Source organism: Coloeus monedula, assembly GCF_965178545.1.
Source record: "Coloeus monedula genome assembly, chromosome: 3".
NCBI classification, from domain to species: Eukaryota; Metazoa; Chordata; class Aves; order Passeriformes; family Corvidae; genus Coloeus; species Coloeus monedula.
This window is the reverse complement of record NC_138783.1, coordinates 31,027,250-31,099,338: the sequence shown is the minus strand read 5'-3', so window position 1 is coordinate 31,099,338 and position 72,089 is coordinate 31,027,250. Positions and strand designations below refer to the sequence as shown.

Below are 72,089 nucleotides of genomic sequence, written 5' to 3'. Positions count from 1 at the left end.
GGGCCACCCCCCTCCCGGAGCCGGGGGTCGCCTTACCTGCCCGGGGCTGGTGCCGGTGCCGGTGCCGGTGCCGCCGCTCCGGGCGCGCCGCTGCCCGCAGCGCTTCGCCTCCCGCAAGCACCGCCCCGACGGGCGGGCAGGGACCGCGCCTGCGCCGGCACCGCGCCGGGCTCCGAGCGCGGACGGAACCGGCGGCCGCGGCCGCGACACGCCACGGGACGGGCCAGCGGCACTGCGAGAGGGACCGGGAACTGCACCGGGAATGGGAACCGGCACTGGGAACGGGAACGGGAACTCCACAGAGGGGACCGGGAACGGGGTCGGGAACTGGACAGCGAACCGGCACAGGGAACTCTAACTAGGAATGGGAACCGACACCGGAAACCGGCACTCCCCAGTCACTACTGGGAATGGGGACTGGCACCACCCGGTAGTGGGAAATGGGAACGGCGCCAGCTGGCGCTGGTCCAGGAGCTGGGGACCAGTCTGGTGAACTGGGAACCCTGCTGGGAAGCGGGATCCGGGTCCAATATTGCTCAGGTACCAAGACCTGGGATCATCCAGAAAATGGGCCCGTCGGTGGGAACAGGAGCTGGCACCGTTCTGGGTAGGGAATAGGAATGGGGAACTGGGACTACCCTGACACCAGCACCACCAGCTGGGAACAGGAACTGGGACCAGCACCTGTGTAACTGGACACTGGCAGTAGCCACTGGGGCCTTCCAGGCACTGGCACTTGGTCCAGCATTGCCGTGGCACTAGATAATAGGACAAAGTCCCACTGGCACTGCCTGGGACCTTGCACTGGCACAGGGAACTGGACAGACTGGAGCACCATGCACCACCACCAGCTGGGCCATCTAGATACCAGGCAGCTGGGAGGCCTTGGGACATAACCTATGGAAGGTGCAGGGAAGAGTCATCAGAGGTTGCAGGATTTGGGTGCAAAGGCCACATCTCCCAGTAAGGAATAGTATGGGCATGATCACAGAGGTTGAGGAGATGTGTTTTCCAGCCCAAGTCCAAAGTTAATCCCGTTTTCTCTTTTGTAAGAGGGAAGCTGAGACACTGGGAAGGGGGGGATCAAAGGATGGGCATGCACTTGGCCCTCCTGCTCGTCCATGGATGTTGATGTGCAACAGGAATCGTGGGGCTGGCGATGGGGCCAAGGTATCCAGACTGGTGGAAAGCTTTCACAGCTCACAAATAGACATTCAAGAGGGGAAAACCAAACATGACCCACACAAAAGTGCATCCCCCCCGGTGGGAAGGAGGCAGTGAGGTTTTACAGACCCTCTGTCAGGGGCAGCTCTGATCTGATGCACTGACTTAACATACAAGCTTTGTTGGTAGTGTTCATGGTTTATCATAAATTAAGCCAAAAATAGATGGCAAGGGAAGAACAGTTAAAGAAAACATTTAGACATGACAAGAATAAACTTCTCACATTTAAAATCATGGGTGGTCAGACTCTTTTAAACTACAAAAAATTAGGGCGAAGGGTTAGCTGCTGCCTGCCAGCAACAGCGTGAGTGCTTAAGGACATCTGCTTGCCACATTAGTGGTAATGCAGTGAAATTTTGGTGATAAAATTAGAAAGGAGGCCGTGCCCAGAGCAGCATTGGCCTGGCACAGGCTCCTGTTCCCATCGAGGTGTCACCTGCAGCTGTACGTGGTCACCACCTCCTCTAGCACCAGCCATTTCCTCCAGTTTCTCATTATCTGAAACCCTCCTGGACTTTCCATATTAAAGTATTTTCCTGTTAGTTTTTTAATTTCATTGCTTATTCAATTCTTGCAATATTTGCGTTAGAATTATGTTAATTCATTTATTAGTTAAATGAATGGGAAAGCCAAAAATCTGTAGTTCCACGAAGGCTTTATTTGGCAGCAAAAGCTGTTTTCTAACATTTTCCTTCTCTTTGCTTGTTTTTCCTCTCTCCCCCACAGATGTCAGGGCTGCCCAAAACCAGGTGTTTCATACATCTCTGTTCTCTCCCCTCATCAAAATCACCTAAGAAAATAACCCTAACCCCTGCTATATTTAGGTCTCAGGCTTGTCCATGTGCGGTGCTGAACCACCACCCCCTCCAGGGAAAACTCCAGCAGCAAAAGGCAAAGACCAAAATAAAAGACAAACCCTCAATCTCTGAAGATTTTTAAGGGGGAAGAGTAGACCCTAAACAGGTCTCCAACCCCAAAATCCTCTTAATAGCCTTAGAACCAGCTGCCAGGCAGACTAGGACAGGGATGGATGGTGCTGCTGCTGCCCCCTGGGAGGAGAGCGCAGAGCCTCTTTTGATCTGTGATGTGTTTTAATTGAGAGACACTCCATCAGTGTAAATTAATTAATATGATCATCCTTCCTCTCCCCAGTAGAGGTACCTCCTGCCCAGTTAGCTGCTGTGGGTTTGCTTTAATAGTAAGTAATTTCCTACTGAGCTGTTTCACCAGTTTGACCCCAAAGCTGATGAGGGGGAGGATCGCATTGCTGGGGACATGGGGACAGAGGGGCACAGGGTGGAGTTTGTCACCCACAGGGGTGATGGGTGATGCTGTGCAGAGCTGGATGAAAGGATTAAAAAGAGGAAAAATGAAAAACGAGAGAAAATGGACTCACCCTTGAGACAAATCAACAGCAGGAGCCTGGCTTTTATTTTGTTAGCAGGCTGGAAAGCATTAGGGAGAAGCTGGAAAACATTCGGGAAAAGCTCTTCCACTGCATTTAAGCAGCAAGTGGGTCCCCAGACATTCCTCTTGCCCCACAGGGATGTGGAGCCCCAGCCTGCACTCATGCCAGGCCCAGATCTTCCTGATTAACTTAGTTGCATTTTTGATTTCAGCCTCAGCGGGGGAAGGAAAATTATGTAAATACAATTTATAATGACACTTTGGTCTCCTCAGTGTGATGCAAATGGGGCCATGGTGACAGGGCTGACTTGAAGGCTATGCAGGGGAAAGGCAGAAATAGCCATGCTTTAAAACCAGACCCTGAAAATAAGTAGGAATAAGGGAAAAGGCAAAGTGGACGAGGAAAGTTGCAGCCGGTGATCCCTCCAACAAATAGAATATCATTGTTCGTTCTGGGATTTCAAAGCAGATGACTTAGTGAGGTTTTCCTTCCTCCCAGGAATATTTGTTGTTCCTACTCATGCAGGGGGCCCCTAAGGTGAGGTTTAACCCCGGCATGGTTCCAAGCGAGTGTCTGCCTGCCCAAAGCAGTGGGAGTTGAAGAACTGCTCACTCCTGCCATTCCTGCTCCTACAAGGCCAGCTTTCCTCTCCTGAGGGCATGTTTGGGGGAGAAAAGTGAGACAATGACTGCAGGTGGGCAGGTGGTGCCCGTACCCTCACTTTCATGCTGTGGAGCAACCTCCAACAGCCCCATCCCCAAGGCAGGAGCTGCCTGGTGAGAGTTCTAAGCACTGGAGATCCCATCAGGTTGCAATCTTCTGCTCCTCTTTGAAGACATTACAAAATGAGCCTCTGGTTGTCCATCTGCACTTGAATTAAACCTCATTGTTCTGAATTCTGCAAAGTTTTTCACCCCTGAGTTGCAGCCCCTGGAATACCAGTAATGTATTCTCTCCTTTCCCTCTCCACATGATTGCAGCATAATCTCCTACTCCCTTGATTTATTTAAGCAGGCCTTCAGATGCTCCAGTAATGGGAGTCATTTAGGTCCCTCTGCAGATATGTATTTATTTATTGCTGTTCATTTAAACTGCAGAGCCAGTTGGCAGGAGAGACGCAAGACTGGGGTCACAAGGATGTTAAATTATTTGCTGTCAAAAATAGCTGGTCGAGAAAGTTAAATTAAGCAAGGTCACTCAAGGTCATAGTCAATCATCAGTGGGAGGAGATGGGCATTAATTAGCTCTTTTATTTATGGGGGTCACTGTGACCAAAGGACCAGCAGTTGTAACAAAAAGGCAAACTGTAGCAACGCCTCCTATTTTTGGCAGAAGCAGCTCTTGGATGAGAAGCCAGATTGCTGTCCTTGACCACGATGGAGAAGTTAAGGCTATTGAAAGGCAATGTTGTGATGTTCAGCAAGACCCTGTGGCTCCCCACAAAGCATGGACCAAGGACTTTCACCTTTCAATGTCTGTCTCATGGCTGAACTCAGAAATGCTCCTTCCACAAAAAACATTTGCCAGAAGCTGGGGAGGTGCTCAGCGGGGGGAGGTCTCAGAGGGCACCTGAGACACTTTGAGATACTTTGGTCACTCATGCAGACAGGCTCTTGCCCGAGATTTTGCCACCTCTCTTGGCAGACAGTTCAGAAGCTGCATTTCCCCTCTGTTAATACTTGTATTTCATTTCCCATTTGAGCATCATCAGCATCTTCTTGCGACTGTGAGACCTTGTAATATCCTTTTCCTCCTCGTTTAAGACTCCCTAGAGTCAGGCTTCTCCTCCCTTTCCATTCTCCTCTACTGTGAACACCGGGGATGTGATTTCATGGTGGACTGGCAGTGCTGGGTTAATGGCTGGGCTCAATGACTTTAAGGGACTTCCCCAGCTTAAGTGAGTCTATGATCAGCTTAAGTAGGAAATTCATTTCATAAACTGGGTAGGAATAACCCAGGGTCACTGGCAGCCAGAAGATCCTCGCTTTGTGGCTTGTTGCACAACCATCCCCAGGAGAGCAGCGTGAACACAGCAGCCAAACATTTAATGGCAGCAATGACATCTCTTCCCAAAAATCCGTCTTGTAACCGTTCATCATTAGAAGACCCCTTTTTTCCTAGTTTTTGCATACAATGCAAGGTGGAAACCCTAAGGCCTGATGAAACCCATCCTCTGCCTCACTGAATGCATCGGCCACGGTTCGGGATGCACCCGCTCTGTGATCTGCACCGCGGCCGGCTGGCAAACAGCTCACGCTAATTGAGAGCTCTGCTGGGAAATCCATACCATTAATTAATTGTCTTTATCAGCACTTACTTCTGCACCATCACAAATCAAGCAGCTCTCTAATGGGCCGTCTGTTATTAAGCAACAGGGAAGTCAAGGAGCAAGAAGCTCCTTGATTAGAGGAATGAAATCATGGCACTGGGGTTCTCAGTGGAGGAGAGGGTTCCTGAGATCAGGGTGGGAGCTGTGGCCCTGAGAGATGCTGGGACTGGCTTTTCCCTGAAAATCTAGCAAGGTAAATCAGCAGAGGAAAGGTTATCTGTGATTGTATCTATAGAAGGTAACTCAGGTATCACACATCAAGCTCTGGCAGTACGCGGTTGCTTAAGCATTTACTCTTCTCCTGTATCCTGAATCTTCCTTGAATCCTTCTCCTTAGAGGTGACACCAGATGGCACAAGCATGGGAAATGGGGCTGAGGTCCCCAGTCCCATGGCCATGCGAGCAGCCTTTTGCTCAGCACTGCATAATCAGAAGAGAGCTGGACTTACTCAAAAAACCTTTCCTAGCCTGCATCAATCTGGTTTCCACGCGAATGCTTCATAGAACCACGGAATGGTTGGGTTGGAAGGGACCTTAAAGATCAACTAATAACAAACCCCCTGCCATGGACAGGGACCTCCTTCAATAGACCTGGTTGCTCCAAGCCCCATCCAACCTGGCCTTGAACACACCCAGGGGTGGGTAGCACCTCTGTTACAGAGACAGGCTGAGAGAGTTGGGCTTGCTCAGTCTGGAGAAGAGTGGGCTCCAGGGAGACCTTAGAGCACCTTCCAGTGCCTACAGGGGGTACAAGAGAGCTGTAGAGGGACTTTTGACAAGGACATGGAGTGATAGGACAAGGGGGGATGGCTTCAAACTGACAGGGAAGGTTTAGATTGGGTATTAGCAAGAAATTCTTTCCTGTGAGCATGGTGAGGCACTGGCACAGGTTGCCCAGAGAAGCTGTGGCTGCCCCATCCCTGGAAGTGTTCAAGGCCAGGCTGGATGAGGACCTGGAGCAGCCTGGTCTAGTGAAAACTGTTCCTGTCCATGGCAGGGGGTTTGGAACTAAATGGCCATTTAGGTCCCTGCCAACACAAACCATTCTACAGTTCCTGGCCACAAACCCTCCAGGACTTTGGTTGTCATTCAGCCATGACCACCCTCCTGGAGGGGGCCAGGGCTCAGCTGCTTTGCAGGAGTGCACCTCTGCCTGACAACAGACAGTGTTGGAGAGGTTCAGTCAGTGACCTTGATTTTTACACAGGATTTTCCACAGTGAGAAGCAAGACTGTTTGGGAAACAAGCAGGTTGCCAGTGATCCTATATCCCTAGAGTGGAGAGGAATGAAAGGAGTAAATGGCACTGCTGGCCTCTCAACTGCTCTTTGTTTGTGACAGGTCAGAAGCCATCCTAACAAATGGTGACTCCAAACAGTCCTGACAAGCATTTTTAAGGCAATTTGTCTGCAGATCCTATTCTTCACAAAAAAAGAAAAAAAAGTTTTTTTTCCTTCTGTCACCACTCCTGCCTTCAACTTCCAGCAGAGAGACATGGAAACTGATTCCAGCAGCTCCTGGGCTGAGCAAGGCAGAGCTGCACATCAAGGCTCTTCCCCAAAATTCTTGCAGATAAGTAGCTTGTTGTGACATCAAAATTTGATCTTGGCTTCTCAAGCCTAAATCAACCTGGGATCGCTTGAATTACTTTGGATTTACATTGGTGTAATGGAGACCTAGTTTGGCTTGATTAAAGCTTCCCTCTCCTACCAGACATGCTCTCTTGTGCAAAAGTGGTGGCTTGTTCCTGAGGGACTCACAGAAAGGCAGGCTTTGCTTTTCCTAAGGAAATTTTGAAAAACTCTGCTGTGTTTTGAGTTTCTCCTTGTTTCCCAGTTGCCTAGCAATATTGCTCATTTATAAGGTGTAGATACATCAAAGCACTGCCTGCTTCTTTTGGAAGAAGACTTTGTCCTTCCAAACAGTGATCCTCAGATGTTACTTTTGGACTGCCCATACCTGGGGAAGAGGAGCAGGAAAATGTCAGACCTCACAGGAACACCTTGTCTGAGTCCTTGCTACCACAAATGTAGAGCAAAGCTCCCAGAAGAAGACAAATGTGACTCAGATGATTCCCTGCAAGACAAGACAGTAAGATGAGTAGCCAGTGGATCTGACAGAACAAATTTCCCCCGGGATTTATTAATTTTGTGAAATATATTTCTCCAACACACTCCAAGACCCATGGACTGGCCACTCACATCAATTGCACTTAAAGGAAATGGAGGTTTTGGAGGGGCAGAGGATAATTTGCCACAGTGGCCATGTGTTCCAACAGTCCCTTTGTTCCCCTGCACCAGGAGCCATGCACTCATCTTTTCATCACTATCACCCCATGGGAACTGACACCTGTGAATTTCCCCACCACTTCCAAGGCAGATACTTGCATTCTACAACCTTCTCTTCTTCAGCAAGGAACATCTCTAGGACATGTCCTGGAGGCTTGTAGGGTACTTCCTTCTGCCTAACCTTGACCTAACATGCGTGTGTAGCCAACTCTAGCACTTGTGCTGACTCCTGCAGTTGGTGAGGAAACCAACTCCAAAATCTGCTCCCAGGTGTCTCCGATTACAGGGCTCAGGGGAAATTGCTTGGGTGTTAATTGGAGAGGTCACCTCCACACCTCAGCTTCATCCAGACTGAGCTTCAAACACAAGGCAAGCATAAAACCATCAGCGCAGTCAAGATTTATTTGCTGCAGTACAGACAGGCTGGAAAGGTAGAGCCAAGGCTGTGGGGGAAAAACAAGAGTGATGTAATTCTTTGTGAAAACCCCAGTAGCAAGGCACTTTTTAACATCCTCATCTAAGCCCTGAACTGTAACTGTGATGCTGTGTTTGGGAGTTCACAAGAGCCTTGACTTGGGTACTCAATATTTGCTCAGAAATCATCCTCGCTTCTTGCAGTGTCTGGTGATTGACTTCTGCTGCTTCCTCCTCTCCAAGCTTTATGTTTTAGGGGAAAAGTACTGTACTGAAGCCAAAAAGTATGTAGGAGAAGGAGATGTTCCCAAATGTACTTTTTTCGGAGGTCTTTGTCACCAGTAGTTTTTCATTGCTGCCAGTTTGAGAAACGAACTCAAGCGTAATTTTAAAAGCTCTGGATACACTTTTTTAAAATGCACTGGGAAAAGCAGCAATTATCCAGCACTGCTGATGGGATTCGTGGTTACCAGCAGACAGTCCCCTCACACACCAGTAATCTGGATAATTAAACCAATGGCATCTCAAATACCTCTATTCCCCTCTTTTATAAAGTTTTAGAGAACAGGAATGTTTCAGTCTTGAGGAGAACATGACAATAGTATTTGCCCTGAGAAGCTGTGGCTGCCCCATTCCTGGAAGTGTTCAAGGCCTTGTTGGATGGGGCTCTGAGCATCCTGCTCTAGTGGAAGGTGTCCCTGCCCATGGCAGCAGGGCTGGAGCTAGATGATCTTGAAGGTCCCTTATGCCCAAACCATTCCATGATTCTAATTTTAGATGCTCTATATCACCAGTGCAGCCTCAGGCATTGCAGACATGGTGACAAGGCCCCCTAAGTCTTCAGAGGGTTCCTGGAAATGCTTCTCCACAACTGCCAAAACTATGACATGTCCAAGGCCTGCCTAAGCTTCAAGGAAACTCTGCTGAATTATCTATGGGGTTTTGTCCCAAACCTTATTTACTTGGCCCTCCAAATACCTTTCTCCCATATTTTTGCACAACACAACTGCATTATTCAAGTAAACGAATAACGATACTGTTTCTGAGGAGACCTGTGGTGCTGCCAAGAAGCTGTTGCCTCATTAAATCTGTGTCATATCTACTTTCACTCGCACAAGGAGGCATGTCTTGGCTGCTGGACAGCGGTCAGGAGCTGAGAATTCGGGCTTTTTTTGTGTTTTGGATTCTCAGTGGTTTTTTTAAAAGGAATCGGTGTTGCACCGTCTGCGTGAAGAGCAATGGCAAAGAAACCAGGAACCCTCTGATCTTGCAAAACAGTAAATATCAATCCATCTTCTGGAGAAAATGATATCCAGTTCACAGTTGGCATTTTCTGCTTTGCAAGGTGGAAGAAAGCAGAGTTACTCCAGTTCTCTCCTGACTCTGCAACTGTATGGCTTGTGCAGCAATTACTGATCTCATTAACAAAGCACTGCCAGACCTGGCTGGGGTTTGGAGAGGAGATCTAGGGAAATGATAGGTGTTGCAAGAAGAGGTAGGGCTGATTCACAGCTTGGCTATCTTCCCTCTGAATCAGCAGGAAAATAATTAATATACAGGCTAGCAATCGGGGACAGCAGCCAGCAGTCCTCCTTACAATCTGAAGTCCTCCTTATTTTGCAGTAACTGAAGTCATCTCACTTACTTGCTAGTTGCAAAGAAGAGCCTGTATTAATTGGCAAACAATCATGTGAAGCATTTGGTAAAGAGGAGCAAAGACAAAATTATTAGCTTTACCTTTAATTCTGGTTTCACCTGGGCAAGTGTTTGCAACCTAAATCCCCAGGACTTGCCACAGTGCTTCTAGTGGGCCTCAGGTAGTCTGGGCTGTGGAAGGAGATGATTTCTCCTGCATGGGGCTGGTGGCAGGGGTTTGGGATGCCTGACCTGGGTGTTGCATCCTTTGAGAGCCCCTGATCTTGCTCAGTGGTTTCCCTGGGGGATGGCATTGTCTCCTGTGCATATCTCTGTGTTTTAAAAGGGAAAAAGAGAGAAGAAAAAGACCCAGCAGTAATGATATAGCACAAAAAGACCAATCACCGTGTATGAGGCCGGGAAGTCTTACTGCCCAAGGATATAAATCCATCCCAAAGCATGCAGATTACTTCATCCTTGCATATGGTGTTTTAATGGGTGATGTTACACACAGCCAGTGAAATGTCTTTTCATTGTTAGATGTCTTTGCCAAAAAGAAGGCATTGAAGCCAAAAAGAGATAGAGGAAGGAGTGCTTCAAAAGTTTCTATTTCAACTCTGAAGATTGGAAAAAAATTTTAAAAAGAAAAAAATCCAGTTTAGTGACATCAATAATTTAGAGAAAAAATGAAGATGAAAATCCCCTTCACATTCAGCTTCCTACAAGGTAAAAAGCCCAAAGGAGAGACAAGGCTTGTATCTAACTGAGCTGTTGGGGAATACTTTCCAAGTCTAGCTTTGGAGTGGGCAGGCAGGGGAGACTATAGGATCCCTGTCACCAGAAGTTTCAAAGAGGCTGCGCTGTGCTAGGGCATGGCAGCTGTAGGGATGGAGCATCGTGCCAGCCCTCACTGCTCATCTTGTCCCCCAAGGGGACACAGGGTAAGTCCCAGGCACAAACACCCCTGAGCTTTTGGTACAGCTCCCACTGCCACAGCATGGCTGTGTGCCAGTTTGTATCTGGGGGTGAGTTAACCAGTGAGGCACTTCAGCCAGGGACACAGAGCTTGTCTCTTCCTCTGGGCACCTTAATTGAAGAGGCATTGCTCCAGTCGTACCCACAGATTAATGTTGTCAGCCTGAGGTCTCTGTCAGGAGAGGTCTCACAGCCTCGTATCTGGGTGAGTGCAAGTGATTGCAGGAATCACATCAGTCACTGCTCACTAGCCAAGCCAAGGAAAAAAAATTCCTTTAATGCAAGAGCAGTAGAGTTTTAGTCTTCACACTGACATGAACCGTACCTTCACAGCTCATATAGATGTATGTTCCTTTCCAGGACTCGTGTGAGACTTAAAACTACTGTCACACCTTAATGAATAAAACGAGACTCCTTCTGTCCTCTCTAATTTGCTGACTTCCAACTTCAAGCTTCAGGAGCTTGAAGCTTCAAGCTGCCATCTCTGATATTATCAGACAGTATATATATATATAAGCCATAGTTTAGTTATATATATGTATATATAACTAAACTATGGCTCTCTAAGCAGAGACAGCTAAGCTGGGCATGGATTCAGGAAGAATAACACCAGGGTTTCATTTGGAATTGGAGGTTGCAACTAGATGTTTACCTCCAGCCTTCCCACAAGAGGATGTTTCCATGCCAGATGTAAATCACAACCCTTGCTGGAGGTAATTGCCTCCAGCACTGTGTTTACCACTGTTGACTCTAATTAAGGCAAGGATGGCCAGGTTCTTATTTTGATTTAGGGTTCTGCCCTTAATAGATTTAAACACTGATTTCCCCTAAAGCCTGATCACCATGAGTTTGGCCTGGCGTTTTTGTTCTCATGGTTATACAAACCTGACTGATGTGCCCTGTGATGCTTACTGGAGAGGAAGGGAGCTGCTGGGAGGTAACACGGCTCATGGCATGGGAAAGAGGCTTTTTACTCCATCCTGAACATGAACACCACATGATGTGAGCATATGGACAAAGCCACTTAGTATGAGATGTCCTGGGCGTTACTGAAGAGCCACAACCACTCCGGAGGGATGTGCATGAGCGCCTCGGTTGCAAAGCAAATTGATAGTGAACTGTCAAATCCAGGGGGATGCGGCAGAGAGATTTTCAACAGAAACAAGTCCACAGCGTTAATCAGCCCTCCTGCTTCAATTAATGTCAGCAGCAAGGAAACATCTGGAGTTTGTTTGCTTGTCAGATAACCTGTATAAAAATATCCCTTCTGTAGCAGCTCTGTTCTCATGCTGTGGTTTGTAGGTTCATTGTTGTTTTTCATTTTCTAAGTAGCACTTAATCTTGCTTTCATTTCAGCCGAGGTGGGATGTTAAAAATGAGATGATTAAAGAAAAAATCCCAAACAAATAGAAGAAAAAAATCCCAAAATAAATCAACCCTCAGAGGACTCTAAATGAACAAAACCCTGTTAAGCAATAAAACCCTGTGAAGCAATGACTCACAAGTGCCTGGACAGGCTTGCCTGGCTGCCGAGTGGATCTGGTTGTTCTGTTCATCACTTCTCTTACCTGAGAAGTTGGATTTGTCCCCAGGCTTCTACAATACTGCAATATTTTAACAAATGGACTCCATTCTGCTGTTTGGCATTGAGTCAACACACCAGCTATGAGGAAAAAACAGTGCTAAGGCTAGACATCCACATAAATCACTGCAGCTCTGATACTCGGCCAGTCTATAAATATTAGAGGTTTGACATCAGGTTACATCAGCAGAGTAACTTGCTTAATTCCATTTCTGTGGGATCATGCGAGCTGCTGTTCATTAGCATTCACCCATCTGATCTCTATGATGAGGTATCAGAGTCAGCACCCTTGATGTCCCAAGGTGTTTCTGGGTGCTGTGCCATGGGCACAAGGTCCACAGGAGCTGCACACCCCATGCTCCACCTGGTCCCTGTGTTGGCTCTACATCTGTGTCAGGGCCACTAATTACTGCTAATTTCATTAAAGTGGTGTGTGCATCTTGCATGCTAATTATAAAGTCACTCTGAGCGAAGGTGATTAATGAGGTTGGATGTTTTTAGTGGCTATTTGTATTACTGTAGCAGCTGGAAAGTGTCATGCACTGAGAGCCTTGGGTGTTGCATGTGAGCAAGGTGAGATACCCAGCTTGGGGGTGACTCACCTTGGAAAGGAGTTTAGGATGCTAAATTAACCATAGCAATTGCAAAACAGGTTTAAAGTAAGTCTGCAAAGTTTCTGCTTGTAGGTTGGGATGTTTGTTCCATCACATGCAGTGCTTCACACAACATTAGTTCTGTCTTGGCAAATGCAGAGTCCCTCACATACAAAAGGTGAATGAGGACATCATCCCCAGCTCTGTTCCTGCTGAGGGTGCAAGGGACCTCTTGAGCTCATCACATTATCTGCTCTTGGGTAACTCAGTTTGAATCCAGATATTTGTTCTTGATCTGTTGATCCTCTCCCATGCCAGCACAACCATGGTCCGTGTCCCCATGGGGACCCATCTGAAGAGCCCTCAAAAATGACCCACAGAAGAGACAAACCCATCACAGCTCCAGTAGTGATTGCATTATCTCATCCATCTCCATGAACTTTGGAACAGATATCCAGGCTGGATAGTCAGCTCCTCTGCTAACTGGCAGCAACTGTCTCCATACAGCACCATGAGCTGCCAAATCTGTGATTAGAGCCACTGGGATTTAAATGGTGCAAGTTTAGACTTTCACTTCGAGCCTTTGAACAGGTTGAATTAAAAAAAAAAACCAAAAAACAAGGGGGGAGTTGAAGTGGGGGAAAGAGAGAAATTAATAAAGCTGCAAGTAAACTGGCAATCTTGAAAGGGAATCATCAAGCTCAAAATTCAATTTTCTGGTTGGGAGGAGGGCTTTTACAGAACCACAATGTTTTTATCCCCAGGGAAATTTCAAAGTATTACTCAGTTCTAGGCCAGCCACAAGCTCAATATGCAAAGCTGGATTTCACCCAGGCCCAGGGTTCTGGCAACACTTGTCTGCAGAGTCTGGATAGGCCTCTGTATGCAGCACCACTGAGGGCAGGTGGCACAGCTTGCCCCAGCCATTTACACCACTGGCTCTGAGGTTTGCTGCCCCGTGGCTTGGCCCCTGAATAGTTAACTCCAGGCTGTTCCTGCAGAGGCACAGCTTTGAGAGAGATAAGCAGGAGAAAATGGGGTCTCTGAGCACCTGGGAGAGCAGCCAGAAGTGGGGAAAACACCTGATGGTCATTACCAGACTCTGGCTGCTGGGGTGTGATGAGACTTGCTGGATTAGTGCCTGGTTGTTCACAATTCCTGCCTGGAGAGGTTCTGCCCTGCAGTGATTATCCTCCTCTCTCACTGAAAGGAAGAGGAAAAGGCTGAAGCAAAGAGTGTGCAAACTGCACACTCTGGTCTGCCTGCATGTTCCCCTGACTCCTGCCTTTTCCTCTCCCACCCATGTCCCATACCTGAGGTCCCCTCTAACCGGTGCGTGCTGGGGAAGGCCTTTGAAGGGAAGAAGGTCCTGCAGTATTTACAGCCAACACTACACCTCCGAGCAAGGCCTAGTGCTCAAAGGGCCCCAGCACAAGGCAGAAAGATCGGGGAACCCTACTGCCATGGAGACTTTTGGCTTCAGGCAGGCAGCTGCCCCATCCAGGCAGGACACACAAATCCTGCTGTGCTACTTGCACACCACCAGCCAAGCCGTACAACCACCCACGTACTGAACAGCATCCAGATGAACTCGCCAGCCCTGTGCAACACAAAAGCCAAGAACCACTTGGGAGAAGTATTTAAAACAAAATTCTTTAATAGTTTGTACTATAAAGACACAAATTAGTGCTTGACTGCAGCATGAATAACAAATGAAACATATTAAATATTTCAAAGCTACTGTGCTTTGGAAAACAAGATATGCTGATACATATAAGCCTAACATTAGTTACCAGCTGGTTTAGTAGGAAGAGTCAGTTCAGCATATCAAAATTGTCAATAAGCGTTTCTCAACGTAGGTGTGTTCTACAAATCAACTGCTACTCATCTGTCACAGTGCTGCTATCCATCTGCAACAATGTACTGAATTTCAGGAAGAGACACCACATGTTAGCAGTCATAGTGTCAATGTTAGAAAGTTTGGTCACGTAATGCACAGGAGATTTCCTGTCCACTCCAGGTGGACAGATGTTGTTTGATCAGACAGTAACATCATCTGTGCATTAAGCCGAGATCAACAGTCAACATGAAACAGTCAACAACAATTTGGAAAATCAAGAGAAAAATTAGTTCCTGTTCAGTCTAAGGACTAACTACTGCTTAAACTGCTTGAAAACCTCTCTTCCAAAATCCAGGGAGCAGTAGTATACACAAAGTTCTTCCACAGCTTTAATGTAGAAAACATTTTGGTACATGACTTGCTATGAGCCATTTTATTTAACACTGTCTTTGGAGAAACGTATGTATGTTCCAGAGCTTTGGGGACAGAAGGAGGAATCTAAGATTGTGCTTATAGCTATTCCTGCGGACAAATAAACAAAAGACCCTTTATCTTTGCATTTTTAAAAATCTTGACAATCCTCTTTAACATCAGGCAGATTCAATTTGTGTGGTATGTGTGCAAAAAAAAAAAAAAAAAATGCAGGCACTGGTTTAGGGTCTCACATGAACTCTGAACTTGGTTCTTCTTATATGTACAATTACATACTTAGTCAAACCTAAACATTTTCAACATGTAAAATGGGAGATTTCTAAAGTAAGAGGTTCAGGCATCAAACCTGCCTCCCAAATTGCACATATGAATACCCCTATCCCAGCCCTGTTTAGAGCATCTGGCTGGGAGCTCCGATAAGGGGGCTCTGCATAAAGTGCTTGCTTGACTGCTGTGCCCACAAACGGCCTGTCACTGAACTACACAACCCAAAATAAACACCTGCTGCACTGCTAAATCCCTCAGCCAGCTTTCAAAGCCTGGAAAGAGGCAACAGCATCAGGAAGGTGGGTAGTCAGGCTCAAGTTTGAGTCAAACAGAGGCAGACATGTACTGGATAACTAACTGGAAAACCACTAAAAATAGCACTGTGATTCCTGCAGAATGAGAATTTTCAACAAAAATTGACCCCCCACCTACCAAAGACCTTGTCTTACAGACCTCAGAAGAGAACACAGCCCCAGCTCTCAGAAAAGCCTTGCAACAGCGAGATCAGGCACTTGGCAGCTGTAGGCAGTTGTGCGTGAGGAACTGAACAAAGAAACCCCGAACCAATTTTAAGTTACACAGGATGTTCTCTGTCTTTAGGTTACAGGCTCTCAAATAAAGCTGGCAGAGGACATTCCAGATGGATCAGAAATGCATTCATTCATGTATGAAACAATCCGTGTCATGTTCCATCCTCATAAAACAGCCCCTAAGTCATCTACAATGAACTGAATGTAACAGAAACTACACCACTTCTGTGGTGAAGAGAGCAGAGTCAACATGGGAAGTATAAATAACAAGACATTCAAGTATCTAAAGTGCAGATACCAGGAGGGTGGTTGACATAATACTACAGGATTCTGTGCTTAATCTTTTGTTATTCTCTTTTCATGTAAGATTTCTTAATCTCCTTCTGGCTTTGCTCTGCTCATGTGTAATAAAGACTCCATCATTTATCCTTCTTCATGATAAAGTCTCTCAGTCAAACAGCACTTTGCAGTTAAAGCCTCCCAGTGCCTACTTATAAAGTGCAGATGGGGTTTAAAGTAAACCGAAAGTTTTACCTCAATATGTTAATCTAAATTATGGGGCACAGATTACCCCAAAATGGATGTGTGTTCCTGAATTCTGATGTCTACTAAAGAAAACAGCAGTGCTGCTGCCTGAACAGGGCTGTACTGAATTGTTTCACCACCTGCTATTAAATGCTGTAATATATCCACAGAGAGAAACAGGTTTTTAAAAAATGGTATTACTGAAATTCTTAAATGCAGATTAAACAAGGTGGTAGTGACTGTGAGAAACACTGGTGGTATTAGGAGGATTTTCTGTTGCTGAGTTTCATGTGGAAGTGTTTGCTGAAAAAGACATTCAGCTGCTTGAAACGAGGTGTTAGAAGCAAATCCACTATGGCCCAAAGAATCAACTGCATTTCAAATCATACGAATCAGCTTTAGCCAAGCAAGACAGCACAAAACAGGATTAAAAGAGAATGAAAGTAATTATAAAGCAATATTTTCCATCATGTCCCTCCCAAAAGATTTTGCTACACCTGTCTGAATTGAAGTCCTCCTACTCAAATCTCTCTCTAAAGCAGCCAGACTTACACACAGTCAAGCGGCAGACTGAGCACAAGTTGTAAATGACAGACACCAAACAAGTCAGGGGAGTGAAGAGAGGCAGCCACGAATCAGTACAATACTCTTGCCACTCTCAGGGGCTGCACGGTCTAAGTCAGGCTGCTCTGACGTGCACACATTCAGGCAAATATAACTAAGGGCACAGGTATGGTACAATACATGACAGAGGTAGATCAGCAAGTGGCATGACTGCATCTTCCAACTCTGACTGGGGGGAGTTTTCTAAACACTCATGGGCAGCACATCATCCCTGTGCTAACAGAAAAAGCACTAAGATGAAGTCTGGAGATGACTAATACTGCTAGCCAACAACACTGCCTTCAAAACATGGATGAGATTCCTCCTCACATCTTTAATTCTTTAGAAAAAATCTAAATTCCCAGAATAAGGTATGGGTTTGATCTGTACTGTGAGAGTAATTTTGAAGTTTTTCCTCTTATTTTCAAGAAAGAATTTTTCAGCTCACGGACTGCAGAGGTACTTTGCTGCTCATTTGTGTCAAATTGATGGTTGTATGGTGGCAGATTTCCTGGTTCTTCATAGGTATTAAGGAATAGAAGAATTCATTGCTATCAAGTCTGTCCAACACATCCTGTAGAATTAATACCAAATGACACCTGCTACTCCCATAATTCTCTTTAAAGTAGCTGCTGTCTGAATCCCACTCAAAAAACAGGATCACACATGACTTTCTAAGATGTAGTGCAAGAAAGTTTGGGATATGCTGCTCTAAGGTCTGTAGGAAAAAAAATCAACGTTGTCATACAAGTGATACAAATAAAAAGCAATTAACAGACATTAATTAATTTACGTAATTACATTACAGGAGTAAGAATGTATGTCTTTCCAGGCACTAGAAAAGGCAGTCTGAATTTTAGTGACATGCAGTTAAAACCAGCTTGTCATTTTCAATATCACTCACAAGATCAGTAAGGCAGTCAAACCAAAGCACCCATGATTTTAGATTATTTATGCTAAGAAGGATACACAGGTAAATTACATTCTTCAGGGTCTAATATAACCTGTTGAAAGAAAGGCTGCTGGCAGAGTGGCAGAGGTGCGCACGTTTTTGGTCATTTGGAATGTAGGAAGAAGCCAATTTGCATAATTTTTTTAAAGATAAAAACATCAACAACAAATGATACATGAATGAAAAACTAACAGCAGCATAAAATTAAAATATGAGCTTTTCCAACTTCTTTTTTTAAATCCTGACAATTCAATAAGACTTGAAAACCACCCCCCACCATACACTTCCTTGTTGCAAATGTGTAGAAGAATCAACAAATTTCTTTAAAATATTCCATTGTAGAGATGCCTGATCAATAAGAAAGTGGCTTTTCAAGACACTCTGGTTCTTGCAATTACTGAATTAAACAGAGCCCCCAGATCCTTCAGTAACAATACTAAGGCCACTAAAATTAAGTTTTCTTTCATTTTCATAAAAATAATACCATACCTAGCAGATGCCACAAGTCACTGTTGATATGTCTTCCTGCTGCACTGCTTCTCTTACGGGACTCCTTCCCTAACTTATGAACACATGTAAACATACTAAATAAGAAAATGGGATACAGTGTGTGGAAAAATGCTTGAGAAAGCCTGGAGGTGAACAGGCAGGCACTTATTTTCAAGCTACATTTTTGAAACAGTTCTCAAATCTCTTTACAAAAAATATGCCTTCTGGATAATTAAAGACACTTGATCCAGAACAGCTTTTTCCTGCCTCTATGCTAGTTCTTCTAACTTCTTTCAGTCTGAAGAGCACTCAAATTTCCCAACACAGATGCTGACCTTGTCTATGGAACTGGAGCCTCCTGATAGCACAGCTGTTCTAAAGTTACCCTTCAGGTGTCTTTATAGGGATGTACAGGTTGAAATGTACTGCTATTAGCACGTGCTTAAACCTCACTGAACTCACTCAAGGTTAAGTATCTTTTTCCAGCCCAGAGTTTGGTGTTATTTGATCTCAAGGGTCCAGGGTTGTCGCATAACAAAAGCCACAGTTTTATTTGGAGGTTCACGTCAGTAGGAGAGTTACTGATGGACGTGGAAGATGCAGAGAAACTGCAAACAGAGAAAAAGACATTAAAGGGAGGAGACCATTTTAGCCAGCACTGATTGTTCAATAGTCAGGACTTTGAGACCTGGCAGACAGCTTTACAGCTACATTACCATGCTTTACTGCTGTGAGCATGTTGTAAATCAATACAGAATGGGATTTTGGATCACTCTGAGCATTTCCCTTTTTTTCTTCATGGCAAGAAGGATAAATCCCTCAGAGCATCAAAAGCAGACAAAAATTGCATAGCGTGGCAGCAAGTAGGCACAGACTCTGTTAGTTGCCCCAAAATCAAGAACATCAAAACCACAGCCTTCACTTGAGGTATATCTTGAAAAACTGTGTTAGTTTAATGTTTTCTTTACATTTACTTATTAACTTCCATCAGCTGGGTAGATAAAAATTGCTGAAAATAGAGGGTTTGTCTCCCCCATTAATCCCCAAAGTCTGGTTTTAAAAGGTGGTCAGCTTTCTCACAGACTAACCATGTGATAGATTAAAAGCAAGCAAAGTGCTGCCACTTATATTTGAGGGTATCGTCAACCTCAGTCTTGTTCTTTATACCTCCTTCAATGTTTCTGAATAAGAAGATGCATCTGAAAGTCAGACCACTTTTTAAGACTTGTAAAATAAGAGAAAGATGAATTCAAAGCTAAACTAGAGCATATCTGAGGTGTTTGTCAATCTGTAGTATGAATGGGAAATGGGAAGTTAAAGGCAGGGTTAGAAAAGGACGTACATAAATAACAATTACAAAAAAATAAAAGAGTGTTTCTTATGTTTCTACAGTCACTCTACAGTTTTGTGATGAATCACTGGTCAAACAAATTAGGAACTGAGTTTCCAGACACAAACAAGAACATCTATAAGGCTTCACCATTTCAGTGTCTTCTGCTGGTCACACCCTGGAACATCCTCCATGATGAACCTCTCCGTTGGACTAAAGAGAAAATGGAAGCTTGGTACAAAATGAACTAATGGTATCGCAACCATTTTGCTTAAAATATAAATTGCCAAAGGAGGCTGTGGAAAAGCAAGATAGAATAAAGGCTTAAATCAACCATTACATACTTCATTAATTCTATAAAAGTGCAAGGTTAAAGTAGTTTGGGTTAAGCATTCAGTTCACTATAGGCCACACAAATGCTTAGCTTGGCCATCAATGGCCTGGTTTTGTCATTCAGTTACTAATATTAGTTTAGACCACAGAAAGAACAAAAACTGAATGAAAAAACGTGTACAATCCACTTCAAAAATGGTTAGTTTTCTGTGACCAGCACGAAATATTACCTCAGTATCATCAGCTATACAATATATACATAAAACCCTTGTGTCTTAATCTTTGTTTTAACAACTTAGAATAAAGCTGTACTAAATGCTATTTCTCTAGTGTGCCAGCTCTTCGCTCTGTTCTGGCTGACTGGCCTCACAGCACAGAGAAGTCCTTTAATAGCAATGGTACTTGGATTGATCCATAATTTTGACACTTCAGCCAGAGTAACTGTTGAAATGCTTTATTCAGCCAGGCCAGGTGATCGTGTGCTGCTGCCCAGGGCTCCGTCAAAGCTTTTTGGATGGCTCCACCAGAAGAACAGGCCATATTCCAAAAACAAACTGTCAAAAGAAAAATAGGAATAGGGGAAAGACTCCTTGGAATATTATGTTTCTTGGAACAGAAACCAAACACTATTAAACATATTCTAATGATAGGATGAAAGGGGAATGGCTTTAAAATGAAAGACAGTAAGTTTCGATTGGATATTATTAAGAAGAAATTCTTTACTTTGAGGGTGGTGAGGCACTGGCACAGGTTGCCCAGAGAAGTTGTGGATGTTCCACCCCTGGAAATGTTCAAGGCCAGATTGGAGTAACCTGGGCACTCTGAGTAACTGGTCTAGGGGAAGGTGTCCCTTCCCATGGCAGGGGGGCTGAAACTACATAATCATTGAGGTCCCTTCCAACCGAAACCATTCTCTGATTCTATGAAAATTTCAACTGCATTTCTTGGGATGTAAGCAGAATTCAAAGACAGTCCTAACAGGCATAATTATTGAGCCCCACCACAAGATCAAAGCACAAGACATTCAAATGTACATTAATAAACACAAAATAGCTTACCTTCACCTTTGGCCTGTGTTTCAGGAAAAGTGTCCTTGTATATAAACTGAGGAGAAGGAAAAAAGCATGCTTAAAATTTCAGGTCTAAGGCAGCATATAAAATAACGATGTCTTGAACCCAGTTTTATTTTCCAACAAGAAAAGAATTGTTTCTGTGATTGCAGAGCTACCTATTCTGCCTAGATTTAGTAGAAATAGGAGATGTTAACTTCCAGTAAATACCTCTGTAGCAGACTAATCAGCAAACTAATTTACCCTATCAGCTATGTGGGGAGAAAGAAAGAAACCCTGAGAGGTACCAAAAAAAAAAAAAAAAAATTAAACAGGGACTCGAGCCTGTCATTCTAGAAGGATGAAATTAAATCAGTGTACCACAAAATCTAGCAGATGTTAAAGGGGTAAAAAGCAGCATAGCTTGATTCTATATCTTATTTTTATTCTTAGACACTTTCTCCTCTCAGTAGATCTTTTCCTGTGAATGACCTCATGACTTTTTAGTGGTGATGCCACTTTGTGGCATGTTGGAAAACCCTTGCCTATGCTTGATTCCTGTAAGGAATTTTCTTTAAAATATTACCTCAAGCTCTTTAGGGTAGCAGACAAGCTGTAAGCCAAAATGGAGCAAGTGTTTTCCACATACCTTGACATATTTCATGTATACATTTATATATATATAAATGTACATCTGTATATATACATTTACAGATGTATAGGCACATATGTGTGCATCTATATACACATAAATGTAACTATAAGCTATCAGATCATCTATTGGAAATGTACTTATTTTCCTTCTATTAGGTATTTTAACATCTGACAAAAAAGGTGAATGCCATGTAAAATGTAGAAAAATGGATATGTAATCAAGCTTCCTGGACTACACAGGATGTATATGTAAAACAGACATTCTCTCAGTTACGGTTAAGTGGTAAAATATTATTTCATTATATGATGAACAAACTGCAGAAATTCTTCACAGATTTCAGCTTACATTCTATCCTCACCCCTGGTTCCACTAGATGGTAGTACAGAGCCAAAATGAGACAAAAATCTGCTGGATCTAGACTTGCTACCTTACACTCTTTTTTAAGTCTCCTCCTAAACCTTATATCCTGCCCCTCTGGGAACAGCTCCACTACAACTACTTCAGCCATCATCCTTCTGCACTACAGCAGGATGCCTGCTGGTTTTCAGGAGCGACAGTGCCTATCAAAAGATCAGTTAAGCTCCTAAATTTAAACATGTTTAAGTACTTCAGGATTACTGCTCAAGAACAGACAGGTATTAATGGCTTACATTCTGAAATTCACATACTGTCAAATGGTTTTGGTTTAACTGCCACAGGGTTCCCATTTCTGAATTAAATTTTCTTGAAAAACCGTGACTGTTTAAAGATCAGTGGTTACATTTTGAAGAATATAAACTAGTTTTAGAGAGTTTTTAGATCAGTTGCAAAGAGGAAAGAAAACCTCACACCAGTTTAATAAGTAATTTTCCTGCTCTTCTGGATGATACAATATTCTGAAGTACATCTGAACCTGAGAAAACTCATAAGATCTCTGTGAACATCCAGTTTAGAAAACATTTCTTACCTTAGCAGGATATGCAGGTAAGAACCCAGGCCTGTGAGAATATGCCACCATGCATGAAACTGTGTCACAGCTCCCACCACAGGAGGCATCTTCTCTCGTAGTGCTCTGAAAGAAAGAAATATCATGCAGTGGGATATTTTTCCCCAGCTAAGCAATCTCAAATCACAATGTTGGATTGCCAGATCATGCATTATTGTTTCCATATCTCAGGCACGTGCTTGATAGGTCAGGCTTTGTGGAATCAGGCTTTCAGCAGGTGAGGAGCAGCAGTTATACTTTACAGTGCCAGTACAGAGACACATCAGCAAACTGACTTTCTTATACATTTAAAGAAAACAGACGTTTCTTCATATGATGAGTGATCAATTACTTCTGGACTCAAATTTCAGGGAATATATTTATGGCATCCTACAGTCCAAATGAATTCTACCATTCTTCTCCCCCAAATCCTGTGAACTTCTGTCCATAGGATGAAATGCTGAGTTTAAGGTCTGAGAGATGAAATGGGATTTATCAGACATCATCGCTTTAAATCTGGCAATCACATCACCTATCCTGCAGGTCCATGGAAGCTTAACTTGCCTTTCTCTGTTGAACTCTAAAACAGGGACAAAACGGGTGTTTAGTGAGGAAGCAATTAAAGCAGAGAGTCTGAAATACTCCACCAACATGCTTTGTATTTTGTAGTTATGGGGTGTGAACTACTAGGGAAGGGGCTAAGGGATGGAGGTAAAGAAATAAAGAGAAGGAGCTATATTGCTCTTATTTCTCCTGCTCACTAGGCTTCTGCAGATAATGCCTATTTTGGTTGATAGTGGAACAAATGTTTGCATCCGCTGGTCTTTTTTTTTTTTTTTTTTTCACTTTCATTTCACTTGTCAAAACAAAAAATGGAAAACAACGATTGCATGTGTTAAGGAAGAAAAATCTGCAGCTCCTGGAATACATCCTTACTGCTTGATATTACAGTGCTTGGTCCAAAGCTGCTCAGTCACAAATATTAGCACAGAGTTTTGATTGAGTCAGCCCAGCAATGACACAGTGGAATACACAGTCAGTCCAGCACAACCTCCAAGCCTTTGGATGGCAGGAAATTTCAAAGCCCAAAATCAGAAGTGTGTGGTTCCTACCAGAGAAACTGTTACAGATTTTTTATTTTGATTTTTTTTAATAAGCTGCAGATTAATGAAATATGGAACAAAAAACCTTGAATCAAAACTCAGTTTTGAACTTTAAAACCAAACAGAGCAGGTAGGTGGATGATTCACAAGTTAGACCTTCAAAGAATAAAGAATTGCAAGGAAATGAAATGTATTTTCTCCAAAGGTTCAAATTATAATACCCCCTTGAGAAATCCAAGGCTCTGTAGATGTCTGATTAAAGCTAGTAAACAAGTTTGGTTTTTTTTTCCAGCACCATAACCAAACAAGTATTACAGGAAAGACACTAAAATTTTTTCCCCTTACGAAATGAGGATGGAAAAAAGTGCCTCAGCAGCTGGTGTCAATTTTGGGCCTAGGAACCAGTTCAAAAGCCCCAAGGACCCACTGCAGCTCAGCAGGTTTGGTGAATTGGGGGTAATGATCTCACCAGTGATGTGAGGCAGCTGCAAAAATCAACCCTGGTGCCAATATTTGCAAAGTAACTGTAAACCCAGCCACTTGTGCTGCCAAATAACTACTCCATTCCACCTGTATCAAGTGCTTCTAGGGATGAGGATCATGTATTATATTCATTTAAAAAAAAAGTTTCAAGAATACTCTGTTGGAATTAACTTTCAGTTGGCTTAACCTAGCACAGGGACTACAGAGCAAGACAGGATGGAAAACTTTGGACTTCTTTACAGCACACTGTTATTAGGCTCTGACAAAGCAACCTACCAGGACAATTCTGTACAACACAGACTCCATGGCATTACAGCATTTCAAACAGTCAAAAATGTATTTTTCTGGATACTGGAATTAACCTTTCCATCTCCTCCAGCTTGTTGAGCAACACATGAATTCCAACTAGGTGTTGTTTATTGGTAACATGGATATTGTAATAGGTATTTCTTTAACAGTAGTAGCAGTAGTAGTAGCAGTAGTTCTGCATGTCTTCTTTAACATGCAGAACTACTGCTTTTAATATTTTCCTGGAAATATTTTCTGCTCTTTTCCTAAGAGCAGAAACCCCAAAAAGCCCAAACCAGCAGGATAAAAACAGACTCAGATGAAAACATACTCCTTCACTCAAGTGTGAATAGCAGGCTTTACTCAGCAACAGATCCTCAGAGTTACCTCAGTGACATTATTTCTCCCAATTTAATTTGAAGTTAAAGAGAAATAACAAAATAAATCTATAAATGGTTAAAAAAAGGCCTCTTAAGTGCTGATTCTAGCCATGAGCAATCTGCGTAAAAACTCATGGATGTTTTGTAGGCAGCACACCATATATACAATGAGATGGACTTGAATACACACCACAGAAATAATCCAATCTTTATACTAAAAAGCTATTAAGAGCTATCTAGACAAGTGAAAAGACTCACCTCAATTTATCACAGAAAATGTTGTCCACATTCCAGAGAAAAAATCCCATTAAAAATACAGTCAAAGATGTATAGCCTAGACCTCTAAGCCATGGGTATACCCTGGAGAGAGAGAGAAATAATGCAAAGTTTAGTTCAGAATGCTTTAAGATACAGAAATATACTACATTAAATACGTGAAACATACAAAAATACTGTTATATATAAATAAAATGCTTTATCAATTTGGTTTTCTCCCCAAAAGAAAAAAATACCAACTTCAAATTTCATCTGTTTAAATATTGTATTTTACTTCTCCTCTCTCAGTCTCTGAGACTGTTCTTTTACTTCTATAATTATAATTGTTTTCCCAAATACTGCACTCTCTGAGCAAAACCAAAAAGTGGGAAAACTAAAGTTGGCTAAAAGGTACTAATTCTTCAGTCCCATGTATATTCTTTCATTGAAAAAACAAACAAACAAGCAAACAAAAGAAGAGGCTCTTTTCCAAGAGACAATATTCCTATACTAGGTGATTTGTATAAATACAGTCTTTCAAAATTACTCTTTTGTGAATGTAGACCACTGTGACCAATAACTAACCAAATGAATGGTATTAAACCCCAGTACTTTTAGTTCATTTTTTTAGTTGAATGCTACTGGGAATAGAAAAATGTCAATTTAATTTTGGGAGAAAAAAAGTCCTCTTTAAGATATGGAAAACACACTGAAGACTCAGGTGCAAGAAAGTGCATCATTAATAAATTTGCTTTCCCTATCTACATTCACGTTGGAACATGGAATTGTAAACTTCCTACATGGAAGGCTCCTTTCCCACTAATAAGACAAGTCCAAAAGCAAACCCAAATCCAATCCCGAAAGGCTGCCACGACATACTGTTCAGGTTATTTTTAAGCATTATGAATGCACAGTTGAGATTCTGGGTTAAAACACATTCCTGAGCTGCTTTTTCCTCCCCTGTGTGTGTTATAGCACATTTCAGAGCTGTGAGCACTGGTAACCAAAATGTGCAAAACACAACAGGTACAGCTTCCTCCACAGGGCAAGCTAACCAGATACAAGCTGTCCATATTCACAAATTGACTGCCAATATAAACTAGCAAAATTATTATTTGTTTAGTCTAATAAATATGTGGAGCACCATGCAGTACATGGCAGAGACTACACTGTAGTATTCCCCCCCTCAAAGCTCCAGAGACATAAGCAAGACCAGGACATGACAGAGCACAAAATAGTATATTAAACATGCTGGTAATTAGGTAATTATAGCTAGAATAGCTGAGCAACAAATAGGGGTGTTTTGTGAAGGAATCAACTGGCATCGCTTATTAATAGGGAACATGCTTTGTGAACAGAGAATAACATTTGCCCAGTTGTAATCTTGGGAAGGAAGCAGACCTAAGAAAGAGATGAAAAGCATGGGGGGAACAGGCAGGGAGAGGAACAACTGGTGAGGATAGGATGAGGTAGTAGCCTGGAAGGAATAACATGCTATTCTTTGGGATTTTCACTCTAATCTCAGAGTGACTTCAAGCCCCACACTAAGAGATATGAGTGATAGGAAGTGAAGTAAGAAAAAACAAGCAGAAATCAGGGTCAGTATGTAAGCTGGAACAGACTTGGCCAAGTGCTAGGACTACTGATGGAAATACAGGAATATGTTCTAGCAGTGCAGAGGAAGTAAATCCAAGAGTGCTTGGGGATGAATTTTAGAAAAAAGAAAGGGTACCTTCAGGTTGGCACAGCTTCTCTAGCAGAACTAATTTAAAATTAGTAGTAGTTTAGTTAAAATTTAGAACTAGTTTAAACCTACTTCTCTTCCCATCCCAACTTTCTACCCAGTTTGCCTAATAACACCAAAGGGGAAATAAGTTTTTGCAGGGCCCTGTTGCAATGAAGTGATCAAGCTAATTAAGAAAATGCACTCCAAGCCCCTAAAACTGAAGCAAAAAGTAGGTGGAACTTCAGATGGAGCAAAACAATGAATGATACTTTGGGAGTGAAGGTGGTGATGTTACTGGTAAAGACAGAAGACTATGAAATGCCTCAGAAATAATGAGAATGCATAACTGTGGAACTTGCAGAACTAGAAAAATAGCAGGTCCAAGAGTTTGTCTACACAGACAGAAATTTAATCTAAGTGACTAGAACTGTGATAAATCCTTTAATAAGACCAAAATTAAAATGACTTGAATTTGATTCAATTTATTTCCCCTTGGAGGTAAATTAATGTAGTATCACTTGAGATCTCTAGGCGAGGATTAAAATTTCCAGTTCATGGGTTTGAAAAGTGCCTTTAAATTGATAATTGTTCCTAAAGCTGTAATACACTATCAGTTTTAAGTTCTTCTTGCTTAATAAAAAAAGTCTGTGAACATTTGCACTTGGTCTGTAGGAATTTCTTGGGGAAAGCCAAACCACATGAACTGAAATAGCAATTGGAAGGTGATTCAATGAATGTACTTGATCCTTGTGGGTCTCTTCCAACTCAGAATATTTGAGTATTCTATGATACTTCAAATTCACATTTTGTTAAATTCTTCCTTGTGTTCCTGAACAGATACATGTGGAACTTGAAACAAAGTTTAACAAAAAGCACAGTTAAAATGATGACAGAAGAAAGAAATAAGTAATTTTCAGAAGCAATCCCCAAACCATGAGAACACCAGTATTCACAGGGAATAGACAGAAATGGGCCCCTGAGAGCTAAAGGTATGTGTTTACTGCAGTACTGATTAAATTCCATTTTCCTTCCTTTAACCTACCAAGTCTGTGCTCTGATGGTTTTAATGCTTCTCAATGTCTCCTAACACTTCTAATGCCTTTTGTTTGTTACAGTTTTTATTTCTATTTCCATAATATTGCGCCTAACTTTACCCTATCAAAACTGTAAGAAAAACTACCATGTGTTATTACTTTTTACATTTGAACTTTAATACTTGAGCAGGGAAGAGAAAAGGAAATTACTAAGTGATGGTTCTGCTCTGCAGTCTTACCACTCTCCAGGTATCATCAGTAGAGTTTCAACACTAGCAACAGATTTACCCAGCAATATGAAGACAAACTCCATTTCTGTTTAAATCCCAGGCTAACAGCTGAAGCCACCAGCAGAACACCTGGCAGTAAACACTGATCATAAGTGTAGAAATCTCAGTTTAGTTTAATGGTATCCCAGTGGCTTCAAAAAAGTGCAAGGTGATGAGTCATTCCCTTTCAACCCAGGGGAGCCCGAGAGCTAACATTAGGTACCTAGTTAAAGAAATTCTCCCACTGCCAATTTCTCATGTTAAGCCCACCAAAAAAAGCTGCAAGTGCTATGCTGTAACTTTTAATGCTGAATTAAATGGTTACTTACCATAATACTATATAAACAGATCTTAGAACTATGATGGAAACTAGTGTTCCATACATGACCTGAAAATAAAAAAAGAGATAAAATTCAGCAGTTGGGCTCAAGATATCCTATAAATTACTAGAGGAGTAAAAACATTTTGAAGTCTCTGTTGGTTTTTTTTTGTTTTTAAGTGTCAGGAAAATAGCATTCCTTCTAACTTCATCTCCACAAAACATTCTGTTAAAGTTTCAAATAAAAGTATGATTATAAACAGTGTCCTTTATACAATTGCAGGAAAGGTCAGTTGTGTAAAACCAATGTTTCACTGTTCTGAATCAGAAAGCAAACACTAGATGGCACTCGGAAAGCATCCTGAAATCAAAACCGGTAACTAACCCCTATTCTCTCTTCTCTCTCTGTGCATTTTAGCCCAGGATAGTGTAAGCATCAGCTAAAACTGTTTCTGAAAGCTGTACTACTTTCACTGATATTTGATTAATATTTTTTCTTGAAAGCAAACACCTGAATAGACAATGCACTATTCCCACACTGAGCATCAGTATGGGGAAAAACTTTCCAGGAAGCATTTCAAACAACTATTACAGATTAAATCCAAACAATCTAATTATATAGTGGGAAGGCTGCACACTCTAAAAAGATCCATGAGCAAAATCTGACTCACCGGAGGCTTGATGAATTTGAATGCAATCACCTGACTTATATAAAAAGTCAAAGTAATAATTTATTTTTTGCCTCGTGATCTTTAAATCACTCTCCTTTTTTTATTCACAAATTTAAAAATCCATGTAACACCACCTCCAAGATATACAGATTAAAGAAGAGGAAAAAATGTGGCCAGTCATGCCTGAGAAGTGATGCAGAAGTCACTGCAGCAGGGAGGACTTTTAAACACTGGTGACATTCAATTACTTTCTATATTTTTTATTCTGAACACTGGTTTCCTCCTGCCAAAAGGCAGTTTGTTCCAAGCAGCTGTGCCTTGCTCTTTTTGCCTCTCTCCAGCAGCCCACAAGCCTTTCAGTATTTTTTTCTTCCTTGTTCACTGACTTAACTTTCTCATCTTGCTTCTAGGTAGCTACTGGCTAATTCTGCCTTTGTTTTACATGAAACAGAAAAATTACAAACCTTTGCTGTCTATTTTTAAAAGTCACTAAACCTCACAGAAAGAAGTGTGCTTACAAACCAGTGTCCTCACCATGTTCTACTGACCTCCTCATACCCCTCCTTCTTTTCAACTGCCTTTGAGACAGGGACTGCCTCTCACTCTGCTGTAACTGGGGCATTCAGATCCTACTATCCTGTAAGCATGTCTAGTCATCTCACATAAAATAGGTTACTGTGATAATGGGAAGTGAAACCTGCCTTCCAAAAGTCCATAAAGGCAAATTAGCAAACTCCTTTTAGCTTTAAGGATGAGGTTAGTAGCACACACCATATTATCAGTGCACATATACAGAACAGGACAGACAACAGAGCCCTTATGTTTGACAACAGGTACAAGCAAGCTCCAATGCTGACTGTTCAAAGTCAGTCAGCACAGTAGCTCTTTATTTGCATTCAGCACAAGATTAAAGAACTTCAGTAAATAAACTACTACTACTGTGTGTTCTGCTCTGTAGAGCTAAACAAAGCAAAACTATTTGAAAGGCTAATTGGTTCTGGCTTGTAATTTATACAAAGCTGTTAGTTACTTCCAGTCCCCTTGTTGGGGTACACCACATAAACCAGGAAAAAAAGAAAACCACCAAAACCTGCTAGACACAGCCTGAGTATCAAGTGCTTATCAGTCCCAAGCTAAGGGTAGGAAGGTGAGTGCTCAGGTGTGCTAGGTGCTGCACGCTGGTACAATTCTTCATTGTTGCCATTTTGCCTAAAAAGACCCCACCCACATAAATACGTTATCAGCTTCATTTAAAACAGCCCGTTTCATTTTTTCTAATCAAATCCAGCAATTTATTCTAAGAGAGGGATGGTACAGAGGAAGATAGTCACAGAAAGGCTCCTCTAGAATCCAAATTACAGTTTGATTTGCTGATATCGCTTTCTTTGCTGATCTCCTCCTTCTTAAAATTTTCATTGCTAAAATACTCCTTTGCAGCAGAGATATGGGAAAAACTTATCCATTAAGAGCAATTTCTCTCATACACATTGGGGGTTGTGGCCACCCTTATGCTTGTACCCAAATTGCTTTTGGATTCGTTGTACAAGGAGTTAAATAGTGTCAGACTATGCCTAGAGAAACAGATCTTACAGCAGCCCAAAGCCCAGGTAAATGCTACCTTTTTCAGCAGTTGTTAAAAGCAGGAAAAAGCAAAAGCTACAAAAAGCTTTCTTTGCAAAGTTTCCAGCTTGGTATTTCCTAGTGAGTTAATGGCTTGCAGAAGAGGACAGTCTTAATGGAGGGAGGAAGGAAAAAAAAAATAAATAAAAAGAACCTTGCAGTGACTGAAGAAAAATATGCCCAGAGCTGACACTTCAATTTCTTGCCTTTTCTGCTTCCCCACCCAAACAGGTTGTTAGCAGTAAAACACATTTGTGTTTAAAAGCCTGTGAAAGACTGGAACAACAAACTGTTCTGCTCTGCATGCTCTAATCCTCCTCCCTGAAGGTGAGCACCCAGGAGGTGTTGCTGTGATATACAGACTGTAGCTTCACGTCTCTCCCTCAGCTGTTTCTTACTAGAGGGCTACACACCAAGCTGCACAACTTAGTTCAGATGTCAGGGAGCAGTGCTTACTTTATCTCCTTTACAACCCATGGCTTTACTATTTTCATAATGGTAAAACTTTGTTAGGTATTACCCATCCACCCCAAGAAGGACAAAGTACAGTAATATATAAAAAAAGAAAAATCTGCCTTATTCAAGTTAACTCAAAGTTTTCCATTCTTTTAGCCCCCTTTGTCCTTCTTTTCTTTAACTAACACATCACTTAAGTGACAGATGAGAACCCAAGCAAGTTTTCTGCTATTTTGTCTCATGCTTCCATTAAATTGTAAGCCAAAGAACATCCTTGGACTGCAATTGAAACAAATGGAAACATCAGAATCTCAAACTTCTGTTACCACTAGACCATTCCCTCTTTGCTGTTTCAGATGCAAATAAAGCTGTGCATATTTCAGCTTTGAAGGTATCTTTGCAATTGAGGGAAAAACCCAAAGTCTGATGAATACACAGTGGATTACCTTCTAAGAAGGCCAAATATGAAGAACGTCCTTCTAATTCACAAATGGGAAGTAAGCACTTCAGGGCTCAATGTCTGGCAGCATTTTTGATGTGGAAGCAATTAAGCAAATCATACTTAGAATCACTTATGAAGGGTCAGCAGCAAGGCTGGTACTCCACATTCAGAGGGGGAGCATACAAAACTGATACTTCATCTACCCTTGTAGTACAGAACGAAGCAATAGCTTGCTATTTCCACTTCTCTGTTTCCTCTGCTCCCGGCTTTCTACTCATCCTTGGCTAATAAAATCAATTTATCAGCCTCAAATATTAGTAGAGCTGTTGGGAACTGCACAGAGAGATTTTGGGCTCATGGCAACCTGCTTAACTTAATCCCAACCAGCTATCAAAGATACTGACCTTAAGTACTTGAATGTGGAAACTGTATTTGCAATTTGCAACAAAGAAAACAGAGTTCTACATGTTTTTGGATTTCTGGAGAAGAAATCTGAGCTGAGAGGAAAAGGAAGGACAATCCCCAAGATGACACTGAAACACCAAGTAACTCGGCACGATTACAACTGTGTAGTACCATGGGCTGCCTTGACAGCTCCCGAATGAACTCACTCAGATTCCCTGGGTTTGGTCCTGTTTAGATGCACATACAGGATGGCAAAGTGACACACAAGTCACTGCTGCTGTAGAGCTTCTGCAACACTGTCTGCCACAGAAAGCCAAGTTGCCCCTCCAATGACTTGTAGAGCTGAACCTTTGGAGAGTCAGAATAGCCTTCCTCATTCCCTAAGCTACTGTGCAGGTAAGAAGCACCAGCCAGAATGAAAGCTGTACTCGCTTGGGAAGACGTCCCCAAATGAGCTGTGGAAGGGTGAAATGTCACTCAAGTCAGCTTTGTAAGTGCTCATCAGCAGGACAATGACAGAACAGAAAAATCTCTGTGATGAAGACACACCTGAAAACATTTTGAACAGAATACTGAGGAATCTGAACATACAGAAAGTAAGAACACATTCCACTAAAAGGCACAATATATTTAACCACAAGCTTACAACTAACTGTTGCCTTAGCAGCAGGAGGGATTCTGGAGAGCTAGCTGTAAGACATCAAGCGGGTCCACGCAGATTCCCCAAAATGGTGAATCCTGCAAGTCTGAATCCTGCAAGTCTGAACAGGTTGTGCTCTACATAACATGTTCTTCATGCAGTTTCAGGCTCCCTTATGTACTCTATAAACACATTCCATTGTGATTTCACTTTCTTCTTTGCACTTGTGTATTTAGAACACCCATATAGAAAAAAAAAAAAATTACGGCAAATGAAATACCTTTTCCTGCCATGCTTGCTTTCTCCCACTTACTCAAAGTCCCCTTAGTAGGTAAATCCAATACTTGTATTTTACTTCTATCCAAAAAAAAAAAAAAAATCTGTGGTCATGTTGTTATGCTGTGATCAGTGAACACATCCAGGCACTCCTTCCCCTCTCTTTGGTGAACTGTGAGCAGTTTAGAACAAGAATAATCTGTATTTGCCCATCAGTGCATCTCTTCCATTTTGAATCAGTCGTCATCTTAGTCCTCAAGGTCTCCCAGTTATCTCTTCATTTCCTCCCCAGTACTTGCTGAGGCCTCTGAATTTTGCATCATCACAAATACTACCAGCACACTCTTCTTTTTCCTTCCACAGGTTGTTAAAAAGAAAACCAACCAAACAAAACGGTCCCACTACTGATTCCAAGAAAATTCAGGCTTTTCATAATCTCCTTTAGTAATTTTTCACTAGTCACTCCCTTACCCTACTACCCACTCCCTTACAATTCTCCGACTGATTGCTTTTCCAGCTTGCTTGGTTTCTCATGGGACACCACAACAATATTTTAGAATGCCTATTTTTTACATCACATTTCCTAATGTAGAAGAAACAGCTATTTGATCTAATTTTCATTAAACTTTTAATTATTTGTTTGCTAAAATTTGCTTCAAACTCCCACAGCAGATGACTATGCAAATAAAACAGGTTTTCAGTTCTATTTGACCATTCACATAAATTGGCCCATTATCTGAATGAGGTTTTTGATAACTACAAGTGATCAGATATGGTATGGAGCAAGCAGACAAACCAGGATGGAACACATTGCTTTGTACGTGACAGCTTCCTAGGCCTCATTATATTAGGAAGAAGGCTACTTGTAAGACTTGAGTTGAAAACTGTAACTTCCTGAGTAACTTCTACTTCCAGGGCTGTCTCTGTATGTCTGTGGATCACTCCACACAAGCAGTCAGTCTTCCCCTGCCCCTTTCCTTGTATAAGCACAAATATACATGTGGTAAACAGGGATGAACAACTAATCTGATATAAAATTAATTCCGAGGAGAGTTTTAACCTGTTGAGTTCCCCAATCAAATTCACATCAGAAAATAAATTTGTGTGCCAGATGGAAAAGAGAGGAGAGGCCCAGCTGTTTTCTGTGACAATGATGCTGGCTTAAAAACAACCGAACAGCTGGGATGTAGGGTTGTTTAGCACCTTGAAAATTAAGACTAATAAATTTGAACATAAACAAGATACTATATGCCTGTAAAGGCCATTAATATATTTCTTTTAATTGATGAGGTGGCAAAAAATACTAGATGAGTTGTTAAGCAAGAATTGGTTTTTCCTTCTAATGATGTGCTGCCTCCAACTGCCCAAAACGTGCATCTCATCCCTCCTATGGTTGAAGCACTAAAACCCTTAAAGATCTCCTTTAATATAGGGAGGCAGAAAAAGAAGTTGGTCTCTGTTGCCACTGTGCCATGAATAACAAACTGAAATCACCTTTGTGCCCTGCTGGCAGCCAGCAATTTGAGCCTAAATTGGGAAGAGAAGTAGAAAGTAATTTGGGGAAAAATGAGACTTGGATCCTAGCTGCTAAATATAATAGGATCCTTTCTCCATTTTCACTGGTCTCCTTCCAGAGGAAAAAACCCACAACCCATACTGAAACAATGAACAATAAAAAGTTATCCTTGTAGTTATTCCTCTTTTTGCTGACAACTTTTAATGATCACAGACAAACACCTAGAGGAATCAAATGCTGCTTTATCTCCTGATACTGCTTTCTAATCTAGTTACAAAGATTGTGATTTAAATTACGACTGCATGAACATATTTAATTTTACTTCAAGTCTAAGTGACCCATTCAGTTTGAAAATGCTTACAGAAATGATTTAACTTTTTTTTTAAATGCACTCTAAAATAATGCAGAAGTATTAAGAAAATAACCTTGCTTAGCTGTGCAGTAAGGGAAATATTTCCTAAGGATTTACAATGTATTTGGCAAAGACTGTGAAAAAATGAGTGCAGCACTCGAACATTTGGAATTTGGCCATAACTGTACGTTCTCCATAAAAATCAATTTGCAAAGAATTGTTGTAAGAAGTCCAGCACTTTTATGGATCCAAATATTTTCTACATTGATTCCTCATGTATAAATTATAACAGGGAATTCATATTCTGAACCTAAGAGAAACCAGATGCAAAAAAAAAAAGGTCTGGGGTAACAGTTAAAGTTTCCCTATTTCCCTCTTTTCCAAGAAGTCATAATATCTATTGTCTTATAGCTTCTGTGACATGGGGCAATACCTATGCCAATGCATCAAACTGCACTATAATGAAGCTGTGATGTATTTATTCCAATAAATGTAGCTCAGGTAAATAACTGATTAAAGAGATAAGAGTTCATTTTATAAATAGTAAATTTTGCCACAGTTGTTAACAAAACTAATATAAGTCACTTCATTCAAAACTGGTTATGACCAGCTCAGTAAAAGCACCAGAAATTGTCACTTTCATCCCAGCCAGTATATTTCTGCTGGAAATGTAAGTAGGGGAAAAAAAAGAAAGGATTTAATTAATATTACCAAAAAAACCCACCCTGCAAATTTCTCTTTTATCTACAGGTAGGGCAACAATTCATGTTCCTAGGGGAGATTATTTGGAGCGGCTGAAAATTTATTCTCTTGATCAGAGCTTCACTAATCCACCAACAGGAGTCACGTATCACTTTTACAACTGCTGATGCAGCAGGCACATTTTGACAAGCAGTGGCACTACCAATTTCAGAAATTAAGGCTTTAAAGCTCTGTCCTGCAAGGAGTTCAGTGCTTTTTGCTTGGCAATTTTTCAGCTGTTATCCCTAATCAAAAAATCATAAATGAGGGAAAACTACCCATGGCATACAGAAATGAGCATCATTTCTAACCTCCTGTGAAGAGGTAAGTGGTACAAGTCCTATCCCCACAGGCAGGGGATGCACATTAATAGTCCTGGGCTGCTACAAAAGGAGCCTGTACTAAATATGCCTTTAAGCCTGTGCAAAGCAGCCTGCTACCTAACCCTAGAGGGTATTCTGTGCTTAAATTCACCTTGAATTTCCACAAAATACAGCTGAGTAGTTAAAAAAACCCAATAAACTAATGTGTTAAAGCAGAGAGAACATGGTAAGTCAATCAAGCCATCTTCTGATGTAAGGTCATAGTTTCAAAGCAGCTGCTAATGGAAAATGGCAGAAAAAGACTCATTTAGCTCTTCCTGTCTCACACACCTTAGGGTCACCTCATTACAACTGCCACTAATGAAAACCATGGGAAATATTAGGTCAAAAGCTAAAACACAACACACATTGAAGCATTCTAGTTTTTCAGGTCACTAAGTAAGAGGATGGTGACACGACAGGCAACAATACTGCTTAAAGAAAAAGCAAAAGGCAAATTGCGCTTCCCTTCCATCTTTCTTCCAGCAGTAAAATACTGTAACACTTTCCACTAAAAAAGCATAGTTAAAAACCAAAATTTGCTGTTCCAACAGAGCAAGATTTACCTGATGGAATACAGGCTCTTTCAAATTTAGGTAAACCTGGAAAGATTAAAAAAGAGAAATAATTTGCAACAGAACCATCATAACATTATTCATCTAAATATTGCCAAGTCTTGTTCTGCTAGAATCAAACCATGAGTGCCTACTCATGCATGTTTAAAGTTGATTAAATATTTGAATTTTCCTCTGGCAAATCCTGAGGTTTTAACTGTGGAATTATTTTAAACTTAGAAGCACAAATAGAAACATTAACATCTAACATAAGACTTCTAATTTGATAGAGTTGAATACATACAAAAACAATTAAGATGCTGAAGTTACCAGATGTTCTTGGTACGCATTGCAAAAAAGAAAATATACTCAACTTTGATTGCTATTATTAATGCTTTTGACAATAATTTAACATTTCAATTCATTTCACAAAAAGCTACTAGTTCTTCCAGTCCTTCCATTAAAACAGTTAATTTACGTTCTTGAAGAGGGAAGGGCACTAGACATTAGACATAATGTGCTACAAGTGTAAAAAATTTTAGGAGAAACAAAAGAGGCAAAGATTTTCGCAGCTGAAGATGACTTAAAATAATACTTTAATTTTTTAAGAAATGGTTATCAATAAAAATTACAAAGGAAATTCCATCTGTGGTTGACAGCCAGCACAAAACTAAATTTATTCATAAAGGAAGAACACTCCATTAACAAAGGGAGTCAAGTTAGCTGTGACACAAAAAAATTAGAAGCATTTTAACTAACAGTTAAGTTCTCTTCTTATTCTGCCTGTTTTAAAACACCAGTCTGCATCCTGGACTGGGTATCACAGTTCACTTTTTTGTAGTCAAACAGGATGATTCTATTTCTATAGATGAATTAAAGTGAGAGAAGGTGAGGAATACAGCTCATCCAAGGTCTCATAGCAAGTCAATGGCGACTGTTTTTCTCACATTACTATTCTAGCAACTGGATTATTACTTTTCTTCTTCATTTATTCTATACAGGAGTTTAGATAGAAAGGTTTCAGGTTTCTCTGGCCAGCAACATAATTTCCCCAACAAAAGAATAATTTGTCTTTCTTGACTGGAAGTGACAGAGATTTAGTATTGCCTCTATAACATTCCTCCACTGTCAGAAGAACTGCCAACCTAAGGGTGAAAATGCCATATTAGAAAAAGTTACTTACTATGCTGACTACGACGCTGTATGTTATTAATAAGAAAAGCAGTGGATAATTGACTGTATTCTTGTACTTGAAACATTCGTACCTGGAAGAGAGGATAAAGGAGAGAGATAACATTCATCACTTACCATATAATGGATGCAATTTCCAAGGTATATTATTAAAAAATTTGTGAGAAAATTGATCCAAATTAGTTTTAGGCCCCTCAAGAAGTTCTAACTCCTCCAATAAAGATGCATTATTTTAGGAGAAAAACTCATACTTTTACCAATAAATGTTTTTAAAAAAAACATCTAAGGCAAAAAAACCCCCCAACACCGATAAGCTCAAGCATATGCCAAGAAGTAACCCACTCTTAGAAAAGAGTTTGTGAAGCAGAAGTGTTTTCAGAAGGTGCTCACAGGGTGATAATGGATGGCAAATTAGAAATTGGTTTCAAATGCAACACAGCTGTCAAAAAACATTACTGGCAAATGGCAGGGTAGGAAAAGGACTGCCTTACAAAACAGTCAACTCAGATCTGTTAAGAATGTAGATTGTTTATGGTTTCACTACAGCTGCAGTGCAGTAAATTTGCTAGATTGGGTACTGGTTGAAGTGGAAGGTAAAACCACCTGACTGCTCCCAGTATGTAAAACAACCAATTAAAATTACCTTCACAATCTCTATGCTACACCTCAGTCTCAGTTGTGATGGAAATACACACACATCCCATACTGTATCTCCACCAGAAAAAAGGTCCAAAAAAACCCAAAAAAAATGAATTTTGAGAAGCCCATTATCATCAGGGCTGGAGGAAGTTGTCTATATAATTCCAAGTTACATCTGTCTAGTTCCTTTGTTTATAAACTTTGAGAAACAGACACCATCATGAATGGATAAAAGGAAGTAAAATGAAAACACATCTGGGAAACAAAAAGTTTAAAGGCAGCACAATGTGCTACATTGCAAAATGGCTTGGTGAAGTAATTACATAGCTTGAGAATCAGCAGGACTGAATGATGTATAAGGGAATGTCCTGTGCACAACCACCTGCAACCTACCCTCAAGCAAACCAAAACAATTATTAAAGGCCTCCTAAACTACATATTAGCTCATTTTTTTGAACATTTTAATTGCTACCAGACATACATACACAGAATCTTATTAGAGCTATAAATGCAGTAACAGACTTCAGTGCTTTTGAAGATAATAGAGTAATCATTGCACAAAAAAAATCAGATAGATTTTTATAGCCACTTCTCATCCTTTCTTCCAGTCACATTCAAATCAGACAAAATAAATGCAAAGGCAATTGCAAGGAGATAGGGAGCTACAATAGAAATATTTCTGTTAAAAGAGGCATTATGATTCTGGTCCCGAATTTGTACAAATCACACTAATGTATGAGTCACATACTGAGGGCAATTTCCACAGATAGGGGTTTAGTCCTACAGCATCCCATCTCCATTGCAAGCTACGAGTAATCTTCACCAAGACAGCACAATTTTCAACAGCTGAATATTTGATAAGTTCAAAAGCAAAAAGAGGGTTTTTTTCCCCCTCTTTTTGTCTGCGACAAGTTGATTTATCATTTGGATTTGCCAAGTGACACAACAAGTCATGTTAAATCCAGACCTTGCAGCAACAGCCAAGAAAAAGCCAACTTCGGGTATCGTTACAGTTGTCAAATGCTACACTGCTCCCAAAATTAAATGGGAGAAAACATCCTGGCATCGCATTAAGCTGTCACGCATGTTCCAAGACACTCTCCCCAAAATACGCATTCAACTCCTCATAAAATCTTTTCCCTTTAATTTTCCAGATGAGTGAAAAGCAGGTTTAGCCAGAAACCTGAAATTTGCATTTGAAGCCAGACTACATCATAGAAATCCAGTTCCAAAAAATTATAATGTTGCTAATTTTGTAGGCATTACTGAAGTTGATTTTATTATGGCTGCTGTTTTAATATAAGTAGCACTGAGTTCTGCTTGTATACTACACTAAGTCTTTAATGAGTGGGGTTTTTTCCCTATTAAAAAAACCCAAACTGGTAAAATATATCTAAATTAGCAAAAACTAGGACTAAAGCCAGCCTGGTACTCTAATATCATAATGCTGTACACAACCAGATCTCACTGAAAGGAGTAGAAGCTTTCTCTCTATATACGCTAAATTTGGCTTCAGAGACTCTACATTCCAGAAGTTAACATTTCATAAATATTCAAGAAAAAAAATTAACAAATACTTACAGGCAGTAGACAAACACACAACAACTGTATATCATTGGCAGTTCATCCAACAGCTATAAAAAGCAAAGACATCAAAACATGAAAGCTACTTTTAACTCACAAGCTTGTCTAAGTTAATTAAGGAGAGGTAAGTCTTAAGTAAACAGGAGTTTTCAAGTCATTTGGATATCCATCTTCTTGACTGTACTCTCACACCCTGTTCAGCTACCAAAAGCTACTGCATTGAAAAGCTTATTACTCTGAATCTTTTGAAGATTAGGCTTCATAAAACCCCATGCCTTCAAAGAACCTTGACATTTTTGCTGCTCATACCTCTTAAAATATTTGTAAGAATTAGTTCTGTAAATCCAGGCTGAAGAAGACCATCCCATCTACAGCCTTACAGTCAGTAGCATCTTCTGACTTGACAGAGAAACCAAAACATAATTTTTCCATAGCATAAGATACAATTTTAGCCTATTAGGATGGGCAATATGCTTGCATGTTTATTTCCTAATTTTAGAATTTTTTTACATTGTTTTAATTCAGAGACAGGGATTTTTGTTTGTTTGATGTGGGGTTCTTGCGGGCTGTTTTGTTGATTTTTTTCCCCCCAGAAATTACAGCTGCATATAATGTTTTATTGCCTTAAATAATTTTTATACTTTGGGAGAAGGCTGGCGTGTTACAGCTAAAACAGTTATTTCTTCAGGAACTTGCCACCTTAATAGAATGGAATTAAAATTGTAATCATAAGAGAGTTGATTTCTCAATAGCAGGTACACTCAAAATTGCCATTTATCATTAGAAGGAAAGAGAATCATAGCATCATTTTCTTGTAAAACTTCTCATCAAAGAACTTTCATGAATTTCTGCTTATAAATATACAGTTAAACTTACCTCCTCTTAAGAAGGACTGAAAATCATGGAAATGAAAAAGCATACAAACGGATCAATGAACATTCACAGCCTCTGATTTCCAATATGTTAAGCAAACATTAATAGTTAGGGCTTTTAGAACTTTTAGAGCTTGACTTCTAAGAAAAACAAAAACTAGATGCAAAAAAGATTTTGACCTTTTTCCATTATCATTCCAAGTTCTTGATGGCCATGCCTGTAAAGAAATGGCTTTCCTACTACTGCTATAGGGTACCTAACAAGTTCATAACCATGTTATTCTGAACAATGAGACTTGTTAAGAGCAGTAAGCCGCTTACTCAAACCCTTTTATATAGCCAGCCTGATTCTGCTCGATTTGGGGTAATTTTCTAACGGCACAGTCAAAAACTGCATTGCAGCTTTGAAATTTCCTATTGAAGAAAAAAAAAAAGGATCTAATTCTTTACAGAAGGAGAGAGATGTATTATCCTGAGTGTGAAGTACCAGCTTGTTGTTACTTTGGTCATAGAAAGTTCAGGAAATGTTTCACAGTAGTGCTAAACAGCTCTGCTGACCAGCTGCCACTGATAGGGCAGGCATTGCTTCTTCCCCCACACTGTCTCTGCTTCTCTCCAGTGAGGTGATCAGACTGGTCTGACCCATGGGGAGGCAGGTCGATGCTGAGCCAGCCCACAACCAACCTGGCAGTGCGAGGTGTAAATCCCAGGACCTGTTCATTGCAGGGTCAGGGACCACAATAGGCAGCACAAAGACAGTATCAGGAACACTGATAGCAGCTGAAGCTAACCGGCATGTTAGGTGGCACTATGCCATCACATCAGTTTATCTTTGCTGTTGTGTCTTAGAGGGCACAAAATAGAAGCAATAGCTGAATTCAGCTTTATAGTAATAGTATTTTATAAGTTCAGTGATGTGCTTTTCCAAGTCTGATAGGAGTTAAACTACATGATTAATTCACATGGATGTTAAAGAGTGTGAGTCATTTAACACCTCATGAAAGAAAAAGGCGGGGGAAAAACAAGAAATACAATACAGGAAAATTTTTTAAATTTGGACAGGTGATTACACTCAAGTTCATATGCTGGCAGCATCTCAGAGACATTACAGTAGCAACAAAGAGCCTCTCAAAAGATCTTAGCTAGAATTTGCATGCAGAAGACAATGACTTTTGTACCCAAAGGAAGTAATGCTTCTAGAAGTACTGTTAAAGGCATGCCTGGACAATGAAGAACCATGGAAAGAAGGGAACTCAGGGAGCTGATTTCACTGGCCAAATGAGTCTTCTGGACTCTTGAGGAATGCACAATCAAGCAGATTCCCATAAAAATATGTGAAAAAGAGGTGATCTCTTCAGAAGTATTCTGAAAAACTGCTTTCAAGAACAGAATCTTTCATGTTTTTCTTAATTAAGCAAACTGAATTGTACAGTACTAAGACCACAAAACAAATGTAAAAAAAAAAGTCTCCTTGAACAGCTATCAGTGCTGATTTTTAACCATAACAAGAGATAAAGTGAATGAGAAAAGTTTATTTACTGGTTGAACTGCTTCCTCCATGGTGATCAGCAAGCAAGCAATTGGAATAATTATGGACTACTTGTGGATTTCACTTGGCTGCCAAAAAAAACTTACTTTCTCTGCCTCACACAAAGCCTTTTACATCAGTCGACAGGATGATGCAAGATCCTGCTTCACTCTCATCTGCTTCTGTCCCCACTTTATTTACTACAGTTCATAGGCCCCTTAGTTGTTCTGATGCAACACCAGAACTATTGGGCAAGAAGCAGCAAAGTGACTTGGATTAAAGTAAAGCCTTTACACACACACATATACACAAAACTGCCAACAACAACCAAAAAAAATAACCCCAACCAAACCCAAAAAACATCCCCCCCCCCCCAAACAAAACAAACAAAAACCCACAACCTCTCCCTTCATAAAAAGTTTAAAGTCTGGATAATTTTAATGATCATGGTTTCAGGGTACCTTTGCTCATGTCTGCATCAGTGTGAGAAAGAGGATTTGCAATACCACAATACAAACAAGCAGCTGAGGGAAGACATATGAAAAAGGTGGAAATTCAAGGCAATTTCACCACAGAAGTGAATACAGGTAAATGGCACCCTAATTTGGGAAAGAGTAGTGAAACGGCTCTACAAACCACCTTTTTCATGCCAAGAAAAGCACCAAATATTCTTACACGGTGACAATGGTGTGCTCTCTGGAAGCTGACAGTGCCACCACATGGCAGAGAGATACAAACCAGAGAATTATGGAGGCAAACATCAATCAGTCAGCAATAGGTAGGTCCCACTGTGATCAGCAGAAACGCAGGACTTAATTTAGCTGCCACAGCATAGTTGCCTAATGCTACCTGAGATGCTCCATCACCTCCAATACACCTATCCAAGACTGGCAGATGTAACAGGTGTCTAAGAAACCTGCACCTCTGTGGGATGGAAGCTAGAGGCTTGAGAGAACACCCACACGGTCGAAAATAACACTAAACATCTCTGTTTAGACAAATGAATCTTTTTGAGCAAGGATTGCCAATGGCAATGTCTGGAGAATGATTCAGCCCAGCCAACTGCCCCTCTCCACTCCACTGATTTAACTGTATTTCCATTGACTGTGGTGGGAACACAGACTTCCAGCACAGACTTTTAAATGCAGGTTTCTTAATTTTGAACAGAATCCCACTTCGCCCTGACTTTAATTCAAAGATGCACTTCCTTCATCTTTACAGACCTAAAAGAGGACGACAGGACAAGACTTCCAGTGTCCCTTTAGAAAACAGGAAATACCAGGACAATCCCTGTGCCCTGTGACTTGTCATAGAATGCTGTCTACTCAAAAATAAGAGAGAAGATGACGCAACTACTGCTACTCAGAAGATACTGATTTCAGTACTAATGCTACAGCTAGATATACAGAAACAAAAAGGTGAGAAAAGTTACAATAAATAGCAGTAACTCATTTATACTGCTTGCTATTGTGCCAAAGCTGTGGGAATTTTAAAATAACATCTCGTGTAAAAGATTACATGATTTCCCAAAGGATAAAGTTTCCTCCACCAACATAAGCAATTGATTATAGGTCTTACTTTAGATGCAAGTATATATTTCGTACATAATCAGGGGAAAATACCTATTGAAACAAGACCTGCATTACTGCCTTATTGAGAGCAGGAGTCATGTACAATGATACTTAAGGTAGATTAACTCATTTTATACAAGTTCCATCTAGCCAGGAAATGGCAGTATGACTGTACAGCGAGATACACACAGAAAATGACTCACAGCTACTTATCAGTACTCACCTGCATTTCATACTTCAGGGTCATGTGGAAGCACCAAGATCCCAATCCTACAGCTGAAAACAAATTAAAACTATCATCAACATAATAGTACACACGTAAAATTTTCAGGTACATTAACTTAAATGCATGAAATGCATGCTTAGCAGTGAAAAAGAAATTAGAATATCAGCATTCCACGGCAGGGACATATCCCCAATTTTCCACAGCCTTCTACTTTTTATATTAGTTACCAATGAAATCCCTGAATTTATGGGGCTTTGGGTGTGAGTGTCCTCTCTATCTCCTCTCAATACCGTGTCCTATGAACTGGGTGTAATCTCAAAGAGGAGAGGAGCAGAGGGAGCCCAGAATGAATGGAATATTACAAATCAATTTACCTTTTTCCTTTTATTTTTTAAAACTTTAAGTAAATTAAGATTTCTCTGTTCCAGTCCTTCTATAAGGCAAAGCATCATTCAAGTAACTAGTACTCCTGGAAGCCTCTCAATGTTTCTGCTTATTGCCCAGTTTTAAAACATGTATTTTACCAAAGCTTTGTCTCCATAAAACATGAGGCTAATAACACCAAGGGCTTGGGTTTGATCCCCACAGGGGCCATTCATTTAGGAGCTAGACTTGATGATTCTTGTGGCTCCCTTCCAACTGAGACTATTCTGTGATTCAAAAGCAGAAGTGAATTGCTATTACAACTCAGAACTAGAAATTCAAGGTAAATAAACCAACCCCACATAGTATGGACTCGTTTAATGAAATGAGATCACCATTTCTGGGCCTTCTACACAGAAAGATGAGCTTTTAAGAAATGATTTGTATTTATTTGAAATACTTTCTTTACACATTTTGAATTTACTTCTGAAATTACTTTATTAGACGTATGCTTTGCCTATACACAGTTTTTTCAGTCAGGCATGAATAATGCTTCTTGGAAGTTAGATTTCACTGTTTAGAGCAAAGCTAGTATAGTATTTAATGCATCATTCATTACTTTGAAATATTATCAGTAAAACACTCTCATTAAGCACCAGCTCAGTTTTATTTTGCAAGAACAAGTACAGTAATGTGATGTCTTGTCTTCCTTCAAGAAATTATGTTTTACCTCAGACTCTAGTTTCAGAGAAAGCCAAGTAATTTGCACTCAAGCCTTGATCACTGACTAGTGCTACCATGTTTTGCGGCAAGAGCATCACCCTGTCTACACACACCAGTCAAGTTTCACTGATGCATAAACAAGAACTCTATCTCTGTGCACTCTGTAAATGATTCCCAAGACAGTCGAGACATGTCTGGAGATGCTTCTTTAGATGTTATTCATTAGAACTGTGATTATTACTCTTACCCAGTGAAATTAAATACCTAAGCATGTAACTTTACTGAAATGCGAAACTGTAATACAGCGGCATTCCAAAATGTATTACCAAACACTTCACTGTCGTTAATTCTCTGGGACAATTAAGCACAGCTCCCTACCAGAAAATAAACAACCACATGCACTTCTGTAAACTCTAATTACATTGGTTTGCCTCTGAAAAATCAATCTTTCCAAACAATAAGCAACAACTGCATTTGCCTTCATTGAGATTCTAATGGGAAATTCTCATAGCCATTTTTCTATGTATACAGAATATATGACAACAACTGTTCATTCTGGAGAAAAAAAACTCATTAAGATCATCATTAAAACAGCATCATTCATTATCCTGGCTGTCACAGAATACAAACTATTACAATTTGTAACAAATATAATTTTCAAGTATGGGCAAAATCATTGCGTAAGAAATTTAAACATTTTAAATTAACAAAATATGGTTTTGGGGTTTTCTTGTTTGTTTGTTTTTGTTAATGTTATTTGGGTTAATAAATCTCAACAATCAGCAACTGAACTCCTTCCCTTCCTCCTATATGATGAGAAGCAATTATTTCTAGATTAGTTTTTCCTCTCCAGGCTTTGAAAAAAATCAAGAATGCTGCAGATATTAGGGTTTCAAGTCATTAATCCTATGATTACAGTTAATTTCTATGGTTAAAATGAATAAACCCCCTCTTTTCTTCTGTGCAATAATCACATTTGGAGTTTCTCTGATTATGAAATTTTGCTATGCATTGCAGAACGATGTTTTATCTATAGTATCTATCTATCTAAAATAGATACCTGGAAGAAGAAAAGCTTACAGGGACAGATCATATGGTTCAGGTTCCAGACATTTCTAAAAAATATTTACTTCACAAAACAATGATACATTCTGCCAGCTTTGTACTTTTCAAAATATGAGTGATCATGATCACTGCAATGACACAAGTTTTAAAGAGAAGCAACTTTCCCGTACAGCCACTGACACACTGAGCAATAAATTTGCTCCTTATCTTCTAAGCAGGGGTTACAGTTCATATTTTAGGTGTTTCCTTTTGCAAAGAAGATGAACTCACTAAAAGCTGCATATTATGGGAAGTTTTAACGCCATCTGAAGCAGTAAGTACTTTCCTCTCTAACTACTGTAACTCACTTTTCATAAATACCACAAGTCATTCGACATTTTTACATCAATGAACCTCCCAAGTTACAGGGGATATATATAAATTATGTACTAAGCACAGAACACACATTAAATCACAATATTATGAGATCAGACTGGCACTTCAGAAGACTAGAAATGCAAAGTCAGGGTTGCTGCTACACGTAGACCAAGAGGGTCTTTTTCTGTCCTGCAGCAAACACCCTGTGTGGTTACTGCCAGTGGATAAAACAGTGGTGTTAAGATGATGTAAAAGCAATACATCTACAAACTTTACTTCATACATGTACTGTCAAAAAACTTAATGGCAATACCTATGGCTAGAAATAATGAGACATTTCTACCTATGGCTAGAAATAATCTAATATTATACAAAAGATCCAGCTCTATAGATGAACTCTATAAACCTTCAGGATGTGAATCCTAGAGGGATTTTTTTTAATAGTTTAGGAAGCATCAGAAGCATCACAATCAGTGATAACTCAGTTTGATGTAACTATCCATCAGCAATGAAAAGTATCATTATGAGCCTAAATCCTTCACAGAAAAAGCAGTTTATTAGGATTTTGCAGAAATGGTAACTGTAAGGCACTGTTTGAAAATATCCTGAAGGAAGGATGCTCCAGATGCAAACACCTTTATTTAGGTATCTACACATGAAATAGGCATCAAAGCTTCCACTAAGAGAATGTCATTATTAAGAGTAATTCAGCTGGCCAAACAGGTATTTTAGAAAAAGTCAAATGATTCTCCTGGCTTTACTGACAGCACTGGCAGACAGAACCCTCTGCACAGCTAGACACATATGTTTAAGTGTTCAAATTTGGAGCTGAGTTCCATTTTTTTTTACAGTGATAGAACTAAATTAAACAACAACATACTGCATCATTAAAAGTTAAAGAAAGAAACAAGATGAAAAAGTAGAATTAAATTAACTATTTTTAATGGCTTATTTTGTGTTGTAATGGTTTCCCTCCACAGCATAAGAGACAGGAGACACCCTGGTTACACCAGAGCTACAGCTCTACAGTTAAACTCCAGCTTGGCTGGTACTATTCCCAGACACTGCAATACAAGTGTCTGCACTAGTGAGTTGTTGGAACAGTCTGTGGTATGAATCTGGCCTGTTCCAATGAGCACTTTCCCCAAGCAGCTTCCAGGCACAGCCTAGCAGCCGGAAGAGCCTGGGGCCCGCGCTCAGCAGGGAATTTGTATGCGGTCACCTTGTTTTGGAGGCTAAGATGAACAGACATGAGCTGTTCCACACTGCTTGGCTTCAGCACTCAGGAATGTTCCCAACCACAGCTGATTTACCAACATTGACACAGCCCTGGGAGCTCCTCTACAGGTGTTAGGTAAGAGTAAGGGAATTAACTTTGACTGAACTGTTTTCACTGACACATGGTTTCACTGGAAATTAAGTTTAGTAAGTTGCTTAAGAGTTCCTATGGCTATACCTAATTTAGAAAAAATTTTGTACTTTTTTTTCCCTCCACTTTGGCACTGCTTGAATGACTCAGCCCTATTAAACAGGCCAAAGAAATACAAATCGGAACAATCCTTCCAAATATCAAGTGAAGTACCTACCATACATTACTCCATTGAGTGCTTTCTTATTTCCTTAGGTTCAGAAGTTACACTTTATATATGTGTGTATATATATATATATATATATATATATACATACATACACACACACACAATTTTTTAAAAATCAAGACCCTTCTAGAATATGAGCCCTTTCAGAATCACAGTTCCCCAGGATGCATGAGGAACTGGCATCTGGTAGAACCTGATACAATACCCCAGCATCATAAGGAACTACTCAAAACCAACTGCTTATTCCTTGAGGTACTAACAGTCTGATGATTTGTTCCACCTACTTCAGGTGATGCAACATACTGAAATAATGGCTTAAGATTATTCTTCATAATTTATACATTGATTAAATGGTTCTCCACAGCTTAAAAATCATATCCAATTCCCACTGAGTTAATTGAGAACATGCACTTTATGTTGAAAGGCAGCAGAAAAAAGGGCTGAGAACAGTGTGCTGTATCTCAAAGGCCTTGTTGAAAAGTGTAACTCATTCTTGGCATCAGTATGAGCAAGAAATTTATTTGAACAATTATTTAGAAATACCCCTTCTTGTCCTGCCAAGATCTTTGCATGTATGTGAAACAAACAGTGCTTCCATAATTCAAAATGCATTTGCTTCAAAAAGGAAGTAATTGCCAACCAAAGAAATTGTGGGTATAAAACTCAAGCACTGAACATGGCATGGTAGAACACAAAGGAACTGACAATCAGTTAAATGTCTGGAAGCATGCAAAAGAAACAGCTGACTTGGATCAAAATAATGTCTAGAAACAACACCTCTTATGTTCTCAAATGCTAACAGATTTAATTTTAACATTGGCTTTGACAGCTGTCTTTTAGTATCTTGTAAAATCTCAGTAACTATTCAAAATTGTTAAAACCTAACTAAAGTGCCCTCCCTTCCACCTCCATCTTCACAGCAGAATTGTTAATTTCTACTTTGACAAAACAACCCTCAGTTAAAGGTTCTGCTACGTGGTCTTTAATGAAGCATGCTGCCTCAAGAGAAATCACAACTTTGTGTTACACTCACTATCTTTTCACAGATGAAGTCTACACTTGTTTGTTACAAATTAAATAAATAGCATGAAACCTATTACTAAATAAAATTCATGCAATGGAAAGAATTCTGTCTGGTACTTTCTTAAAAAAGAATTTTTTGTACACTTACTCTATCTCCACTTCAATATGCTTCTTGTTCAGTCACATGCACAGAAAGAATGCCAATGTTCCTGGCACATTTCAACCATATTTAAAATTCTTCTTATGTTCTCATTCACTGCTTTTATTCTGTAGTAGAGCAAATGTTAAGAGGTTTTTGATTCCAAATCATCCTGTTCCTGTTTTTCACTGAGAAACTATAAAGTCTTCTACATTCCTTTACATCTTTCAGCTGCTGTAAAACAGGGTTATGAATACTGAAGCAGACACAAAGCAGAAGGGAAATGCTTTTGGGAGAAACCTTTAATGTTAGGTTCCAACATATGAGATAAAATTCAAGCCATGCAAGCATTTATCACTTCAGACAGGAATCAAAGCCAACTCAGTCACAGATGAGCAGGGCCTGGATGGAACTCAGGACTGCCTTCCAGCACTGCTGTTTAAATGCAGGCTGAACACCCCTTCAGCAACAAACAGAAGAAAAACTGAAGTCTAAGGTATTTACTGTGATCAAAGACAGATAGCTTTTTTTAAAAAAAAATATTTCAAACATTAAACGGGACATGAGAAATGCCCATTGTGTGTGACAGCCTGACATTCTGGTCAGATAGTGGCACGCTTTGTCTATCATAATGTGTCACTGACAGAGGTAGCCATAAATCATGGTGAAAACAGTCTCAAACTGAGTTTTAATTTAAGGGGTTTCTTTTCATAGTTTAAAAAGAGTGGCAGTATAGGACACTTTGATTCAAGAACACCCAAAGTCAACTTCAGCAAACATTTACACACCATTTCTTACCACGTCTTTTTAAAAGTAAACCCTGACCTTTAAGAATTCTCTCTGTTTCATACTGAGACAAAAATTAATAATTACTTGAAACCACAGAAAGCCTACAAGTGGCGAATTAGAAAGTGTTCAGACAACGTGCAAAGCAGTGCATTGCTGCTGCCTGTCTTTCACATAGATGAGCAAAGCTGATATAACTGAAAACTTGTGAAGTTGCACCTTGTATATGTAACAGTTTAACTGGCATCAAGGATATATTTAGCATATGGATATGTGTTTTTCAACAATGTCTGCCTAAATACATAATATGCCAATCTTAAAAGTAACATTTACCAATCCCTTACCACTCCAAAGACTGGGAAAAATCTCCATAGATAAGAGCTATAGCAAACACAGAAATCCCGTGAAACACAGAAATTCAATGAAATCTAGTTTTGACACCCAACTGCCAAATCTAAACAATCTTCAAACATCTTTTCTCATAAGGAGCAAGACTTCTAGTCACACAAGACTTCTAGTCACACTAACATTTCAAAGGAAGTTGGTTCTTTTCTGAATTTTGTTATTTTAGAATGGACAGACTTCCCTTGAGTTGATACAAACATGAATATCATGTTGTTCTTCCATTCTTGCAAAACTTCCCAGATATGATGGCAGTTAGGCTGTTGCATGATATATGCCAAAGAGGAACTGAAAACAAATTCAAAACCATGAAAGAATGCCTTTCCAGTTCCCTCTACATCTTGGCCACTTCCTATATTACTCTTGCATACAAATGCCACAAAAACATTAATGTAGTGTGAAACAGTTTATAAGTAGAACACACAAGACACCTTCTGTAAATCATTAGAAAAGTACAGAGCAAACTAAGATGCACTGAGCAGGACCCAAAGCCAGAAAAGGATCACTTTAAAATCTGATAGTTATTTAGTTGAATTCTAATTTCATGTCCCTGCAAAAAATACAAATTTTCTGCAAACATTAAGAAGTATAGCAAACTGAGGTGTACTTTTCACACACGCTGTACTCAGATTTAACGACTTGGTTTATTAATATCTAGATATAGTTTTCATTGCATATCTGAGCTCTCTTTATAATGAAAGAGCAAATTAAGTTTTACACATACCTGTAAGACACAAATAGGCAGCTAAATACCGTTTTTCAAGGCCATCTTTATAGGTCTGAATCGCACCATAGACTGGAGGTAGAATGAAAATCAGGTTACTCACTGTGTTCCCTGGAGGACAGAAACACAAAGGAGAGATTTAGAATTGGGTACTATGCGCTTTAACTAAATCCAACAAAATTACATTCACTCATTAGAGACAGGTCCAACAGTTTTCATCAGAAACCTACTTGCCAGGACACCACTGCTCTCCATCCCTGGTCTAGTGGAAGGGGTCCCTGTCCATGGCAAGGGGCTTAGAACTAGATGGTCTTGAAGGTCCCTTCCAATCCAAACCTTTCCAGGACTCATCCTACATTCTACCCCATGCAAAGAAATTACACGTCTTGCAGACACAAAGGAAAGCAATAAAAGCCAATAGCCCAGCTCTTGTATACTGATTTAGATTTGGTTTTTCTTTTCCAAACTGTGCTGACCTAAGCAAAAGTGCAATGAAATCCTGCAAAGTTTAAATGAAACAAAAGGAAATGGTGCATCTCTCAACAGAAGGGATGCAGATTCAGCTTTTTAGCTTAACCACAAATCATAATTTTGAGAATAGAGGTTATGTTATGGGAATTAAATGCCATACGATTTGGGAAAATTAACTAATCCATTAAAAAAGGCTTATATAAGATAAACGACACATTTTCACATACCATCAGTTAAATATATATAAAACTGAAATCTAATTTGCAAATATCCCAATGAAATATACAATTTATGAGGCTATGAAGATACCAGAAAAACCCCTATTTCTGTATTTTTTATTCAGCAGAAAATCCCAGAAGCATTTCGCATTGTAGAACAAAGAACAAGAGTGAGCAGGTCCTGTCTGAGTCACACCCCTAATTCAAGCAGCTATTTTTCAGGAGTCCTACTTGCCAAGATGTATCCTAAACAAAAGCAAAACCTACCAAGCTATGTTCATATAACCCTAAGGTATTGCAGCACCTCTAAAAACAAAAATCCATACTTCACAGTTTACAAGAAAATTCAGACGCAAATGGAAAAAAGGTTACTTCAGAACAAAGGGAGCAGAAGGGTACCTCGTTACCTGGAACAAGGTAGCTCTTCTATATTCTCACAAAGTAGATACAAATCTCACCCTGAGACAGTCTTCTCAACCAGATAAAAATCGCATCTGATTTATACCAGAACGTCTTTAAATCACTTCCTTATTGATTTAACATCATATCCTGCCCAACCATGAATTTCACCAAGTTATAACAGTCAAATCAGATGTGTCAGAGATCTTGCTCTTCTAGTCAGCTCTGTAGTGAGTTCCTCCATGTAAAGGAAGCCCAGCTGAAATCAGAAAACCTTCTGCAAGGATATACAAGTTTACACCAATACAAAAGGCCTTTTTTATGTTTAAATTCTTTGTGGAATCATTACCCTTTTACCACATACCCACAGTGTTGCAATGGGTAGTGATTCACTTTTAGCAGAGACCAGGTTTGCAAGACATTCACTAAAATGCTGTTGTGTGACATACTGACCATTGCCATGTCTTCCAGTAAATCATGCAAACATGTCATTGAGCCTTGAAAAGTAGAATAAAGGTTACATAGTCTGGATAGCAAAACTTCTGCTTTTTAGAACGGTCCTCAATTATGCCCATCTTCAAGAGAAGTCAGTAGACATTATATAAATATCACTGTTCAAGGTCACTTAGTTATGAAACTGTCAAAAACCTGGCAAAAATTCAAATATGAAAATGCCAAACAAAAGAAATACCATGATGTTTATCCGCAATTGGGAAGGCACATGACTGTAGAAGAGAGTTGCAGTAGGATAACAAACTTCAGATGGGTGTAAGAATGCAGAAAACAGATTCTTCTGTAGGAAAGGGAAGGGAAGGTTTCAACACTTCCTGCAAAGCTATAATTACATTAAATTATTGAAAATTTACGAGCATTTAATCTGGGACCATCTTGCTGAGAGAGGAAATACCATAGACCTAATCTAGCTGTACATTCCTGCCACTCCTTCTCTGCACTTTTTGGCCCATATTACTCAGAACATTTGCAGCATGGATTAGGCAAGCCTATCTGCAAACATACTTACTGAAAGTTGTGTACCTTTTTTTAAAAGGGGAAATGGGGTCAGGGGAACAATAAAGCCCTCTGGCATGCTGCTAGCAAAATTACTTTTTTCAAGAATGAAAACTGCAAGGCCTCTTGCAAACCCAGGGTCCTCAGGAATGCATATTTCATAAAAGTCTAGCTAGTCTTTTCAGGATTATCCTCACAGAGAATAGCTTATAAATTCATTAAAAGGGATATTTACTAATTCCATCAAAAAATGGCAGCGGGATATGCACAGAGATTAGCAAAGAATACCAAGAAGGAAGAAAAACGTGACACAATGCAGACACATAACTCTAAAGTTAATTAACAAACAAGGAAGTGAAACAAGCTTTGAAGGAAATAGATATGGAAGTTGAAGAGGGTAAAACAGTTCAAACTGTCAAAAAAAAAAAAATCTGATCTTTTTTCACTACATTTCCTTTTTTTTAAAATGGGGGAAACATAGTGCAGCAGAACTCCATGGGAAAACCACCAGAGACTGGAGAAATTGCAACTAAGATATGAGGCAGAAGATATGCAAAATAATTAAAGAAGAAATTATTGGTTATGCCTACAAGAAATAGAGTACATCAGAAATTTGATGAATGCACATGGATGGACCTGGGCTTAACTCTGTACAGCATTCTTATATTTCAGTACTGGATTCCTTGAATACTGGTCCAAGGAGTGATCTCATTTGTTCTAATTTGATCCAAAGACTGCTTCTCAACATTTTGTCTTCAACATGTCTGTCAACAGAAGGGCAAACCACATTATCTGAGGGAGAAATGAATGAACTTACAGAGTGAAATTACAAGAACAGGATTAAATATGATGGCCAAGAATACACCTTTCAGTGTGAATACGAATCCTTATTCCATATGCAGAATGAATCTATTTGAAGAATAGAAAAAAATGCAGAAAAATGAATTTAAACTGCATGGTAACGGACCACAAACCATCACTGTATGCACTGTATGCACCTTAAATTTATTTCCAATAGTCAGGGAAAATAGTTATGTCTTCATGCAAGTCAACAGTAGAATACACTGTTCTCTAGTTACTGGTAAAAGAGAAAGCTTATCAGGTGCAGAGAAGCTCTACTCAGATGGGAGTGATGAATGGGAGCCTACAATTTCAGAAGGCTGAAGGGACAAAAATTGCTCAGCTCACTGAACAAAACAACGGCTGGATGGAATAAAACTGTGCTCTGTAAAGACATCATGGGTCAATGCCAAAGACAAAAGGGAGCTGTTTGAGCTGAAGGATAATACTGACAAAGACTGCATCGATATAAACTAACCCTAAATAAATGCAGGCTAGAATAAAGAGGAAAACTTCCCATTAAAGAGGAAATATTTACAACTGCTTCCCAACAGAAATGAGCAGCACGATGAACCTGCTGTCAGGATGCAGCTCAGGAAGCTCCACAATGAGGTTACATGATGAGGTAGCGTATCTGAGTACTAAACCAGACCACATCCACAAAGATCATACACGGTACTAGGTACAGGGCTAAATTAATGTCTAATCATGAGAATGTGACTGACTGCACAAATTTTCATATAAGTCTTTCAAGACTGTTTTAATGCAAACCATTGTTTCAAAGCAATGTTTTATTCATTGAGAGAATGCCATAAGGTAGCGGAACAAAATCAAATTTATGCAAAACATCTCTTCAACAAGCTTCTGTCTGTAGGAAGAACAGTATGAGTGTTAAACCACATCTGCTTCCCGTTCTACAAATCCAGCAGCGAAACCTGACAAGTCTTTTTATAATGCATATATATTCACAGTCATCTTCATGCCCTAAAATATATGTGCATTATCATTAACACACAAAGATCTGTACAAAGACTGACCACAAATACAAAGAAAAATAACTTAAAAGGAGAAATAGTTTCTACAGGCAAATGCAGGCACAATATACAGCTTACTGTTGTACAGACATTGTACACACAGTTGGGAAGGACACAAACTTGAAGTACCTTTCATAAAATTTCCATTTTTCCAAATATGTAGTTAATTCCACACTAGAAAGTAATTGCTATAATAAGTTTGGATGCAGAGTTAAGAGAAAAAAAAGCAAAGTTGGAAGTAAGTTGTAAAAGAACATGGTCATAAAGGGAAAACGTACAGGATGCAAAAAGATAAGGGAAACACTGGGAGTCAGAACAAACATGCTGTTTTTGGTGAGGCAGGAAAAGTGCTATCATAAAAAAGAACCAAAAATTATCATGTTCAACTTTTGACAAGGTGATCAGTGTAATTTACCCAGTGTTAAGAGATGCTTTCTCCTATGTTTGTACACAGAATGACTGCAAGATCTACCAACCACAAGGATCTTCTCAAATTTTAAAATGTTCTTGCTCTCTTCGTCAAACAAATGACTTTTCACTCTCTTATGGTTTCTACAAGACTCAAAACCAATAGAAATAGATGCTACCCTCAGAGAGGAAAGAAGAAAACACTTGCAGTTTAAAAAGTTGACTATACATAAAGAGCTCATTTAATATCAGGACACAATATTCATAACAGTAAGATTTTTCAACAGTAAGATTTTTCATTACAGTAAGATTTTTGCATCCCACTGTGAAACAGGAGAAAGGTTATTTTATTTTGGAAAATAGTGGCCACTTTCCTAAGTTGTAACAGAGTCAAAGTATGCCTTTAAGTAAAACACAAGCAAACAAACAAGGTTTTGAGGCTGAAAACCCCCATTTAATTGTCTAGATATCATGGTGCTCTTCACAGTCAATTCCTGGATCATGTAGCTTTATCTTTTTCCATCACTGCAGGAAGAAATTAAAAATAATTATAAAAAACAAAGCCTGCCAGATGGCATCATGTAGAACTTGATTCATCCTTCTAGCTGCTTTCAGATGTAAGGAATTCTATTTCATGGTTTTTGTTTCTGGAATCATCTCACACACTTCTGGTGCAAACTACAGTTCATTATTAGAGAGTTTACTAAGTTTAAAGAAATTGCAAAGGAATGCAATTCAGGCACATTTGAGAGCATAGCCATCTACCATTAGGTAGGCTCTCTTTTAAAGAAAAAGAGTTTTCCTTTTTTTGAAAGGATCTCTGTGGATATGAGACTAAAGATGAACACACCAAGAGAATTAACATGAAAGCGAAAGAAAGGTGAGTCCTGGGGCCTAGCAGCTACAGATAAGGTGAAACAATGAAAGATAAAAAAGATATTTGGAAATTAGTTATTAACTGGAGGAGTAGGTAGTCTAACAGCTTAAAGACTGAGGAGGATCTAGAGTAATTCCTTATATGAACAAGAAACTCATTTAAATCTAATATGGGAGTTCTTGCTAAGATCCGAGTATTTCATAGCTCACCTACCACAGCATTCAAAGTGTCAACAGGCGAATGAATTTGAATAAAACCCAACAAGGTTCCCTACAGCACATGCTACATATTATCAGTCAATAATAGCGAAACCAGAGACAGAGATTTGTATCACTGATCTTTGAAAATAAGAGCATTTCATGATTGTTCAGAAGAATCAACTACACAGAAGCACCTGGTTTGGCCACTAACTCCAATCTTGCGCTGTTTTCGCTTACGGCTTATCACCAGAAGAGCAGAGCAGCAATTAGATTTTCACTTCCACCAGCCAGTTTTAATATCTTCCACTTCAAAGTCTACAATAACTGCACTTCGGAGTGTCAGGAAATGAAAGCTCCTGTTTCCATTTGATATTTCAGAAGGACCTCAAGGGGAGAAAACCAAGTCATCCCAACAGGAATTTTGCCAATGTGTAATTACTGGACTCCCTACTTGCTAATGTGCTTGAAGGATCAATATAAACTTCCCGTCACTCAGTGAAATACAACACACTGTTACTGCAGGCTGGAACACAGGATCAACACAGACTTTAAAAATAAATTATAAAAGAGAAATTAAAAAATGGGAGTGTGGGGTGTTTGTTTTTAAGCCACAAGATCCATTCCTTACCTTGCATTATTCTCCCTTCCAAATACTAAGCTAGTCTTGATTTTGTTTATTGGGACGTTAATTGAAGTTAAAACATCAGCAATTCAGCCGCAACTTGTATTGGCCACCACACTTGTAATAACAAAATGGGAAAAATACTGAAGGAAACAAATACTGAAGGAACTACTGAACTGTATAAACTGTGTATGAAAGCCTCCTGAAGAACTATAAAAATGAGTACACATAAATAACAACTCAAATCAATAGATCTTTACTGAGACTACTAGATCTTTCTAGGTATTTAAAATAATACCAGAAATCTATAGAGCAAGTTCACATAGATCATAGGAATCATAAAAGACAGATAAAACAGCACAGAAAAATGTAATGAAGTACATTACAAAGGAATGCTGCATTAATATAGTTCTGTACAGAAGTTGTCATACTATTATGAGAAAAACTGTAAGGCACAAATGAGAAGGAGGGAGTGGATACAACAACTAGGAGTACTACAAAGGAAAAGAAAGATCTCAAAAGGGTAAGAACAGCTACGTAAATCTCAGCCAGGCAGAAGCTACAAGAAAGCAATGTAGAATCCAAAGGATTTACATGGGGGAAGGATAGAAAAGAAATATTATTTGCATTACTAAAGAAGAGCATTCCGATGAGCACTAACAGGCTGAACCAAGGGAAAGGGACGTTTCAGTAGGACATCTAGAAATCAAACATTTGGCAGCAGCAACATCTCCCAAAAGAAACCATGAATCCTGGAAGAGTTTCAAACAGAATGGACAACACACTGTAAGATATGCAAAGAAAACAATCCACTGTGGGTGAAGAAAGGTGGCAAACAAGGCAGGAACACAGGCTCCTTCCTAAGGCCAGCACCAACTGGGATGCATACCACTGGTGTGAGCACACTGTGTTCCAGTTGCACGTGTCTCAGCCCCAGCAGCAGCAGCGCTGCTTCCAGTAAGTCCGAGTGCTGGGACAAGGCCAAAAAAACTGAAGCAACATTGCTGCTGCAGAGCTGGTGGCCAACTGGGAGGTTTAAGTGTTTGAAGTCAGCATGTGGGGCAGTGCTTCTAGATCTTCTAGGCTGCTTCTCCCTTGCTGGGCCTCCATTTCCAGGATATGTAAGTTGATATCCTTCTGAAGAGGTAAACCATTTCAGTGATATATTGGATTAGGGAGGGGTAATGAGGCAATTTCAGAAAAAAAAAAAGAATTATTAACAATACAATTTGATTTTTATTTCCAGTGCACATTTATAAGTGGGTCTCACATGCTGTATCAAGTGATATGTTCTGATTTATGGTTTTACACACTTCATATTCCAACCACAGAATTCTTTCCCTTGGCATTCATCACAATAGTCCAGCTAATATTTTTAGATGATTTTAGTCTGATTACACTACTTCATGTTACATTTGTGTTCTTTAAAACAATCAAAAGGTATTAGAAGAGAAAGCTCTTGACACTGCTGACTAACAAAACACACAGAAGTAAGCTCAGTTCAAACCTGCGAAGTGTAGGTGTATTTTCTCTTGCACCACCCTCTTTGGTATGCACACCCTACAAAAGCCCTTACTATAAACTGCTTTTGAATTGCCCCAGGTTACAATTAAGCTATCCTTTTCCTTACCCTCATCTCTGCCATCTGCTTTGCTACTGTATAGTAAAGACATTCGAAAACTACCACCTAATGGAAGACTATACTAACACTGACCTTGCTTCTTATGTAAATTCTACTAAAAATAAATAAGTGAAAGCTAATACTACACAAATTCACATTTTGAAGCTCCACTTGTTTCTTCATAACAAACCAATACCCTTGAGGATACCCTTGCAATCCCAGAAACACAACATTTGTGTTTATAGTGCAAATTTAAATTTAGATGGTAAAATATTTATTGCTGGGCCAAAGAAATTTTTGCTCATTCCCCTCAAATCTAAAACACATTGGTCACCTACTTAGTCTCCTTTACTGCAGGGTCTAAGCAACCCCAGTCTTCGGTCTCAATATCCATGCAAGACAGGCTGGATAAAGGTGCCTGAGTCACAAAGAAATCTGCATAAAACTGAAGTCAGGACTTTCAAACACCAAAGTGTTCCTCTAGCCACATGACCATCCTCAGGTGCCACAATAAAAATGAATGAGTTCAACACACCACTTCTCATAAGTAAAGCTTCAAAGTAGAAACTACAAGCGCAGTAAGAACTGGGTACTTTCCAGAAACAATGTTTTTGTTAACAATTCTCATGTTTAGCATAATGAACTTCTCCTTCTTTTGGAATTCTTGAAGGCTATCACAAATGAAGAAGAACTGCCTAAAGCCACAGAACTTGTACTGATTTTTTTTTTTTTTTGAGGAAGGGTGACTGCTGATTTTTTCAGAGGGATCTGTCTCAAAACCTTTCATGAGTGAAGTCTGAGATCAGCATGAACTGCTCTTCCCCAGAGGAGCATTAAAAGGGCAGATTAAAACTGTGGAGGCCCAGCTGTGAAGTTTAACAGATAATTATGAAAGCAATTGCAATGAAAATATTCTGAGGCGATAGGCCAGAACAGAGATAGCTACAACACCTAAATTAAAAAAACAAGTACTGTCTCTCCTTTGAAGCCTATTAGCTTGCTGTAACACTATGTTTATCACACCAATGCCAGTCACAAGTGCAGGGCACTGTGGATCATTAATAAATGGTTTTTGCATTTTGAACGTACCGTTACATTAAAAATAACAGTATTTAAAAATGTAATAATAAAGATGCTAGAATCTATTCATGCTCATTGTTTTGAGACTGCAGGAAGCAGCTTGGACAAATATGATAGCACACACCATCTTTACAGGACATTTTATTCCTAATCCAAGAAATTCACAATTAACCGGACTACAAGGAATAAATTTGCATTACAGCCAGCTGATATGCCATCCTGTCATATTTTAATATTGCTTTCCTAGGGTATGGGAAACCACATGGAAAAGAAATCATAATTTCCCTAATAAACATGAATCTAAGATGATAGCAAGCACACCAATTACTTTGAAGTACACCTGGAAGGATTCTGAAAGCAAATTTAAAGTAAAAACAGTTGACACAGGCAGATAATTTGAAATACCAATCTAGAAAGCTCGCTAAAAGCAAGTGTTTACATCTGGAAAATGCAATCAAAGTCTAAAGAGATTAGGCTGAGATGATGTAAAGTTAGAATATTACATGCAATAAGCTTGTTGCTGAAGGGCAGATTTGCTTCTTTTATATCCTTTACTGGAAAACAAAATAAAACGTATTTTAAATGTTATTTTAAGGCAGGTTGATGATGTCAGACTGGAAGGAAATAACAGACATGGAGAAGATTACTGTTCAGCCCCTGCTTAAACTAAGCAGTGACCAATATGATACTACACTGATCATCCATTTAATTTTCATCATTCTTAACTCCTTCCAGCCATTCTTCTCTGTGCTGGTGTCAGCATCCTGGCTTCCTGTTCAGTGTCTGCACCAACTCCTCTAAGTCTAAGGGTCTGTCCAGAGCAGAAAGCACAGCTTTTAGCAGCTGATAGCTTTGAGCTACCAAGTATATCCAACCCAGCATCCATCAGTCCTCACTACAAGTGGAAAAACCAGCTTGAGGCACAGAAGCTGTGGGTATCAGCCCAGAGGCTCTGGCAGGACTCTTCCAGGCACTAAGCAGTGACAGAGGAGAGCTGAGCCTTAGAGGAGCCCAATATGCTCACTGGATGGTGAACAGCAGAGAATAATGTGTGCCAGTGCTCCTGTCCAGGTATTTGTAGCTTTAGCTTGAGTAGCCCATCTTCAAAATCCAAATCCTCTCACTTTCTTCCCTTTTTTACTGTCAATATAGATTTCCTCTGGGTGTCCAGAACAATTAAAGCCTCTCCTACCAAGGACTCACACCATTCTTTTGCCCTACTTGGATAGCAGGAAATTAACAGTGAGATACAACGTGACAAATGTAGGAGAACACATGAGGATAATGAAGCTGGTCAGCGACTACAGCCTGATTCAGGCATACAGCAACCACTCAAATCTGATTAGTGATATTCACCCTCTTATCAGCAGTACTAATACAAACTAAATTCCTTCTGCAACTCATATATTTTTTTCTTTTCTTTTTTTTTTTTTTTTCAGGGCTGCTTTACATGAATAATCCTAAGGCTACCTGGAACATGTGATGACAAGCAACTGATCCCAGAAATGACCTGGAGCCATCATCTTCACTCCTAAATATCTAACTTTATCTCTTTTACATAGGTACTTCATTTCTCTAAAGTCTTCACAACCTTTTCCAGTTAATATAACAACCTCCAGCAAGAACTTTCAACAGTACCTAATTAATTCAATAATGCAAGACCCAAAGGTTGTCACTCCTAGTGTACAACTTCTAATTCCAACTGTATTCTTTAGTCACTGTCCAATTCTCATTTCAAGATAACCCTCTTGTTCTTGCTTGACAAATGGAAAGAAAAAAATTGGCAGTCATCTATCATCCACAAACCTTGGCAAAAGCTATTTATCTGGAGGGAAAATGACGCTTCTTCTCACAAAGACAGTAAGATCAAAGTCCGTATCTTAAGTATCTCACAGTCTTAGCCAAATAAAGGAAGAGATATGAAATACACTGAAGGTTCAAGCTTTAAAGACTATCTTTTTGTTATAAATATAAATTAATATAGTACCTACAATAACAGTTTATAAGGTGCGTGACAGGAATTCGGGCAGAAGTCTGTTTTACTGAATAAGATACAAAGTAGTTGAAAACCATATACAAATTAACCATGTTCCCAACACAAATGGCAGCCTAAAGGCTGGCAGAGGAAATGCTTGAGACAAGTGTAGAAAAAAAAATAATACAGACGTCAAGTGGAAATCAGCATGGAAGAGCTCGGAAGGAAGTGCACTTAAGAAATGGAAATTGCTTTACAGTGTTTCTCGGCAGCCCAGAACAGAGGGGAAGAAAGGACATGAAAAATTAAATTGGGATAGACTCAAGAATTTCAGCACTGCACTGATGTTAGGCATTGTTCAGGAGAACATATTAAGAGGAGCCTTGCAGGATTATAAAACTTGGGCCTTGAAAGATTTAACAGCCACCAAAACTCCGAGTGAAAAGCAACTGTGGTATCACAGACCACAAAGGCATAGCAGTTTGTTTAAGTGAACAAAAACAACATCTGCTGTATGATTTCACTGCTACAGAGCACTTCTCTGCTGTGTTCCAAGGCATCGACACAATTCAATTGAACTGATTCTTAGAGAGACACTGCACCCACCACCAGCACAAACCAGCAATGATCCTCCGGTTTTTGCTCTGCTGCATCTAAAGAAAGCCCTGAACTTCCACACTGCTGCTGCTAGCGGCAGCTTATGGAGATGGCATTAAACTGGTATGAACAGGAGTGCGTTGCCAAACTTTTTTCTACGTTTTTGCTACTAAATTGAAAAAAATAAAGCAAAAAATTTTATTTCTCTGATTTTCCAGGCAGTTTACTCATACACTGGTCAGCACATTGTGTACAGTTTGTTCTTTGTGCTTATACAGGTCATTTTCACAACTACGAAAAGGACTTGGAAAAAAAAGAAAAGAAAAAGAAAGACAAAGACATCAGTTTCCATTCATGAACAAAATATTAGCTGGAACAACTCTGAGTTTATATATTTGTGGGTTTTTTCTTAAGTCTGTAAGATTTAAAATCTAAAAAAATAAATGAAGTCTGTATCCTGTGGAAGGAATGCAGGAATATCAGTAGAAATACACCCTGCAGCGTGCAATAACCCCCAGAGCAGCTTGGCTGCTGCAGTCTGGGGCCAGCACCAGACTTGGAAGTCTCTGACAGGAGAGCAGCACTGCAAATTCCCTCCAAGAACAATCAAATCTGTAATGAGAACCACACAAACGTGAAAAAGTTTGCTGTGCAAGAACGGGTAAGAAGAAACTTGTAGAAGAAAAATACACCCACTTTACCTAGAAGAAATACAAACTCCTCTCTGTGACAACAAAATCAGTTCATGAGTTCTGTTGGTCATTTTAGCTTCTTGTTGCAGATGACCCATTTGATTTCAGAGCAAGCCAGATCTGCAGATCCTCTTTCTCAGAGACATACAAGTAATTTTTCAATTATCCCTGAGTTTCCTCAATGAAGCTTAAAATACCCATTTGAAGGGATCACAGCATGCTTTCCAGTCAGGAAGCAGATCTTTGCCTGAACAAACAAATGGTATTGACCAGGGAAGATGAAGAGATCTGTCATTTGTTCATCAGGTTAACACAGAAATACTCTGTCCCAAGATTGAAAGTGTCCAGACTAATTTTAATGCTCAGTGCTCTAAAGGACTTCTTTGAGCTAATATTGCATCTGTTTCCCAGACGCTGGTTCTTGTTCAAATTAAAATCCTTATCCAACTGGAATTAGCAATTACTAAAAATCCAGCTTACAGAGTAGTAGAATCTTGAGCTTACTGTAAATAATGAGCTCATTAAAGCACTGTATAAATCAAGAGCTTCTAGGGCCATGTCTTATGACCATTAAGTTGATACCTGGAAATCCTACTATATATATATATATATATATATATGTTGGAATACATATAAAATTCATACAAAACCTACAGATGTTAAGCTCATCCCTAACACCATGTCTTTTCCTAATTCTGCTTGTCTGCTTTTCTGCCTGAAGAAGTCCAAATCTTGCCTTCTCAAATGTAAAAGTCAAGTCTCAAACTAACATCCTGAACCTTCCCTAGTTTAATCAGGCCCCACTCCTGTCCCCTTCTCCAGTTCCTTTGGTTAGAGAGGAGAATCTGAGCATTATCTGCACTTGGCTAAGGGAAAATACCTTCCTGTTGACAAAGCCAGCCAGAGATCTTTTAAGAGACACACACTCTGCACGTATCATTTCAGGGTCACTCCAAGGACACTGCATTCAAAAAACATGTCAAAAGGAACCAAGGAATAATGTAAAACCAAATAAAAGAAACAAATGCCCCAGGACACAGCTGGGAAACAGACATTCTGCTGGACACTAATCTCAATTTTGAAATAAAGTTTGGAATTTCCTTCAGGAAAGCTCTGCAATATGCAGGGCAGGTTGAGTCACCAGTTGGTGGAAAGGCAAAGAACTGAAGAGGAATCTTGTAAGGCTGAGGAAGGGGCACAAAGGATGCAATCTCTCCACTGAGATTGACAGAGAGAACAACTTCTGCCTCCCGAACTCCAGACACACTGAAGTATGTACTCTGCCAGAAGATGATGGACCTGACTGTAAAGGAGATAATGATCCTGCAGATGCTGACTGCACTGATTATTTAGAAATACCAGTTTTTCAGTCACTGATCACAGTGCACATGCAGCATACTTCTTCAAGGAAATTAATTTTTCGAAACAGAAAAAAGTAACATGGTTAGACACTCCACTGTTTTGAGCTAGCACAAAAACTCTGAATATTTTATAGTTGCATTTTCAAGTACAAAGGAGGGTCTGTGCCTGAAACCTTAAATCTAAACAGTATGCAGCAAAATCACTGAGCCTCTACCCTGAGCTTGCCTATATGGGTATATTCAGATCAATTAATGGTAAATGATTGACACTAAAGCAGTGTTGCTCTGGGGTTTTTTTTTATTGCAACCTTCTCTAGAATTTCTCTCTTCCTGACACGTTCTTTTGCTCTTTGTAGTACTTCCCCACACAATAACCAAGCACCTTTAATTCATGCAGCAGCTCAGTTTCTCTGCTAATGGACGGAAGAATGTCTGTAATTAATGAGGCAGGTGCAAAGAGCCCCCCAGCTAGAAGGCAGTCTAAGGTAGGTAGCTTTGCCCTGATAACGACTTGCAAGTGGGTTCTCCTCCTTCTATATTATAATGTCATTTTTGATACGTATTTTGAATTAAAAGAACTCTTTGTATTTTCTCAGCCTTTCACGAGCCACAAACCTTTCCATGATCCTCTTGAGGTAGTCAGAGAAACAGCCGAGTGTGTGAGCACTCACACGTGTTGCAAGATAAAACAACCATACACTGCTGGGCTGTTGGGACTGGAGACAATTCCCAGAATTCCTCTGAACATTTTTGCAGTGCATATTAAATCATTCTTCTTTTTTTAAAAAAAAAAAAATCTTTCCCACTTATCTGTGAAAGGCACCAGCAAATATAGAAAATGCATTACATAAATAGCAGTTTCACACACACAACACAACAAACCCCAGACTAAAGACTTTTTGTCTTTCAATTATGACAAAAGTTTTTAATCTGTGACTAAAAGCTCATTAAAAGTAGCTTAAAAGTCAGCAGTGTTCCTTTAAAATAATTTATTTTACATTAATTTTCCTATTTCTAGCTACTATATTCTGCAAATTCCTATCATACAGTTCATAAACCTGTCTGCCTCAGTTTGCACATAAAAAAATTAAATTGTACAAATGTCACCACTCTGTTAGCATTTGGAGTGACAGATGCCTAACTGCCAGCTGCACAAGTACTGAATATGAAGCACTAATTACAGAGTAATCAAATGCTTTGTTAAACCATATTTAAGAATTTTATTGTCACTTAATAACTACACACATATTAGCAGATAAACACACACGTGCTCCATTAGCACAGCATCTGCCAAGTTTTAAGCATATCCACAACATGATGGAAAAATGAGAACTGATGATTGGAGAAATCAACTTCCCAAGAGCCTTCGGCCCCATCTTTCAATGAAGGCTGGGAAAACTGAAAATTAAGCTGTCATGAGATAAAAGGTAGAGTTGCATCATGGATGAAAGATAAAAAGCAAGGAAGAATTAAAAATAATATATAAATGATTAGTGGTGGCGAAATGCATCAAAACAGTGCGACAAGACTATCTTAAGGCTTAAGCCAAGAATGTACATTTACAGCCTAGGAAAGGAAATAAATTAATGCAGCGGTATTTGCCACTGATTCAAAATCAAATAGAAAGAAAGAAAAAAACATGACAGCAGAGACCATCTGGCTTACGATTTTGCTTCTGCTATACTATTCTTTGGAGAAAGAAACCCTCTTTCAACTTCTTTTTGTCTGCAGCACAAAAAGCAAGCTAGAAGCATTCATCCTAAAATGCACTGCACAGCTGAGCACTGTTCTGCACACTCCACTTGACTTTACACTCACCATCAATTAGTTTAATGTCTCCTTTACCTTTTTGCCGGCAGTGTCCCTTCAGTTGAGGGAGCTCCCTCAAGAAGCCAGATAAATTTCCAGAGGAAACTTGTGATGTGGTTTCCTCCAATTAGGTCATTAAATTTACACACTCAAATCCCTTTCAGTCTTAAATTAAGTCTACGGGCCTGTGACATTGTCTTTAGTTAATCCACTCTTTAGAGCTCATCTGTGTCATGTCATCTTTAAATCATTCGCTCTCAGCCAGGCAGTTGAGATGATCACACCAAATTAAACTTGATGATGCTTCCTTCATCTGCCACTTAATCACTGAAAGACCAGGCAGAATTCTTGAAGGCAGACAGTTGGCTTTATTTTAGTTTTTTTAGTCTCACATAGACAGTACCTAGCCCAACAGTCTCTAGCTGCTTTCCAAAGCCTCTGGCAAAAAAAGGCAAAATGCAAAAGGACACCCAAGAGGAACAAGTGACAATCCATATGTGGCAGTACAAATGCAACATTAATGACATTATTCTAAGGTGAAGTAAATTTTGCAAGTTTTTAAGTTCTAAAGTAATTATCCCCATGGAAAACAGAGATCTGTGCAGCTTTGGCAGCTGTCTTCTCCAAACAATGCCTAAAAAGAAACAACAGTATTTTTGCGTCACTTCATAATGTAGAGAATGCTTGGATGGCACTCTATGTCATCCAAGATGTGAGATAATGAGATATCTCACACTGAACAACACAAGTAACACTAACCTTATTTCAATCTCGTCTGAAGCAAAAATCAGACGGCTTTAAGGAAGAGGAATAAAAATAGCTAGAAACATGGGCAGATTCTCATGACTTGGGTGGGTTTTTTTTCTAGATAAGAGTCCCATAAGGAAAGCCCAGTTACAAAGAGTCGCTTACCAGATCTCTAATGAAAACCAAAACTAATGGATTTAACTCTGGAAATTATAATAATAACAATAAAAAAATATCTTCTTCTATGAAGATATCAGAACATGCTGAGACAAGACCAGAAGCCAAGAAAGAAACAATTTCACCAACTCCTTGAGAAGCCTGAAGCAATGTTCTAGATGCTTGCTACTGTAAATGCCAGCATAAGGATATATTATCTCTAAACCAGTCATGTTGTAGATGATGCATATTACTCGTGGACAATGATAGCTCAAAGCAACATAACTGGAAACATGACTCAAATTTGATCCAAACTGGAACACAGCATTCTGTTGATAACGACAACATATTCGCCCCCATGATTCTCCTGACTGAGAATTGTAAGCCCTCATGTACCACACAGGGCTCCTCTGAATTTAAAGTATTTGTTTACATTGGTACTACTGTACATGCTTTCAGGAAAGGGAATATGTGAAGATTAATTATATTCACTCATCATATTCTACAAGAGAAACTCTTCTTACAGGGATGACCGAATGCAAGAAGGGTAAAGCTCCCGTCATAGACATTCACATCAAAACAGACCCCCAAAACTCAATGCTACGTGGGCTAAACTGGCCTGAAACATCAACCCTGCCAAAATAAGGAGTAAACTGTAACATTTGAGTGCTAAGTGTTAAAAACCAGAACTCATATTTGACCGTTTTCTATTTGCTTGTGTGGGAGGATGGTTGGTTTATCCTTTACTATTTTTCTTAATCAAGTGTACAAAAGTCTGAGTAATTCAGCATTCAAGCACTGGGATCTGGAAAGGTTTAGTTTTAAAGAAGGAAAAAAAAAAAGCATGTCTACTACTTGCTCTCCAGCACACAGGTATCAATCCAGAACTCCTGAGAAACCCTGAAAAAGGAATTACTATACCATACAATAGGTTTGATCAGTGAGGGCTATAAGACTCATTTTAAGGTTTAACATAGTTAAGCTCACAAAACAATTCTTTTCAACTGGTTTTCCATTTAAATTGGTTTAATATTCTACAGAAGGATGTAGAGCAGTTAGTCATCCACCTCCACAGGGGAGAAAAACTGGCTAGGTGCAGACCTAGAAAGGCAAGAAAAAGCATTTTTCATTACAAAAAAAAAGAATTTTTGAATACAGGTCATTGTATTTGGGATACATCAAGAGAATGCAAGTATGAAGAGCAACACCACCACCTTGCCTCACTTCCACATCTCTCACTACATATAACTGATAAGCTGTCATAATTTACACTAGTTTTTTAAGGAGTGAACGGCAAGGAACTACATGTGGGCTTTTGGAACACAATGTAGCAATTTTGTACTAAAAGTAGCATATTAAAACCAAATTGCTAAATGCCAAGAAATGTAATTTGCACAACAAGCTTTCTATTTGGCTCTTCAGCCTGAAACCTATTTGGTTTGGATTTGCCAGTATTCTTCAATCTTTGGGCCTCCAAAGTTTCTTATAAATTACTAATAACAAATATTTAATGCAAAAATTTTTACATACAATCAGCTTTACCTGAGTGGTACCAAGTCAGAAACTGATTTTTCACTCTTCCGTAAGGCAAAACTTCAAATAATATTCCCACAACACTTACTGCCTCAGACCCTGAAAGCAGTGTTACAGAACTACTGCTAAAGAAAATCTAATCCATTTTGGCATCTGGACTGAAATTAGCTGCTGTTAAGCTAACCCTAAACCACAGCAGACTTACTGACTGTTTTGCATTTTAAACTTAGACCATTTTAAATGCTTCATCTTACAGCACAGCCCTTACATACAGTTTTTTCCGTGCAACTGACCGACCAACAAACCATGGTCCCAAGCACCGAAACCATAAGGAGGAACCAGACTTTGTATAATTACTCCCTTTTTCTTCAGAACTCAAGCCTTTCTGCCTCCCATTACACTCATCCTCATCTTCCTTCTGAATAATCTAAAAGTAGATGGGAAGTATCAGTTAACAAGGCCAACAATGCAGGGATTATTTAAAAAATTTACATGCTAGTCAAATTTATTTTTACAGTAGTGAAGCAACAGAGCTTCCTCTTCCCTATGCGAACTATCTCCCAAAATTATGGCTGACAACAATGAAAACACAAAAATACACACTCTGGAAAAGTCTCATTCTATTTAAACTTCTAAGTGTGTCCCTTTTTTAAGAGTATTTAATTTTGTTTCCTTTTCAGCCAGCCTGCCTCTTCTCAGCCATAAATCTACACACCAACTTCCTTTTTCCTCTGAGCTTCTAAGCTGCTTATGTGCCGTTGTTCTTTTCAGGTCCTGCTCTCCTTCCTATTCCTACACTCTGAAGCCTCCTTCTCAATTACTCACTTTGGATCCTCACCCAGGTCACTGTGTGCACCCGGGAGTCACAGCTTGGCATGGACACCCAGAACCCTCCATCTTCTGCATGCCAAGCTCTTCTAAACTGCTGCTGAAGCATCCCAGCTATGTGAAAAGCCTCTGCACATTGCCCACTTCAAGCACTTCAGGGTGGGTGAGCCTGGTCACTTTAGCACTATTTTCCCAGGGCCCTAACACTTCAAAGGCAGGCACCTACCTTATATGCGTGAAAGTTTTTTGTAGTACAGGGCGCCTGCCAGGCAGCAGCACATAATTATAGCTACTACACCCTTTAAAGTCGCTGCCCAGAATGCAAAAAATACTTTGTTTTTCAACAAATCCTCAGTGACACAGGGCTTGATCCTTTATCACCTGCTGTAGACTCCCTTCTAAAGCACCTGATGGATGACTCTGTAGCTGAAGCCCCTTCTTTCTTTCCCTAAAACATGCTAAATCCTGACTGTTTCTGAGCAACAGAATTTCGAGGTCAAACCAATGGCCTGCTCTGAGCTATCCTAAAAGACAACCAAGTGCAACAGAGCGACCCTTCCAGCCTCTCTTAACTCCCACCACCTGCTGCAGAGCAACCTGATTGATGATGGTCATCACGAGGCACTAAAGACCACTTGGGGGAAGAAGTTCTCGCTGGATAAAGACGTGTCTTGCATAGGAAGATACCTTTTCTCTCCCTGAGCAGTTTCACTTGGTTTGGCTGTCCAGGCTGGGCAGATGGTCCCACCTCAAGGGGAGCAGAGCAGCAGACCCGTGCGGCTTCACGGCGCGGCACCCCAAGCACGACTCCAGAGAATACCCCTCTCTTCACCCATGCCTGTGGTGCCACAGAACCACCCCAGCTCCCGTGATAGCCCCGGGACCACCTCATCTCAGCCACCCCCGCTCCAGGCCGGCCATCCCTATGGACACAGGCCGAAGGGACACGCTTGGGATCGGGGCTCAAACAACACGCTGGGGAGAGAGCGGCTACACCACCCCGTCCTTACGACATGGATTTGCGGGGGAAGGCGGTAGGAAACACCCATTTCCACCCACCAGGGTTGGCTGAGGGGCAGCGGCACCGTCACCCCGCAAGAAAGTGGCCAGGGAGGAGGGGGGATTCCCTCGCCGCGGGGAGAGAGAGCGAAGGGCTGCGGAGAGGGAGAAGGAAGCGGCGGTGGGACCCGGGGCCAGGGCAGGAGCCGCGGCCGGAGCGGCCACTCACAGAACTCGGCGATGTAGTAGGAGACGGCGTAGTTCTCCTCGCACCACTCCAGGGTGGAGGTCGGCGGGCCCCAGTAACCCTCCCGGTCAGCGGCTGGAGCCATTGCAGCGCCCGCTCCAGGCTAGAGCGGAGCCAGGGCACGGGGAAGAGCAGCGAGAAGGGCGCCGGGCCCGGAGCGCAGCGGCGGCCGGGGCGGGAGAGCGGGCGGGGCCGGCGCTGGGCCCGCCCGCTGGGGGAGGAGCCGCGGTCGCCATGGGGACGGGCTGCGGCCTGCCGCCTGCCGGACGGGGGAAAGGGCGTGGAGAAACGCATTGTGGTGAGTGAGAAACGTGGATATGGGGAAAGTCAGTGGGGAAACACCGGCGCGGGACACGCTTGGCTCTCAGGGAACCTGCGCGATGCCCCGTGGGGATGAGGCGGGAGTGCGACATCACGGCGCTCTCCTCACCCACTCTTCAAGCCGGTCTGGGGGCAATGAGGAGGTTTCCTCCTCCAGCTTTCCACTCCTGTTTTCCTTATAGACTTCATGGAGGGTTTGTAAGGTGAGCGAGGCAGCGTGCTGCCTTCCTGTTGTTAAAACACAGCTTCACAACATCGTAGAATAGTTTGGGTTGGAAGGGACCTTAAGGACTCTCTATTTTCAGCCTCCTGCTACAGAGAGGGACACCTTCCATTAGACCACGTTGTTCAAAGTGCCATCCAAGCTGACCTTGAACACTTCCAGGGATGGGGCATCCACAGCTCCTCTGGGCAACCTGTGCCAGTGCATCACCATCCTCACACTGAAGAATTTCTTCCTGAAGGCAATGAAGAGGCAAGTAATCCTCATAGGCGTGGGCTGGGAGAAGGAAGGAGTTTTTTTATAGCACTGCCTACTAAACGGGGGTTTTCCTCTCATCTGATGCCTTATTTAGTTTCCTCAGTGCTTACTACGCGTACTATACTTACACCCATAATATGCAAAGTGCTTCTCAAGCAGAGTTGGTATCCAGAGGCAAGTACAATCTAAAATTGGAAAGGCTTGAGACACAAGGGAAAAGAATAAAGTGCACCAGTAAAGGCCTAATAATACTGTGTGTGTTTTATGTTTCAGAAGGTGATCCCAAGACTTTAGGAGAAGCTTCGGGCAGACCCTGGGGGCTGTACACAGTGCTTGCACCCTGCTGGCCAGCAGAATTTATTATACCTACACATAAACACACAGACTTCTTTTTCCACGTCTTATTTCTTCTCACCTTTCCTTCTGTAAGCTAAGAAATGCCAATCTAAACACAGGCCTTTTCTAC

General features: G+C 40.3%; 1 protein-coding gene across 1 annotated transcript; it reads right to left on the bottom strand.

The window, feature by feature from the left end:
* Window positions 1-14,084: 14,084 nt before the first annotated feature.
* On the bottom strand, window positions 14,085-70,971 carry ACER3 (alkaline ceramidase 3). The gene is made up of 11 exons (XM_082278307.1): window positions 70,804-70,971; window positions 51,100-51,210; window positions 43,917-43,969; window positions 39,720-39,772; window positions 37,492-37,573; window positions 36,321-36,356; window positions 28,284-28,342; window positions 24,929-25,030; window positions 22,399-22,503; window positions 20,807-20,852; window positions 14,085-20,302 (listed from the first exon to the last, which is right to left on the bottom strand). Exons 1-11 carry the CDS (start codon window positions 70,904-70,906, stop codon window positions 20,249-20,251), a joined length of 804 nt encoding a protein of 267 aa, XP_082134433.1. The 5' UTR covers window positions 70,907-70,971; the 3' UTR covers window positions 14,085-20,248.
* Between the last annotated feature and the right edge of the window lie 1,118 nt (window positions 70,972-72,089).

Coding starts and splice junctions, on each gene's coding strand:
- ACER3 (XM_082278307.1), bottom strand. CDS start 70,906: ATGGCTCCAGCCGCTGACCGGGAGGGTTACTGGGGCCCGCCGACCTCC. Junction 36,357..37,491: donor ACAGCGTCGTAGTCAGCATA/GTAAGTAACTTT, acceptor TAATCTTTCCAG/GTTTACCTAAATTTGAAAGA. Junction 20,853..22,398: donor TACCTGCATATCCTGCTAAG/GTAAGAAATGTT, acceptor CCTTCTCCTCAG/TTTATATACAAGGACACTTT.